This window comes from Coregonus clupeaformis, chromosome 17 (assembly GCF_020615455.1).
Source record: "Coregonus clupeaformis isolate EN_2021a chromosome 17, ASM2061545v1, whole genome shotgun sequence".
Taxonomy (NCBI): Eukaryota; Metazoa; Chordata; class Actinopteri; order Salmoniformes; family Salmonidae; genus Coregonus; species Coregonus clupeaformis.
Genome location: NC_059208.1, coordinates 43,994,122 through 44,054,899, shown reverse-complemented (window position 1 = coordinate 44,054,899; position 60,778 = coordinate 43,994,122). Strand labels below are relative to the sequence as shown.

The 60,778-nt window shown below is 42.4% G+C and overlaps 2 protein-coding genes across 3 annotated transcripts; both read right to left on the bottom strand.

The window, feature by feature from the left end:
• Positions 1–6,214: 6,214 nt before the first annotated feature.
• LOC121585583 (secretagogin-like) lies at positions 6,215–15,308 on the bottom strand. The gene is made up of 11 exons (XM_041901907.2): positions 15,034–15,308; positions 14,773–14,843; positions 14,332–14,424; positions 13,665–13,754; positions 13,459–13,515; positions 10,047–10,124; positions 8,749–8,804; positions 8,605–8,650; positions 8,383–8,442; positions 7,097–7,165; positions 6,215–6,824 (listed from the first exon to the last, which is right to left on the bottom strand). The coding sequence occupies exons 1-11, from the start codon at positions 15,101–15,103 to the stop codon at positions 6,696–6,698; spliced, it is 819 nt and encodes a 272-aa protein (XP_041757841.1). The 5' UTR covers positions 15,104–15,308; the 3' UTR covers positions 6,215–6,695.
• A 2,483-nt stretch (positions 15,309–17,791) lies between these two features.
• Positions 17,792–47,581, bottom strand: LOC121586496 (F-actin-uncapping protein LRRC16A). 2 transcript variants are annotated; one of them, XM_041903214.2, is made up of 38 exons: positions 47,198–47,581; positions 44,192–44,289; positions 40,696–40,746; positions 36,425–36,484; positions 36,206–36,327; positions 35,771–35,865; positions 35,600–35,670; positions 35,263–35,336; positions 35,076–35,151; positions 34,295–34,383; positions 33,523–33,617; positions 33,220–33,306; positions 33,034–33,137; positions 32,681–32,758; positions 32,164–32,240; positions 31,904–32,008; positions 31,492–31,561; positions 31,125–31,206; positions 30,930–31,029; positions 30,755–30,809; positions 30,479–30,651; positions 30,287–30,355; positions 30,051–30,144; positions 29,774–29,872; positions 29,407–29,535; positions 28,965–29,099; positions 25,664–25,839; positions 25,037–25,124; positions 24,677–24,829; positions 24,504–24,570; positions 24,167–24,357; positions 23,895–24,013; positions 22,759–23,161; positions 19,702–19,744; positions 19,220–19,387; positions 18,934–19,050; positions 18,448–18,600; positions 17,792–18,104 (listed from the first exon to the last, which is right to left on the bottom strand). In XM_041903214.2, exons 1-38 carry the CDS (start codon positions 47,235–47,237, stop codon positions 17,932–17,934), a joined length of 4,179 nt encoding a protein of 1,392 aa, XP_041759148.2. In that variant the 5' UTR covers positions 47,238–47,581; the 3' UTR covers positions 17,792–17,931. The 2 variants fall into 2 exon arrangements, with proteins under 2 accessions (XP_041759148.2, XP_041759150.2); XM_041903216.2 differs by having other exon boundaries at positions 24,504–24,558.
• Positions 47,582–60,778: the final 13,197 nt, after the last annotated feature.

The window sequence follows — 60,778 nt, the reverse complement described above, 5'->3', positions numbered from 1 at the left end:
CTCAGGAGGGATTTTGTCCCACTCCTCTTTTCAGATCTTCTCCAAGTCATTAAGGTTTCGAGGCTGACGTTTGGCAACTCGAACCTTCAGCTCCCTCCACAGATTTTCTATGGGATTAAGGTCTGGAGACTGGCTAGGCCACTCCAGGACCTTAATGTGCTTCTTCTTGAGCCACTCCTTTGTTACCTTGGCCGTGTGTTTTGGGTCATTGTCATGCTGGAATACCCATCCATGACCCATTTTCAATGCCCTGGCTGAGGGAAGGAGGTTCTCACCCAAGATTTGACGGTACACGGCACCGTCCATCGTCCCTTTGATGCGGTGAAGTTGTCCTGTCCCCTTAGCAGAAAAACACCCCCAAAGCATAATGTTTCCACCTCCATGTTTGACGGTGGGGATGGTGTTCTTGGGGTCATAGGCAGCATTCCTCCTCCTCCAAACACGGCGAGTTGAGTTGATGCCAAAGAGCTCCATTTTGGTCTCATCTGACCACAACACTTTCACCCAGTTCTCCTCTGAATCATCCAGATGTTCATTGGCAAACTTCAGACGAGCCTTTATATGTGCTTTCTTGAGCAGGGGGACCTTGCGGGCGCTGCAGGATTTCAGTCCTTCACGGCGTAGTGTGTTACCAATTGTTTTCTTGGTGACTATGGTCCCAGCTGCCTTGAGATCATTGACAAGATCCTCCCGTGTAGTTCTGGGCTGATTCCTCACCGTTCTCATGATCATTGCAACTCCACAAGGTGAGATCTTGCATGGAGCCCCAGGCCGAGGGAGATTGACAGTTCTTTTGTGTTTCTTCCATTTGCGAATAATCGCACCAACTGTGGTCACCTTCTCACCAAGCTGCTTGGCGATGGTCTTGTAGCCCATTTCAGCCTTGTGTAGCTCTACAATCTTGTCCCTGACATCGTTGGAGAGCTCTTTGGTCTTGGCCATTGTGGAGAGTTTGGAATCTGATTGATTGATTGCTTCTGTGGACAGGTGTCTTTTATACAGGTAACAAGCTGAGATTAGGAGCACTCCCTTTAAGAGTGTGCTCCTAATCTCAGCTCGTTACCTGTATAAAAGACACCTGGGAGCCAGAAATCTTTCATATTGAGAGGGGGTCAAATACTTATTTCCCTTATAAAAAATTTTTGACATGCGTTTTTCTGGATTTTTTTATTGTTATTCTGTCTCTCACTGTTCAAATAAACCTACCATTAAAATTATAGACTGATCATTTCTTTGTCAGTGGGCAAACGTACAAAATCAGCAGGGGATCAAATACTTTTTTCCCTCACTTTAATTTGTAAAACTAGTAGGCTCATTTGAAATATGTGATCACTTATACTTGTAATACTGTAACCTAAACAATGTGAAGCCTATGCAGCGATGGTATTAATACATGTTATTCTTTTGAGATTGGAGAGCGAGTATAACAAATAGATGATGATGAGCAGATCAAGAGGAAAATGTGAGAAGGGATAGCTACAGGTTAGGGACAGGGAGAGAAAGTATGTCAATATATATAATTCCATCTCCTTTGTAGCCATAATACTTTATCATAGTAAATTGGCACAAAGTTAACCAGGCCTCATTAACCCCTTACCAAGATGGGCAATGTTTTCACTATCCTATTTATGTTGAAATGTACTGTACTGTACTGTATAACCAATGCAGCTATGTCCACCTAGTGGTTATTCTAGTAACACTATTTCCATCAAGTTTCAAGTTTTATTAGTCCCACTGTATGTACAGGATACACATGGAATACATGCACCGTCCAACGAAATGCTTACTTGCAGGTTCGTCCTCGACAATGCAACAACGATACGAACATAAAGTAAACGGCTCAGTAGAATAGAATAAACATTTTAGCATAAGTACAATACAGAAAGGCACAATTTATAGTCCAATATTGACACTTGTTTTGGGGAAGGGGGATTGGAGGCATGTTTAAATTGTGCAGTATTTAGCAATAATAATAAGAGTCTGGTAGAGTTGGGATGTGTGTGTAGCATAAATGTACACTACCGGTCAAAGTTGTAGAACACCTACTCATTCAAGGGTTTTCCTTAATTCTTACTATTTTCTACATTGTAGAATACTAGTGAAGACATCAAAACTATGAAATAACACATATGGAATCATGTAGTAACCACAAAAGTGTTAAACAAATCAAAATATATTTGAGATTCTTCAAATAGCTACCCTTTGCCTTGATGACAGCTTTGCACACTTTTGGCATTCTCTCAACCAGCTACACCTGGAATGCTTTTCCAACAGTCTTGAAGGAGTTCCCACATATGCTGAGCACTTGTTGGCTGCTTTTTCTTCACTCTGCGGTCCGACTCATCCCAAACCATCTCAATTGGGTTGAGGTCGGGGGATTGTGGAGGCCAGGTCATCTGATGCAGCACTCCATCACTCTCCTTCTTGGTAAAATAGCCCTTACACAGCCTGGAGGTGTGTTGGGTCATTGCCCTGTTTAAAAACAAATGATAGTCCCACTAAGCCCAAACCAGATGGGATGACGTATCGCTGCAGAATGCTGTGGTAGCCATGCTGGTTAAGTGTGCCTTGAATTCTAAATAAATCACAGACAGTGTCACCAGCAAAGCACCCCCACACAATAACACCTCCTCCTCCATGCTTTATGGTGGAAAATACACATGCAGAGATAATCCGTTTACCCACACCACGTCTCACAAAGACACGGCGGTTGGAACCAAAAATCTCCAATTTGGACTCCAGACCAAAGGACAAATTTCCACCAGTCTAATGTCCATTGCTCGTGTTTCTTGGCACAAGCAAGTCTCTTCTTCTTATTGGTGTCCTTTAATAGTGGTTTATTCGCAGCAATTCAACCATGAAGGCCTGATTCACACAGTGTCCTCTGAACAGTTGATGTTGAGATGTTACTTGAACTCTGTGAAGCATTTATTTGGGCTGCAATTTCTGAGGCTGGTAACTCTAATGAACTTATCCTCTGCAGCAGAGGTAACTCTGGGTCTTCCATTCCTGTGGCGGTCCTCATGAGAGCCAGTTTCAGGATGAGTGTATGTGTGTGCTTGAGTGAGTGCATGTGTGCTAAGGTGCGGAGAGCGCCATGTTTCTATAACAAAATAAGAATAAGCTAAAGTCCCCAAAAAGGTTTTCACCGTATTGATGTCCCCAATCTGATCATGTCATCAATGGGGTGAGGATCAGTGGTTAAACTGAGCCAGAGCTACCCAGAGCCGACATCCTGCACCTAGTGTCAAAGAGAGAGCCAGGTAGAGCTGAGCTTTAGCACCTTATGGATCCAAAGAGAAAAGTAGGATACAAAGTAGGATAAAGTAGGATAAACCAAGGGTTGTGGTTGTGGTTGTGGTTGAGGCTAGGGTTAGGGTTGAACTGGGATGTGCACATGAAGCTAGGGTTAGGGTAAGGGTTGTGGATCTAACTAGTTATGGGTGAAGGTAGGTACTAATTGAAGTGTACCACAGACTACCACTAGAGGTCCTCCTATGACTGCAAAAATGGCATAGGCTACAAGAGCTACTTTATTTTCCTCACAATCAATCACATTAGGCATGCAATATTGACAATGAAAACACATTGTGGCTGAGAAATCAGAAATTTGGTGAATGTAATTGAATAAGGAAAGTATATAGCTAGTTCGCTCAGGAATATGTAATGCAATAAAATTAACACCATCTACCTAGTAGTCTGCTATTTACTGCATCTCAGCCTCAAGGACTGTTGAATATTCTATTATTCACAGTCAAGTTCTGTGACTAGAAAATAACACTTTTTACTGGAGGTCCCATGTTTCATACCATCAAGCCAGGTGTGATAACATTTATTTACTCCATTTTGTGTCTGATGATACTTTCACTCCCAGCTTTTAAAAAGTATTATTAGTACATACAGGTACTACACTGATTGTACAAAACATGAATCCTTCTTTAACCTGTCCCCTCCCCTTCCTCTACACTGATTGAAGTGGATTTAACAAGTGACAGCAATAAGGGATCATAGCTTTCTCCTGGATTCACCTGGTCAGTCTATGTCATGGAAAGAGCAGGTGTCCTTAATGTTTTGTACACTCAGTGTATAACTATAGTGTATGACTCAGACAGATAATTCAACTTATCTCACAGCAGGAAATGTGTGATCAATGTACACTCAGACTACCCTCTGCAAGTCAGTATCCCAACACATGGTTCTGTTCATTAACACACACTGTAGCAAAAATGTTTTGCAACATGAAACATTTCTTATTGGACAGGTTTGAATAGTTTTGGAGCATCTTCACATACAAACAGGACCCTGGCAATAGTCCAACAATCATGTGACAAGGAGGGGTTTCATTGTGAACCACAGAGAATCTAAGGGCACATTATTAACTCCAAGCTATAGGCTATCAGCGAGTATTATATAGTCTTTCATTTAGCCATCAGACCCCACCAACTCTGTTTCTTATGTGGCTCAGCTGCAGAGCCCGCAACCAGCACCCCTCTTTTGGCATCCCCCTCTTTCCTCTCAACTCCAAGTCTGTGCCAATAATCCTCCCAGCATCCCTTGGTACAGACATCTTGATTAGAGGCTGTGTTCATTTCCTCTACGGCTGCTCTGTGTTGGCACAGGCTTCCGATACATTGGAGAATGGCTTAGTTAGAAGGGGAGGCTGGCAAAACCAAAAGAGGCCCTGGATTGGCACCTTAAACACAGAACCGGTGGAGCTAATGACAGAGCGCACACACTGTCATTATCATCAGTGCCGGCTGGGCTGGATGAAATAACAGGAATCAGGCGGCTGTACGGGGGAAATCACCTGTAACGGCAATGGGGGAGAGAGAATGGACTCCCTGAGGCTAGAGGGCGCAATGGGGAGGACGGGCTCATTGTAATGGCTGGAATGGAATGAATAGAACAGTATCAAGCACATGCTAATTAAAGTTGTGTGTTCATTTTTCTAGTGGGGAAAAACAATTATGAACACAACTTTTGGTTGTATGTGTTTGCTACCGTTCCATTGATTACATTCCACCCATTACAATCTATTACAATCTTGTCTAGCAACGTGGTGGAAGGTCCATCCAGGGAATGGGTTGTGACATGATATTTGAAGGTTTCAATCTTTGGTTGCACATGCAAAACCGCTATGGGTCACCTTTAGAACAGGGCATAACCACAATGTGATTAACCAGGAGGTCATTAATGAATACATCTCAAATATCTGAACTGGATTTATTTTTCAATTGATGACCTCTTCTCTAACAATGGCAAGGCCAGGTAACTGACTAGTTAAATAGCAGTCTATGTAACTTGATTTATATATTTTAGGAGAAAGTATCTCTATGACTGATATCTATTTGTTGACATTTTTATTTTAAGTGCTTTGAAAGCTTCAGCTTCACTCAGGACAAGCACTGATTTAAGAGAAGAGACAAAATGCATGTATTGTTGAGTACCATGACTAATCTATTCCTACTGAATTAAGAGTGAAAATACATATTATGGGCGTGAATTTTAGAGGGCACAGCGAGTTTCAAAGAGGACATAGCAAGTGGCACAGTAATGACTCTCTTGTAATTTTCCTGCTCATGAGTGACTGTTAAGTTAGAGACACTTCACTTGCCTTAGTCAGGCAGGCATCTGGTGGGGCTTTTAGCAATGACATTAGCCTACAACTAGACAACAATAACAGTGCACTATGGTTTCACAGAATAACACAGTGCTCAATGAACTCATGAAAAGCTTTTAAAGCCATACTGGTCTACTTACTACCGACCATGTTTGCTTTGTATATCTCTTTCATGGGTGCTTTGAGTTGCTGTTCAATCAGTTTCCATAGCATTTTGTCTGTTGTGCTTTCGAAATGCTCTGGTTACCAAGCATTAAAGCTATGAAACTCTGTGAAAATCCATTATTACATGAAAGGACTGAGCTCATGGAGAATGAAAGCCCAGACATCATCATAGCTGTTTGTCAATATTTCCGTTGTGCACAAGGCTCACAGCATTGTCTGCTCTGATACAATGGGTATACACCAGACGTACTAGTAAATGAGTTATGGTTATATAAATAGTGATCGTTAGTTCAATAACAGAGCTGTATGTGCTTATGGCTGCAGACTGTTGTTACAGAATGGAGAAACATGCAGATGCCCAGGGACACAGAGATTGTTGTTCATAATATCATACTGTATTGTATTACATGTTTACTTTGATAGTACGTTCTCTACCAACACCATTTAAAGTAGGAGGTGAAATGTTAAACCATAATGACAGTTATTTTCATCATATTTTTTGCACATCAAAAACAACACAGTTCTGAAAAGTAAATACAGCCATCATGGTAATAAAGTCAACATATATCCCACAAATATCCCAAAACAACTTCAATCCCAAAATACTTATATCACCACTACATTCATGCCACGTGCATGGATCACACACACCACATTCTCAAAGCTAATCATAATTGTCATCAACAAAGATTCAGTCATCACAAAATGAATTCCCCAAAAGCCCCAACAGGTCTACTCTATGCAACAACTTCCTTTCAACCAACCATCATGCAATGCTCTTTGGTTGTCTAAAAGCTATGAGCTATGGCATTGCAGCATGCTATCAATGAGTTAGTGGTTAGCCTGTGGTGCTAACTAGGGTAATGAAAATGTCTGTCATTCTTCCTGTGGAGTATTAAATCCAATACTATTAACTGGAGTATTTCAGGCCGAGGCACAGGGCCAGTTCATTCTTCTGGATCTTTCCATCACCGTTCATGTCACAGTGGCCCAGCAGGACCTTGCGGAACTTGTCCAGGTCCGTTCCACTAATGGTGGGCTATGTTGGGTATAAAGGAAGCATATTCAAACCATTAGCTCAAGACCAATCACAGTTCAAACCCTTCACAGTCTAATACAGTTGGACCTACTGTTAACTTGACTCAATTCTCTTTGCTTCATCCATATAAATATAAAGTAACATGGTGTCGTAAGTGGGATCTGGACCCACGCCTCCATTCGGAGACCATCATTTACAATAAGTTAATAATACGTTTATATAACATAACTACATTTGAAGATTAGGGTATAGCAAAACACTTTATTTTTTACTTTGACCAGTTCCATCATGTCTTTGACAAAGCCGTCCACCTCCGGACCCTCCAAAGCACCCGTCTTACTCTGGAAACAACAACAACAACAACAACAACAAAATGGCTGACTTCAGAGAAAGCGATGAAGACAACCACCTGATGTGCCTTGGGAGATTATAAAGAGGATTCTGCTTAGAATTTAGATCAATAATGGGACAATGTACTACATCACACATCCACAATCACGAAGCACAGAGGAGCATGGCACTGCAACAGGACCACCACTTCAGTTAATAATGGTATTAAGAGGCTCAATGAAATAAATGAATTCCTGGCACTATATCTTTAATATGCATTAAGTCCTGTGAATACATCTTAGTACTGATGCAGTGGCGTAGCGAGAAATTCATTGGTGGGTGGGCCTGCAGAAATGTATAGCTAATTTCATGCTATTCTACACATTTTGCCATAAGGCTGAGAGAAAATGTTGCCGTTTTAAAGTTAATTTCCTGCAATTCTACACATTTTTCCATGGGGCAGAGAGGAAAATGTGCAGTTTTATAGCTCATCTCATGCTATTCTACATATTCTGCCATAAGGCTGAGAGAAAATCTAGCATTTCTTAAGTTAAAATATAGGTGTGTTGACTGTGATAAAGGCACAAGATTATGAGCTGTCTTGTTTGCCAAATGAGCAAATGAAATAGGCAGTGGCATAGTGCATATAGCCATAGAAGCACAATGACATGTGCTTCAATGCAGTCATATTCGTGGCTTATTGGGGGTGTGGCTTTCAGTTAGTTATTTTTGGCAACCCATCCCATGAGAGTGAATGTCATTCCAGGTCATCTATTCTGTTATATTTCAATCAAATCTGACTAACCCAGTGCACAGCTTGTTATGAATTATATCTGATGGTGTTTGCATGTTTAGGTAAAAAGACAAATAATGTCCCATTCGGAACACTGACAAGTAAATAGCATAAAAACATATATTAAAAACAAATATATTTTATTTTATTTTTTGCTCAATCTGAGTGGGTGGGCTTGGCTCCCCAGTGGGTGGGTCTGGTTTCACCCAGGCCCACCGTGCCTACGCCCCTGTACTGATCCACTTCCAATCCAGCCCATTTTTACTGATATTATATTTGTATAATTAAGGCCAATGAAGAATCAGTAAAATCACAACAAGTCATTATAACCAGCACTGCAATTTCATGTAATATGCTTATCACCATAAACCTTACAATCCCAATTGAAGTTGAAGACAGTTATGTTGTGGCTAAACATACTGTATAATGACTTACGACATCATAGTGAGCAAATATCTTCTCAAAGTCCCTCTTCCGGTCCTCTTGACTGCAAGCCTGAAACAGAGTGGTACCACAACGCCCACAATTTAGTTCCTCTAATTCAAGCCAATGAGGACTATAGTAAGTAATTGAAGATGGAGTGTGTATTGACAATGTCTTAAAGTCTTATCTGACTGCGAGTTATCAGCAAAATTCATCAAACATTTTTATACTTACATTCATGTCAAACTTCAGCAAGAAGTTCTCTTTTAGAGCCAGGATTCTGTGAGAAGGAAAACATTTAGGCACTGTGATTCACAAACAATTAGAGACACAATAAGATCCACCTAGCAATGTAGGGAATTGCTTGATAATTAGTACCTGGCTAAGTCATTCAAATCCAGCCTACCATCGTTGTTTTTGTCAAACATCTTCATCTGTTGGGAAAATAAACAGAAAAAAGCATCAGAATCATTAGCCATTTTGTCAAAGCACATACACATAAGAATCAGAATCACCTTTTAGTACATTTATACATACTCAGAATTTTACTTGGTGATCATTGTACTTGGTGACATGTCATGTGTAACACTGTACAACAGTACCAAAGAGAATCTAAATCAAATGATAGCAGTGCATTTCCCATGTTGTGCACACCATATTTTACTCAACTAAACAGGACATTAATATATAAAAGTGCTCACTCACTCACACACACGCACATGCGCACACACACATTTTCTCTCAGTCTCGAGTAATTAATTAATGGTCCACAATTAATGACACTGGTTAAACAGTGAAAATCACATCACTTTATCTGAAAATCTTTAAAGAGCTGATCACCCTCCATCACAGTCCAGTACCATCCAATTACTAATACTATTGAGGGGATTCATAGGCAAGAGTATTACAGCCAATGACATACTTCAATGAGAAATAACTAATTTAGTGCACTCCTTATCTACACTGAATGGCATAGTAGCGTTACAATGTACCCTGAGTGTACAAATTATTAGGAATAACTTCCTAATATTGAGTTGCATCCCCTTTTGCCCTCAGAACAGCCTCAATTCGTCAGGCATGGACTACAAGGCTGTCGAAAGCATTCCACAGGGATGCTGGCCCATGTGGTTTCCAATGCTTCCCACAGTTGTGTCAAGTTGGCTGGATGTCCTTTGGGTTGTGGACCATTGTTGATACACGCGGGAAACTGCTGAGCGTGAAAAACCCAGCAGCGTTGACACAAACCAGTCCGCCTGGCACCTACTACCATACACCATTCAAAGGCACTGAAATCTTTGCCTTGCCCATTCACCCTCTAAATGACATACATACACAATCCATGTTTGAAATTGTCTCAAGGTATAAAAATCCTTCTTTAACCTGTCTCCTCCCCTTCATCTACACTGATTGAAGTGTATTTAACACTTGAAATCAATAAGCGATCATTGCTTTCACCTGGATTCACCTGGTCATTTTATGTTCCTAATGTTTTGTACACTAAGTGTATAACTCTCCACCAATCATCCTTTTAGAGAAAATAAATTTAAATTACAAATCTGTTTTACATCCAAATTGAATTGCCCATTGAACAGGGTCTCATATACTCATTTGAGAGACAACAGTTCAAGCGTCCTCAGATGGAGGCACAGAGTAAAGGAGCAGGGGCTTGTTGTTACCATGGTGTCGGTGTACTCCTCCAGTTTGTTGGGGGATATGGTATTTTTGTGCTGGAGGAATAGGTCCTGCAGGAAACCCTGTTAGGAGGACACAGAGGAAGACAGCCAATGAGATGACCTGGGCCCATATTTATCAAGTGTCTCAGAGTAGGAGTGCTGATCTAGGATCAGGTATATTATCCTGATCTAGGATCCATTTATTATAATCTAAAAGACAAAACTGATCCTAGATAGGTACTCCTACTACTCTGAGACACGTCTCCGGTCAAATAAAGGATAAATAGAAACAAAATAAAAAAAGTCAGAAGCTGCGAATCCGTAGGTAACCACCCCATCCCACCTCGTCCCGCCCACGTCCCACCCTCTGGATCCCTTGTCCCCAGAGCTGAAGATCTGAATCACATTCTGCTCAAGTGTTTCTTTACCTCTACTTTACGCACAAATGTTTGTGGTCACCCTCCCTTCACATTTTTCACTGTCAATCAAGTTTTACTGGTAAAACATCCATGCAGCATCTGCATGCCAACCATTTGATCTCAATCAGTTTCATGGAATTATGCATTTAGATCTTCTTGAGTAGTGTTGTTTTGAATTATGTACAGTGAGTGAATTTTAGAGCAGATAGTGTTGACCAGCTGTAGCATACCTGTGTTTAGTTTAAATCAAAGCACATATTTTGCCTAGTGGCACACTGTTGGGTTTTGGCCACATGAGAGGAAAATGCGACCATTCACACAATCCTAAAATCTCATAAGAAATTAGGTGGTGTTTTTTCACTTACAGTAACATTATACTATGCTATTATATTCGGTTCTGTTATGTAGAATACTATCATTATACAGTATGTAGAATACTGTCATTATGTGATCTTGCAGACATTGATTCAGCTTTGATCTAACTTTATTAAACGAGCAGAGCGGAGACTACGCGTAAAGTAGAGAATCCCGCAATGCGTAGAAGCTTCTGACCTTTAGCTGTCGGGAAGAGGGGTTCAGAGAAGTCGGGGGAAAGTGTGCCATAACACTTTTGTCCATTATTCTGAATGAAAGTGTTGACAAATAGTATAATGTACTGTATGTACATCCTGTCCATTTACTGTTCGGTAAATTTACTCTGGGTGGATTATAAACCATAAAGTGTTTGGACATTTTAAGAAAAGTACTTGTGCCTTGCCTTGTGGGGTTGGGGTGATATTTGAGGAGAGCTCTTCTACGATATGCTACTCCAAATATGGCTATATCCGATATAATCGTATTGCACCGTTAATGGCTAGATCATTCCAGACTGCAATTTGTGTGCTTATTTACAGTTGAAGTCGGAAGTTTACATACACCTTAGCCAAATACATTTAAACTCAGTTTTTCACAATTCCTGACATTTAATCCTAGTAAAAATTCCCTGTCTTAGGTCAGTTAGGATCACCACTTTATTTTAAGAATGTGAAATGTCAGAATAATAGTAGAGAGAATTATTTATTTCAGCTTTTATTTCTTACATCACATTTCCAGTGGGTCAGAAGTTTACATACACTCAATTAGTATTTGGTAGCATTGCCTTAAATTGTTTTAACTTGGGTCAAACGTTTCGGGTAGCCTTCCACAAGCTTCCCACAATAAGTTGGGTGAATTTTGGCCCATTCCTCCTGACAGAGCTGGTGTAACTGTCAGGTTTGTAGGCCTCCTTGCTCACACATGCTTTTTCAGTTCTGCCCACACATTTTCTATAGGATTGAGGTCAGGGATTTGTGATGGCCACTCCAACACCTTGACTTTGTTGTCCTTAAGGCATTTTGCCACAACTTTGGAAGTATGCTTGGGGTCATTGTCCATTTGGAAGACCCATTTGCGACCATGCTTTAACTTCCTGACTGATGTCTTGAGATGTTGCTTCAATATATCCACATAATTTTCCTTCCTCATGATGCCATCTATTTTGTGAAGTGCACCAGTCCCTCCTGCAGCAAAGCACCCCCACAGCATGATGCTGACACCCCCGTGCTTCACGGTTGGGATGGTGTTCTTCGGCTTGCAAGCGTCCCCGTTTTTCCTCCAAACATAACGATGGTCATTATGGCCAAACAGTTCTATTTTTGTTTAATCAGACCAGAAGACATTTCTCCAAAAAGTAAGATCTTTGTCCCCATGTGCAGTTGCAAACCGTAGTCTGGCTTTTTTTATGGCGGTTTTGGAGCAGTGGCTTCTTCCTTGCTAAGCGGCCTTTCAGGTTATGTCTATATAGGACTCGTTTTACTGTGGATATAGATACTTTTGTACCTGTTTCCTCCAGCATCTTCACAAGGTCCTTTGCTGTTGTTCTGTGATTGATTAGCACTTTTCGCACCAAAGTACGTTTGTCTCTAGGGGACAGAACGCGTCTCCTTCCTGAGCGGTATGACGGCTGCGTGGTCCCATGGTGTTTATACTTGCGTACTATTGTTTGTACAGATGAACGTGGTACCTTCAGGCATTTGGAAATTGCTCACAAGGATGAACCAGACTTGTGGAGGTGTACAAATTGTTTTCTGAGGTCTTGGCTGATTTCTTTTGATTTTCCCATGATGTCAAGCAAAGAGGCACTGAGTTTGAAGGTAGGCCTTGAAATACATCCACAGGTACACCTCCAATTGACTCAAATGATGTAAATTAGCCTATCAGAAGCTTCTAAAGCCATGACATCATTTTCTGGAATTTTCCAAGCTGTTTAAAGGCACAGTCAACTTAGTGTATGTAAACTTCTGACCCACTGGAATTGTGATAAAGTGAATTATAAGTGAAATAATCTGTCTGTAAACAACTGTTGGAAAAATTACTTGTGTCATGCACAAAGTAGATGTCCTAACCGACTTGCCAAAACTATTTTTGTTAACAAGAAATGTGTGGAGTGGTTGAAAAATGAGTTTTAATGACTCCAACCTAAGTGTATGTAAACTTCCGACTTCAACTGTACGATATTATAGTCACATTCTAATTAAATTACCTTAGTATGGCAAAACAATAAGGCTTAGTTAATTAATTTAGACTTCATTTTCAACATATTGATACAGCCTAACTGATAAAACTGCACTGTTTTGATTTGAAAAGTTCAAATAGAGTATAGTCTTGCACATCATGATACATCATCTTGCACGTCATGATATATCGTCAATGTCAAATATCACGATATTCAATTTAATCATATATCAGCCCAACCCTATTGCCTTGTCCACATAAGAGGACAATGGGCATCCTTCTGAAAGACCCTTAATGTCAAAACAGACCTAGAGCAACTGTGTAAACATGAACAACTCTAGCCACTCATTGATGTTTACTTAGAAAATGGACAACAACTAGCTAAGACAATGTCTCTGAGAGGGCAATGGCAGTGGTCTCACTGAAAGCATGGAAATTAGTAGAGGGGCATTCTTCGACTCTACCTTGAGCTCTATAGCTGATATGTATCCACTGCTGTCAGCGTCATAGTTTCTCCAGATCTGTGGGGGGAGTGAGAGGCAAATTTATTTTGGATGAAAGTGTTCTAGAGAATACAGGACACACTACCCAACCAATAATAGGATTGTATTTTTTGTGCATATATGTTGAATGTTTTTGGACCGCAACACTTCATGATCTTTGACCTTACTCTCATGAACTCCACACTGTTGTCCAATGGCGTCTCTCTGCGGAACAGTAGCAGGAAGTTCTCCTCCTCCGGTAGCATCATGGTGGCCAACTGGAACATTTATGTTCAATCAAATTAAATATCAACATTCACAGGCAGGCATTATTTGGTCACTGATGGGAAATGTTTTGTCAAACTAAATATTGTGTATTTTCTTCCTACAAATTGATAGAATTGAAGGGGTATGTGTCCCTTCAGCTTCAACAGGCATTTACTCCTCTGTCAACATAACATTTAAGGAAATACAGTCTATGGACAAAGAAAACCAAATGTGAAAGACGAAATTAGATGCAAATTGAGATGCAATTCAATTACACTTTCGACATAAACTCATTCTAATTAATTGCATGTTGTCAGATGAAGCAAGGCAATAACATGATGCAAATGACGGAGTAATTATGTAGTTTCAAGGCTGCTTCACACACAGAAAGTGTTGTCAGGCCATTTTGATTACAATCCAATTACCACTTGTTGTTTGATCAGTTTCTCTCTCTCTCTCTCTCTCTCTCTCTCTCTCTCTCTGACACAAACACACCTGCAGGGTTCTAAGTATACTTAATACTAAACGCACTATATAGACAAATAAAGGGGGAAGAAGGTAGGTATGAGGAAATACAAGTAAACACACCTCTTGGATTTGCAGGCGACCATCAGCTGTTGTGTCATAAGCTGACATGAACCTTTCTTTCATTCTTCTAACTTTGTCATCCGTTATTTCATCCTTTAGGACAACACAGTGACTTTTGAACACATTTGTTACACTTATTTGGATATTTCATTCAGTGTTACCTGTGCAAAATCACTTTCAGAATTCATTCCATTTCAATGAAAGACAAAATGTGACTAATGATTGGATTCAGAGAGGTTATCTAATTTTGACACCCATTGAATGCCATCAACAAAGCTGAGCAAAGTAGGTCTAAATAGGATATTCTAGGATGTTACTAGCCTAAGCCTACTGTCATTTTTTTTTTTGGGGGGTGGGGGGGGGGGGGAATCTGAATGTACACATTATGCATTAGGCATGACAAGGAAAAGGAACAGTTGAGTCCTACAGTAGGCTACTTACACTCATCCCAAGTTTTTTCATCATGTGTCTGAAAAAGTCGTCCAACTCCTTTCCTTCAATATAACCATTATCTAGAAACAAATAAATGCATAACATAAAATGAGAATAAAACACATTTCTGTATTGTTTTATCTCCAAGACATGGTGTAAAGTTCAGTTGGAATTTCGATGAAAACATTGCCTGATAAACCAACACAGATTAATATCAATAGTAATCAAAAGGCAACATACAGTTATAACTATTCAAGAGTAAGATCTTACTGTCAACATCGAAATGTTGCCAAATGTGTAGGAAGCCTGCAGCATCCAGGTTGTCAAAAGCGCTGTCCATGGTAACACGTACCCAATACACCAGCGCAAATCCGAAATGTTAAAGTTGTGAAAAGAAAGAGTTTTATCCGTGTGGATTTTAAATAGGTCTATTCCTCGCAGAGATTGATGAGGTTTTCTAGACTTTTATTGATGATGTTTCCTTCCCTGTAGTTCAGTCTAAACTCCACCTAACGCAAACGAGGGAGACCAACTTGAATACGATGCTCAAGTGCAACAGTGGAGGCTCCTCAGAGGAGGAAGGGGAGGACCATCCTCCTCAGTGAATTTCACAAAAATAAAAATAGTGAAACATTTAAGAAGTTATCATTTTTAGATAAAACTATACAAAATATATTCACATCACCAAATAATTTATTAAAACACAATGGTCTACAGTAGCCTCAACAGCACTCTGTAGGGTAGCACCATGTTGTAGCCCTCCTCTGGGTACATTTACTTCAATACAAAACCTAAGAGGCTCATGGTTCTCACACCCTTTCATAGACTTACCACAGTAATTATGACAACTTCCGGAGCACATCCTCCAACCTATCAGAGCTCTTGCAGCATGAACTGACATGTTGTCCACCCAATCAAAGGATTAGAGAATGAATCTAGTACTGAAAGGATAAGCTACAGCTCGCAAGGACTGCAGTGCATAAAATGTGGTGAGCGGGTGACGCAAAGATAGAGAAAGACAATAGTTGAACAGTTTTGAAGAAATTAATTTCTTTAAAAAATGAAATAGGAGCAAGAGAGAGAGAAAGAGCTAGCTACAGTATATTTAGTCATAAAAAAAAGAAAAACGTTAACTTTCACTTACTTAGCTAGCAAATGCAGCTAGCTAGTTTAGCCTACTCAAACACCCGGCTCAAATAGAGGGATTCCATGTTAGCTAGCTGGCTATGACTATCCAATACTGGAACTCTTCCAAGTCAAGGTAAGCTTTTGGTTTTACTACTTTATTTCCACTGGGGCCCGCTGGTGTAGATGCTAAACTGCTTACTGACTGTACACTGTACTGCATAATTGCAGCTGGTTTACTAACGCGTTAGTGCTATTAGCTATGTTGACTCTGATGTTACTTTAGCTAATCTGGTGACAACGATGTAGGCTGTGTGTAGCGGTTATGATATGGTTTGGCTTGGAAAGTTTTTTTTGCCTGGTCACAGACAGCTGATGTGTTGTGCATTGAAGTCCACAATCGAAGGGAAAAGGTGGGAAGCGGAGAGCGCGTAGATGCGAGAAGGAATACAATGAGCTGTTTGTATGTGGCTTTGAAAGTGAACTGTTTGCGTGTGCTCAGGGGTGTATTCATTCCGCCGATTCTGTTGAAAAAAAATTCTTAAACGGAAGTAAATGGAACGAAACGGGGATAAACATACCTGAATTTGTCCAATAGAAACTCTCATTTGCAACTGTTGGACTAATGATTTCACCCTAGATCAGCTAGATGCAGGCAAGAGTGTGCAAGGCGGTATTGAATGTGTCACTGTCTGTCCATGTGTCACTGTCTTACAACTCAAATATTTCTCTCGACCTGTGTGCACCTACGTTGTAAACTTTCATTCATAGGTGGTAGCAACCTCATTATAGGGAAAATTTGAGTATCATGTAGTAGCCCAAATCTATCAATGCTTATCGACTACTCCGGTACATAGCACAGATCCATCCTTGCTTCTGATCGACGGAGAGACCTAACTAATGTTAGCTAGTTCGCTAGTACAAAGGCCAGGCAGAGGGAAATTTAAAAAATTTGAGTAATAAAAAGATGCTAAGGTAGCTAGCTAGGTAGCATTTCGTTTTGGGGGGGTAATTACAGGCAAATATATTGATAAAAGTTACCATGACCGAGAGAGATTTGCACAGTTAACAAAACGTCACGCCAGAGTAAGCCTACACGAAACACAGACCTTATATTAAGTAGTTCCAAAATCCCTGAAGCAAAAATGAATGATGAAAAAACTATTGGAACCATTTCTGTGTTTTACTGCTAGGTTTTATGGGTATTATGACTCATACTGTGGTACTCTATAGGGGTTGCCCAAAGCAATTGGAGAAAAAGACCACAAGGAAAGCATGGTAAAATAAATATAACTAAATGGTTAGTTATGTTATGCAGCATGATGGAAGTTAATGTATTTGGAAGGCACAATAGATCATACATGGCAGTATACCAGTAGAAATATGTTTTATTGGAACAAATATACACATACAGGAGTATTGACAACTTGATGTAACGTTTAAAGGATTTTGTTACAGTGCATTGTAAAACTGAAAAATGACTTTTTGTGTTTATATTTTCAGCATAAATCAATTTAGCCAATAAAACGATAATACTGGAAACCATCCCCAAGCCCCTCAATACATGTATTTCATATAAATCATAATATATCAAAGTTATTATGCCTGTCCTTAATAAGGTTTACAATTTGCCCATGGTACAATGTAAATCCCATACATATGTTTCAAAGAAAGCTTATGGACAAAACCATGCCAATACCTTAGGCTGAATTATCTTATTCTAAACAAAGACTGTTGATTGGCTTATTCAATCAACCAATAAGCAGTGTTGTGTTAATACATATTGACAAATATACATTACATGCATATTAGACATAGGAACACAAAACTGCTTATTGGTTGATTGAATAAGCCAATCATCAGTCTTTGTTTAGAATAAGAGAATTCAGCCTAAGGTATTGGCATGGTTTTGTCCATAAGCTTTCTTTGTTCTTTGCTATTTGTCTGCATTACGATTCTCCACAATTCTCCCAAAGTGTGCACTTGGACACTCCATGGAACACTTTGAGGAAAGTATGGAGAAACTAGATGTAGCTTTTCTCTCTACACTGGGACTGTGTCATCGATGGTGTCCTCCTCCTCCATGTTGTCAGGCCTGAGGTCCTGTCTTTGGTCCGTGTCAGGAGGAGGAGGGAAGTCTTCCTCCGAGTTGTTGTCTTTATCAAACACCCCAGGGCTTTGGCAGTGGGCAGAGTCCACCATGGACAAAGGTCTCTCTGCAAGGACAGTGACACAAGACAGCGGTGTGTGAGCTGATATGGTACTAAACAATGAGGAAGCTGCAACTGGTAGCCTACAACCATAACCACTGGTACTACTGAGACTACAAACACAATGTCACAGCTGTGTGAGTACTAATAAACCAACAACAAGAGCTACTGGAGCTCCTGGAGAAACCCCTACAACTACTATTACTGAGAACGGCCACAATTGGACCTGCCAAAACTGCTATAACTTACATTACTACCATTAGTTGTTGATAGACGCAAAACTACACTACAACACTGTACGCGTCTTAATTAAAAAAAGAGCTGAAGGAGAGAAGGTAATTGGTCTAACCAGATGCAGGGAGGGACTTGGTGCGCTCTCGACCCTCTACTTCCTGTACCACAAAAGTGGCGCTCTTTAGGGAGGACCACGGTCTCCTGCCAATAGCAGACCTGTCAGTCTCATGGTCCAAGTCAAATGGGCTGGAGTCTCCTGTGAGCTCAACTGATGGAGAGAGAGATTACATTACATTTCACATTTTAGTAATTTAGCAGACACTCTTATCCAGTGGGACTTACAGTAGTGAGTGGATACATTTTCGTACTGAGACTGAAAGATGCTTTTATGCTTCAATTCTACCAAACTCACATAGTGATTATATTTCTATAGCATTCTATGTTCTCAGTTAATTGAAAAGAATGCCTTTGTCTTTACGTGAAGCAAAATAGCTTTGATTATTCCTTTACTCTCAATATCAACATTTTGGACTGTCGTGAGCTGTACCTAAGACAGCTCTTCTGGGTGGAGGGTACACGGGTAATAAATACATACACCTACCATTAATGGGGCTAGTATCCCCCTGCCTCTCACAGTCTGAGGGCGCCCTCTTCAGGCGAGGGGCAGGCAGTGGTCCTTTTGGGGATACGTTTTCAAGAGGGGAGTCAAGGGTGTCATCTGAGGGTGAAAAATCGACAAATAAAGAATGGTTACAGACAACAGGACAAATTAAGACAAGAAAAATCACAATAAACAAAGTAATCTTCTTAATCTATTTTTGCTTCTGGTGGCCTTATTTCCCATCTGAATATCACTATCAATAAAGTATACTTATTCATTTGCATACCTGGGCTGTGGCTGCTGCTGGTTCGAGGGATCAGCGGTCCCAAAGTGTGAGGTCCCAGGTGGGGCTTGATGCCCTGGGGTGCTGGGGGTCTGGGTGTAACACTGGTGGGCTTAGACCTGGGCGATGTCGACGACAAGTCTATCGACGATGTTTGACTCTCTAGCTTTCCTACAGAGAGACATAACAAAGAAGATCCATATTGAACACTTCTTAGAAATAGAATGCACAGCAAATGTGTGGACGGTTCGTAGAGCTTTTACAAGGGACTGTCTAAACAAAGCTAGCTACCTAGCTCTCTAATTTAATGAAACATTTTGTTGACTTTATTGTACCCCATGGCAGCTGGCAAGCTGAACGGCGAGACAGACGGCGAGACAGACGTTGTGGCATAATTGAGTTGAGCCATCCTTGTGTACATAAAGATTAAATATCACTAAATGTAATAAAAAATAATTATCTGATTGGGATAGAGGCCAACTCACCTTGTTTACCATCTGCCTTGTCTGAAGAGGAAGATGAGTCAGACTGTAAAAAGAACAAACGAACATTGTTCAATATTTTTTTTTTTTTTTTTTACCTTTATTTAACCAGGTAAGCCAGTTGAGAACAGGTTCTCATTTACAACTGCGACCTGGCCAAGATAAAGCAAAGTAGTGCAATAAAAACAACACAGAGTTACATATGGGGTAAAAAAAAAAACATAAAGTCAGAAATACAACAGAAAATATATATACAGTGTGTGCAAATGTAGCAAGTTATGGAGGTAAGGCAATAAATAGGCTATAGTGCAGAATAATTACAATAGTATTAACACTGGAATGCTATATGTGCAAGAGATTATGTGCAAATAGAGATACTGGGGTGCAAAAGAGCAAAATAAATAACAATATAGGGATGAGGTAGTTGGGTGGGCTAATTTCAGATGGGCTGTGTACAGGTGCAGTGATCGGTAAGGTGCTCTGACAACTGATGCTTAAAGTTATTGAGGGAGATAAGAGTCTCCAGCTTCAGAGATTTTTGCAATTCGTTCCAGTCATTGGCAGCAGAGAACTGGAAGGAATGGCGGCCAAAGGAGGTGTTGGCTTTGGGAATGACCAGAGAGATATACCTGCTGGAGCGCAGACTACGGGTGGGTGCTGCTATGGTGACCAATGAGCTAAGATAAGGCGGGGATTTGCCTAGCAGTGATTTATAGATGGCCTGGAGCCAGTGGGTTTGACGACGAACATGTAGTGAGGACCAGCCAACAAGAGCGTACAGGTCACAGTGGTGGGTAGTGTATGGGGCTTTGGAGACAAAACGGATGGCATTGTGATAGACTACATCCAATTTGCTGAGTAGAGTGTTGGAGGCTATTTTGTAAATGACATCGCCGAAGTCAAGGATCGGTAGGATAGTCAGTTTTACGAGGGCATGTTTGGCAGCATGAGTGAAGGAGGCTTTGTTGCGAAATAGGAAGCCGATTCTAGATTTAACTTTGGATTGGAGATTCTTTATGTGGGTCTGGAAGTTGAGTTTACAGTCTAACCAGACACCTAGATATTTGTAGTTGTCCACATACTCTAGGTCAGACCCGTCGAGAGTGGTGATTCTAGTCGGGTGGGCGGGTGCTAGCAGCGTTCGATTGAAAAGCATGCATTTAGTTTTACTAGTGTTTAAGAGCAGTTGAAGGCTACTGAATGATTGTTGTATGGCATTGAAGCTCGTTTGGAGGTTTGTTAACACAGTGTCCAATGAAGGGCCAGATGTATACAAAATGGTGTCGTCTGCGTAGAGGTGGATCTGAGAGTCACCAGCAGCAAGAGCGACATCATTGATATACACTGAGAAAAGTGTCGGCCCAAGAATTGAACCCTGTGGCACCCCCATAGAGACTGCCATAGGTCCAGACAACAGGCCCTCCGATTTGACACACTGAACTCTATCTGAGAAGTAGTTGGTGAACCAGGCGAGGCAGTCATTTGAGAAACCAAGGCTATTTAGTCTGCCAATAAGAATGCAGTGGTTGACAGAGTCGAAAGCCTTGGCCAGGTCGATGAAGACGGCTGCACAGTACTGTCTATTATCAATCGCGGTTATAATATCGTTTAGGACCTTGAGCGTGGCTGAAGTGCACCCGTGACCAGCTCGGAAACCGGATTGCATAGCGGAGAAGGTACGGTGGTATTCGAAATGGTCGATGATCTGTTTGTTAACTTGGCTTTCGAATACTTTCGAAAGGCAGGGCAGGATGGATATAGGTCTGTAGCAGTTTGGATCTAGAGTGTCACCCCCCTTTGAAGAGGGGGATGACCGCGGCAGCTTTCCAATCTCTGGGGATCTCAGACGTTATGAAAGAGAGGTTGAACAGACTAGTAATAGGGGTTGCGACAATTTCGCGGCTAGTTTTAGAAAGAAAGGGTCCAGATTGTCTAGCCCAGCTGATTTGTAGGGGTCCAGATTTTGCAGCGCTTTCAAAACATCAGCTGTCTGAATTTGTGTGAAGGAGAAGCGGGGGGGCATGGGCAAGTTGCAGCAGAGGGTGCAGAGTTGGTGGCCGGGTTAGTGGTAGCCAGATGGAAAGCATGGCCAGCTGTAGCAAAATGCTTGTTGAAATTCTCGATTATTGTAGATTTATCGGTGGTGATAGTGTTTCCTAGCCTCAGTGCAGTGGGCAGCTGGGAGGAAGTGCTCTTATTCTCCATGGACTTTACAGTGTCCCAAAACTTTTTGGAGTTAGTGCTACAGGATGCAAATTTCTGTTTGAAAAAGTTAGCCTTTGCTTTCCTGACTGCTTGTGTATATTGGTTCCTAACTTCCCTGAAAAGTTGCATATCGCGGGGGCTATTTGATGCTAATGCTGTACGCCACAGGATGTTTTTGTGCTGGTCAAGGGCAGTCAAGTCTGAGGAGAACCAGGGGCTATATCGGTTCTTAGTTCTGTATTTTTGAATGGGGCATGTTTATTTAAGATTGAGAGGAAATTACTTTTAAGGAACAACCAGGCATCCTCTACTGACGGAATGAGATCTATATCCATCCAGGATACCTGGGCCAGGTCAATTAGGAAGGCCTCCTCGCTAAAGTGTTTTAGGGAGCGTTTGACAGTGATGAGGGGTGGTCGTTTGACCGCGGACCCGTTACGGACGCAGGCAATAAGGCAGTGATCGCTGAGATCCTGGTTGAAGACAGCTGAGGTGTATTTAGAGGGTATGTTAGTCAGGATGATATCTATGAGGGTACCCATGTTTACGGATTTAGGGTTGTACCTGGTAGGTTCGTTGATAATTTGCGTGAGGTTGAGGGCATCTAGCTTGGATTGTAGGATGGCTGGGGTATTAAGCATATCCCAATTTAGGTCACCAAGCAGTACAAACTCTGAGGATAAATGGGGGGCAATCAATTCACATATGGTGTCCAGGGCACAGCTGGGGGCTGAGGGGGGTCTGTAGCAAGCGGCAACAGTGAGAGACTTATTTCTGGAAAGGTGGATTTTTAGAAGTAGAAGCTCAAACTGTTTGTTTTGCTAAGGGGTGCTACTGACTGGTCAGTTTACCCACCTTATGGGCGGCCATTTTCTCATGCATTTTTTTCATCTGCGCCAGGAGGTCCATGCCCATAATGGGGCCCATTACGGGGACCCCAAAGTGCCGGCCACCGTGAGGACCCCCCTTACTGTCACTCTCTGAGTGCTGTTCCGCAGTGGGTTCATTGGTTGGCGGCTTTTCTGAGCGGTCAGGGGAGATTTCGGAATGGTCCCTCAACGGAGCCTTGGGGGACAGCGGCTCCTCTGTTACAGGGGTGATGGTGGCAGAAGCCGGGGTGGTGATGGCGGCTGCTCCATGGCTCTTCTCGGACTTGGAGGTGCGAGACTTAATGAGGTTAAGGAAGCCGCTTTTCCGGGATTCCCGTTTCTTCTCCGAACCCTCCTGGATGTTGGAGGAGCCCCTCAGGGTGGATCGTCTGGAAATGTTTGAGAATACTTTTGCTGAACAGTACACACTCACAACTTCTATAATTAAGGTACATGTAACTGCCAAAATAAAGGGAACACTTGAGTAAATGAGGGATACAAAGTATATTGAAAGCAGGTGCTTCCACACAGGTGTGGTTCCAAGCAATTATCATCCCATACATGCTTTTATACATGCTTAGGGTCATGTATAAAAATGCCCAGTTACCCATTATTTTGGCTACCATGGCTAGAAGAAGAGATCTCAGTGACTTTGAAAGAGGGGTCTCAAAGGAGCATAGGGGGTTTAAAGTGTGTCTGTGTCTCAGTCACCATATCTCAACCCAATGAAACACTTATGGGAGATTCTGGAGCGGTGCCTGAGACAGGGTTTTGCACCACCATCAAAAAAACACCAAATTATGGAATTTCTCGTGGAAGAATGGTGTCGCCTCCCTCCAATAGAGTTATAAACACTTGTAGAATCTATGCCAATGCGCATTGAAGCTGTTCTGGTGGCTCGTGGTGGCCCAACGCCCTATTAAGACACTATGTTGGTGTTTCCTTTATTTTGGCATTTACCTGTAGGTAAACCATCTTGCCATTTGTAGCTTACTGCTGCATGCTTTTACACAAAAACTGAGTGATTTAAATCTTGTGGAAACTAGAATAATTTATTCTAAACGTCAAGTAATTTCATTTACTTTTTGGAAAGAGTTCACCATAAAAGGAATTAGGACTCACTTAAAACTAAGTTGGGTGATTTTCTTGTAGAAGAATTCATCAACACCCTCATCCACTTTTCCCAGGAGGCCGTTCTGCTCCACTTCTTCTGGTGGTGGAGAGGTGCAGATTGGTACCCGCTGAAAACCCCAAAAATATGTAGGCCTACATCAAGCCATACTCATATCATACAGTATAGTAGGTCGACGTAGAAATAGAGAAAGAGGGAGAAAGAGAGTGGAAGAGGGAGTAAGAGAGGGGGAATAAGAGAGAGGGGGCAGGTGGCCTCTTACTGGTGCTCGGCTAGGTTTGGTCCTCTTTTTCGGTTTTGGGCGGAGCTTAGTGTGGTGCTCTAGCTTTCGGGCCTCCATAGTCGGCAGCTCGCCAAAGTACGTCGGCATCTTCTCCGATAGTGGAGGAGGGGGCGGGTCTTCCTCGTGTATAGGCACTTCTTCCAGGGCCTTGTCCAAGTCAAACTCCATTTCTGATGGACAAGAACAACCATCAATAGACGAGGCAAAACCAAACCCCTCTCATTCCAAGATGCTGAACTACTACATTACTACTGTACTGTAGTTTAAATCTATTTGACCAGATCTACTGTACCCGGGATGTAGAACATAACCTCACCAAAGGCCACAGATACAGGCCGCAGCATCCTGCAGAGAATGCTCTTCCTCTTGGACTTGGGTGTCATCTGCAGGTCACAAACACAGTCAAGAAAAAACAGTCAGCCAGTGAGTCATGCTTCAGTACAGCAGATGGGAATCACAAAACGTCATAGCAGTACTAGTCTTAGTTACCACACAGGTGTCCATCTCCTCCAGCCTCTCAGCAGGGTGCGGCCATTGCTCCTGGGTCTGGGTCTCAGGCTGGAGGACCGTCTCCTCCAGCACCTCCGTCTCTTTGGGCTCCTGGTGGACAAGAGGCTGCGCTTTCCTGGTCAGGTGTTCTGCCTGGTGTGGGAAGGGAGGAAAAGACATATAGTGGCAGTGTTCCTTCACCAGTATTTGCTTTGATATGGTGCAGAAGTGCCCTAATCAGCATTATAAGCAATTGAAGCAAAAATGCATTATTGTGTGTTTGTGTGTGTGTGTGTGTGTGTGTGGTGTGTGAAAGAGAAATTGAGAGTGGAAGAGTCTGTTGTAGTATACAGGACTGACCAGAGTGTTTTGGGAACGGGACAGAGATTCCAAGATCTCATCCACGATACGGTCTGAGAGGAAGGACGCCATACTGAGCTTCACTTCACTGTGTGACAGAGAGGAGAACATGAGCCAGATACTACCTCTCTACTACCAGCACTGTATCAAGACTTGGCTGCATATATTTACAGACTATGTTACAGTAGTTTGTTTATGATGTTTATGTACACTGCACGGTTATCAGCTGAGGCTATGTGACCTAATCATAATCAATTATTTCACTAGGTCTAGGACGTCATACACAGAGTAGATCACAATGAACGAGTTGGTTTGAATTCACATGATAAACTGATAACGTCTACATTTGAAATTATTTACTGATTAGGTCTCAAAAGGGCTCCTCCAATCCACCCCCCCAGCCCTACTGTTGAAGGTCACTTGTGACGGGCACAAAGCAGGCAATGCGTAGTCCAGGACCAGCAGGACTACCATTGGACCAGACCCCAGCATGAGTCTTTGAACTTTTTTGGAGATACTATTGTTTTGTCGTTTTTTTCCCTTTCCTTAGTTGTAAGTCACTCTGGATGAGAATATCAGCTAGCTATCTTGACCAGGCCCATCTTGACCAGGCCCTGTGGTGATCACCTGATCTTGTTTAAGATGTCGACTCCTGACTGCTCCAGTAGCGTGGTGGTGATGAAGCTATGGGGGACGGTCATCCTTCCTGCACTGGCCTTCATCAGCTCCTGATGCAGGTTGCTCCTCTTCATCACGTGGGGACAGAGGCCCTCAGCGGTGTCAACCATAGACTGTAACAAAGTCTGGACCAAAGAGAGCGAGAGAAAGAGCAGGAGAGAGAGAAAAGAGGGGTTGGCAAGAGCACTGCGCTAGATTGTTATGTTGTCTTGTTGTTATTCAAATTCACACTTGCTGCAAGGACGAGGGCAGTGGTTGATCTTGCACAGTTTTGTTCAAGCCCAATCACAAGCACACCTGATTCAACTACTCAATTAATAATCATCAAGCACATGATCAGTTTAATCAGGTGTGCTTTTACGGGACTAAAACAAAAACATCCAACTTCGAGGAATTGAGAAACACTAGACTATGTTATTCACGGAGATAAATCAACAAAATCAAATACTAAGGAAGTCTCAAGGTTTTGGAGTTCCTGGCGTCCTTCCTTTATCTTATTATAAGCTGTAGACCACACTATTTACCAAGAGAGTTTTCATCTATATTTTTCATAGCTGTCTATTTACCACCACAAACCAATGCTGGCATTAAGATTGCACTGAATGAGCTGTATAAGGCCATAAGTGAACAGGAAAACGCTCATCCAGAGGCAGCGCTCCTAGTGGCCTGGGACTTTAATGCAGGGAAACTTAAATCCGTTCTACCTAATTTCTACCAGCATGTTAAATGTGCAACCAGAGGGAAAAAAAACTCTAGACCACCTTTACTCCACACACAGAGACGCATACAAAGCTCTCCCTCGCCCTCCATTTGGCAAATCTGACCATAACTCTATCCTCCTGATTCCTGCTTATAAGCAAAAACTAAAGCAGGAAGCACCATTGACTCGGTTAATAAAAAAGTGGTCAGATGACACAGATGCTAAGCTACAGGACTGTTTTGCTAGCACAGACTGGAACATGTTCCGGGATTCTTCAGATAGCATTGAGGAGTACACCACATCAGTCACTGGCTTCATAAATAAGTGCATCGATGATGTCGTCCCCACAGTGACCGTACGTACATACCCCAACCAGAAGCCATGGATTACAGGAAACATCCGTGCTGAGCTAAAGGGTAGAGCTGCCGCTTTCAAGGAGCGGGACTCTAACCCGGACGCTTATAAGAAATCCCGCTATGCCCTCCGACGAACCATCAAACAGGCAAAGAGTCAATACAGGACTAAGATTGAATCGTACTATACCGGCTCTGACGCTCGTCGGATGTGACAGGGCTTGAAAACTATTACAGACTACAAAGGGAAGCACAGCCGCGAGCTGCCCAGTGACACAAGACTTCCAGACGAGCTAAGCCACTTCTATGCTCGCTTCGAGGCAAGCAACACTGAAGCATGCATGAGAGCACCAGCTGTTCCGGATGACTATGTGATCACGCTCTCCGTAGCCGATGTGAGTAAGACTTTTAAGCAGGTCAACATTCACAAGGATTACCAGGACGTGTACTCCGAGCATGTGCTGACCAACTGGCAAGTGTCTTCACTGACATTTTCAACATGTCCCTGACTGAGTCTGTAATACCAACATGTTTCAAGCAGACCACCATAGTCCCCGTGCCCAAGGACACTAAGATAACCTGCCTAAATGACTACCGACCCGTAGCACTGACGTCTGTAGCCATGAAGTGATTTGAAAGGCTGGTCATGGCTCACATCAACACCATTATCACAGAAACCCTAGACCCACTCCAATTTGCATACCGCCCCAACAGATCCACAGATGATGCAATCTCTTTTGCACTCCACACTGCCCTTTCCCACCTGGACAAGAGGAACACCTACGTCAGAATGCTATTCATTGACTACAGCTCAGCATTCAACACCATAATGCCCTCAAAGCTCATCACTAAACTAAGGATCCTGGGACTAAACACCTCCCTCTGCAACTGGATCCTGGACTTCCTGACGGGCCGCCCCCAGGTGGTAAGGGTAGGTAACAACACATCTGCCACACTGATCCTCAACACGGGGGCCCCTCAGGGGTGCGTGCTCAGTCCCAGTCCTGTACTCCCTGTTCACCCATGACTGCATGGCCAGGCACGACTCCAAAACCATCATTAAGTTTGCAGACGACACAACAGTGGTAGGCCTGATCACCGACAACGATGAGACAGCCTATAGGGAGGAGGTCAGAGACCTGGCCGTGTGGTGCCAGGATAACAACCTCTCCCTCAACGTGACCAAGACAAAGGAGATGATTGTGGACTACAGGAAAAAAAAAGAGGACTGAGCACGCCCCCATTCTCATCGACAGGGCTGTAGTGGAACAGGTTGAGAGCTTCAAGTTCCTTGGTGTCCACATCACCAACAAACTATCATGGTCCAAACACACCAAGACAGTCGTGAAGAGGGCACGACAAAGCCTATTCCTCCTCAGGAGACTGAAAAGATTTGGCATGGGTCCTCAGATCCTCAAAAAATTATACAGCTGCACCATCGAGAGCATCCTGACTGGTTGCATCACCGCCTGGTATGGCAACTGCTTGGCCTCCGACCGCAAGGCACTACAGAGGGTAGTGCGTACGGCCCAGTACATCACTGGGCCCAAGCTTCCTGCCATCCAGGACCTCTATACCAGGCGGTGTCAGAGGAAGGCCCTCAAAATTGTCAAAGACTCCAGCCACCCTAGTCATAGACTGTTCTCTCTGCTACCGCACGGCAAGCGGTACCGGAGTGCCAAGTCTAGGTCCAAAAGACTTCTCAACAGCTTCTACCCCCAAGCCATAAGACTCCTGAACAGCTAATCATGGCTACCCAGACTATTTGCACTGCCCACCCACCCCCACCCCATCCTTTTACGCTGCTGCTACTCTGTTAATTATTTATGCATAGTCACTTTAACTCTACCCACATGTACATATTACTTCAACTACCTCAACTAGCCGGTGCCCCCGCACATTGACTCTGCACCGGTACCCCCCCTGTATATATAGCCTCCCTACTGTTATTTTATTTTACTTCTGCTCTTTTTTTTCTCAACACTTTTTTGTTGTTGTTTTATTTTACTTTTTTATTTAAAATAAATGCACTGTTGGTTAAGGGCTGTAAGTAAGCATTTCACTGTAATGTCAGCACCTGTTGTATTCGGCGCATGTGGCCAATAAAATTTGATTTGATTTTGATTTGATTTGATCTGGTTCGAAAAATACTGTTAAAAGACATTATGCATTTACTGCTTTGTTAACTGTTGCGTACCTGTAGCTGCTCATCCATGACCCTGGCTATCTCTCCAGCTATGGACTCCAGCTTGTCCTGAATGGCGCCGCCCATGTCAGGGGGGCTGCCCATGCCACCAAGAGATCCCCTCAGATGGTACAGGTTGGGCAGCAGCTGGATAGATGAGCAGGGTATGGAAGGAGGGGCAGACAAAGAAAGAGAAAAAAAAAGGGGAAGAGGGAAAAAAAAGAGAAAAGATTAGACTGTTCTCATCTAACCATTTGAGTTTGAGGTTCTTCTCTCTTTCTGTATTCTTGTTTTTCAAAATGTTATTTAACCAGGAAGTCCCATGTAGAGTTTGATGTTAATGTTGATCACTTTTTGTCTCTCTAGCGCAGAGTTTGACATCCACATTCTATATCTTCTGCGTTCATTTGTTTTAGCGGTTCTATGAGAACAATACGTCTGGTTCTCAGCTCACTCTTTTGGAGTTCCTGGCGTCCTTCATGAGGTTCTTGGCCACCTTCATGTCCTCCTGGATGACATCGGTCTCCGAGTACCTCAGGGAGTTCAGGTGGTCCTGCACCTTTACACAGATCCTGTCCATCATCTAGAGCAGCAGAATGCAGGATTGGTCAGAAGTCATCAGAAGACATTGAGAGGTCATTCACCATTTAATGGGAGAGGTCATGTAATGGTTTATGGTCATTCAACACTTAATGTAAAATATGTAGTATGTAACTTTTATTTCTCCAGTGGAAACTCAAGGTGCTACTAACATTTATCCAAACAAGTGCCGAGACATGAAAATGAAAGTTGCAGATCAAACAGTTAAACAGACGGGTCACCTGTTGTGTGGTTGTCGTAACAATGCCTTGCTGGAGCCGGTAAGCTTGCTCTTGGAGGTATTTTCGAGTCTCGTGGTTCCTTAGGAGATACTGCTCCATCTGTAGAGATTGATAAAAAACAAAACAATCTAAGAATGTTTTACAATTTATACAGATAGCCTGGAAATGTGACGGTTTTTGCATTCAACACTGCTATTGATGCCTTGTTATCAATGAGAATTGATATGAATTCTGTCATCAGTTCATATCCACCATGCAGCCAAACATGAACTTTGACCTTTAGTAGGGCGTCCTCTGTTTTCTCAGGGCTGGCCTTGAGGGCCTGGGCAGCATCGATGATGGGGATGGGCATGAAGCGGATGGTGTGGTTCCTGAAAGAGACAGAGAGGGTAACAGTACTCTATATGTAGCTAAGTGTATGCCTACTCACATATCCTAACCAAAATATAAATGTAAAGATGTGCAGAAGAGTATAAATGAATAGAATGAATTGTGACACACACAGATACATACTTTTGTAGAGCAGATGCCACATCCTGGAGGCCTTGTAGGCTGACATTGTTTTTGTCCCACATAACCGTCCTGTACAAACGCATTATAGATGACAATAAAGAACAATAGAATACAGTAGAATCAATATTATGCAGTATTGAAACTTGGAGCAGTTGACTATAGTGGACCTCTTCTTTAGCCTTGACCTCTTACCTGAGTTTGGTGTTGATCTGTAGGGCCTTGGCCAGCATCTTGGCCCCCATGTCTCCCATGCCGTTGCCACTGATGTCCACCCGGGTCAGGCTGGTGTTGCTGCCCAGAGCGTTCAGCACGATGGACAGATCTCCCTTCAGCTTGGAGTCGGCCAGGGAGAGGGACGTCAGGGGCTAAGTGACAAAGAGGTTAGTTGAACAATGGTAATGAATGGTTAGACACATTATGTTTATGCTAAGCTGTTATGGCTAAGTGTCACCATAACAGCTGACTCACCGATTCCTCCTCCTGTATCATGTGCACCAGGTTGTCCAAGACTTGAGACACATTTCTGTGGAAAGACATGCTCTCTTCGTTACATTCCAGACAGAGAGAAGGATACAAACAGAAGGATATTAAGTGACGGGTTAATTTAAGAAAATTCAAATTCCAAGGTAAGTAAGTCCCGTACTTGGACTTGATGTTATTGAAGTTCTTGCCCAGTGAGAGGTGGCGAATGGAGCGATTTTTGGCCAGCCACACCAAGAGAGTGGTCAGGTCTGAATCCAAACCTGAGCAACATATATAACACAATATCAAGTCAAAATCAAGGTATACAACGTTCAAAATCAATGTACTGTACATACAGCGTCTACTCGGGCCTCACCGTTGTCTGAGATGTCTAGGCTAGAGATGTTGGGAATCTCAGCTATGCAGCCCTCTAGAATCTGAGAGCCTCCAGATCTTAGCTGAAGTAATAGAGAAATAAAAAAACAAAAACAAAACATTTAGAGAAAGGATAGCAATTGCAATTCAGGATAATATCCATACATGTATTTTGGTGATTTATTTGATTGCCATTCAGGGTACATAAGTAAAGTTAAGTAATTCAATCAGTATATTCAGAATAATAAAGGGGTGTCAAGACAACATTTTATTTTAGAATTTTATTTCAGAGTAGACTTCCCCTTTAATTTCTCCCTCAGAGATTCAGTTAAGTGTGGCAGGACCAAGGCAGTAGTTCAGTCTCTTACCTCAGAGCTGCTGAGATCCAGTGACACTTCACTTAGATTAGGATTGCAGCCAAGACCTAGTAAAAGTGCCCTGAGGCGAAAGACAGTCATTAAAGCTTCTTTTCTATTCAGTTAAATGAACAAAGCAGACTGAAGTATGCAGGCAGTAAAGAGTTGGTGTGGTTATATTGCTTTCTTGTTCACAGCAACTTTTAAGTAATGTTTCTATAACTACTTACCATTTCTTTTTTAAATGAAGCAAAAGGACAATTTTATTTTTTTAAAAGCTGAATGACTATGACATCCTGTCTAAAAGATACATCACTAACCATTTATAGACATGTACATTTTCTCCAGGAATATCCACCATAGTTTCATTCTAGGTGTAATACAGTTAAATGGAGCAAATGGCATGAATGGACTGCAAGCTCACTTGAGTGCCTCCAGGGGGAGTTTGGTTCCAGATAGGTTGACACTGCTCAGCGCCAGGGCAGTGCCAAAGAACTCTTTGAAGGAATGCGGCACATCTTTACTTCTCCTGTGGGTTCAAAAAGAATACCAGCACTTTGGTAGAGTTCTCACTTTGAGATATTTTGAGCGTTATATGACACATGGACATAGAAAGCAACAGCAACTACTGAGCGACAGGCTTCTTTTAGCATATGCAAGTGATTTTGTTGTAGTATGGCTCACCTGTGAGAGAAAACGCTCTTAGACATGTTGAGCACTGAGAGGTGCTTGAGAGAACCTCGTAGAAGTGAAGTGCAGACCTGGAAGACAGGAGTTGAGCATCTGTATAAAATAGGCCAGCCAAGTGATATCCCAGATCTTCTCCAAACTCAGTCTAGAGAGCTACAGACAATATCTTACGAAAGGGACTGGCCATTTGCGTAGCAACAAATATAACGACAAGATCCACAAATATAACTGTATAAAAAGCAAATTCAAATGATGTTATTTCCCGATTAATAATAGTGATATCAAAAGCAGACGGTATGCTTATAAAACAGGTCACATGATGTCCAAATATGACAAGTTCACTTTCATCGCATATTATTACAATTAAACGTATCTAATTAATGTAGATTTTTGGTTACGTTTAGAATAGCCAAATAATGTGCCCATAAAGAGGGTTAAAGTCCAATTGTCCAATCACTGCCTAGCAATAGTAGTGCACATTTGTCTTAGCATTGGATGAGGGTTCACTCACTTGGTCCAGACAGCAGTCACTGTTGGAAAGATCCAGAGTTACTAGACTGTTAGGTTGACCCAGGAAATTGTACAGATTCTGTGAAAAGAGTCAGAGAAATTATGAAAAGAACAGAAAACACTGAGTACAATGAAGGGGGAAATAGGTCTATGGATTTCAGTGAATATTTCAAATCCTATTTCACACTATTTCTGTGGCCTGTGTAAAACATATATGAAAGCCAGGACAGAACGTTTAAGAGTTTGATGATGTTGAGTTTTGCACTCCCTCCCTTTCGATTACGGTTAGGCTTTGTGGAGGGTTAGCTGATCCTAGATCTGTGCCTAGCAACTTCTACCAGGAGAGGTACATACTGGGAGGTCGTCTCCTCGGAGTGAGTTCCCACAGAGGTCCAGGTGTGTGAGGGTAGTGGGGACAGCAGGGTTGGCACTCAGCGCCTGGGCAAGACTGTTAACCCCTGACCGCATACACAGGCAGTTCAGAGGAAGTGACATCACACATGATATTTGCCAAGTAAATTGGTCATAAATTTACAATACCTTTTTGTGATATGGAGGTCTTTGAGAGGTTCAAATGCTTGAGACCCATTGGGAGTTTGGCTAGCTGTGCACTGAGAGCAGATACACCTATAAATAAAAATGCATCGCAAACTTATGAACAAACTTATAAACCTCTCATGAACCTGAAGCTTTGAGACACACATTTGGCCATTGAGACGATCCATGCCAATGTAGAACAGAATACTAGAAGCTAGAATTCTAGATCAGTGCAGTATCCTGTATATCTAATCATTGAATATCACTGAATATCATTAAATATTTAAAGCAGGAAGTTTGTTGTACCCTTGTCCTCCAGGGAGTTGTTTGTGAGGTTGAGGGTGTGAAGGGCAGAGGCGGGGTTGTAGGCCAGAGCGTTGGCTAGCTTCTGTGCGAAATCACTGTGAAAATATCAAGAAAAGACCCAGCTCTAAATAATCCAAAAAAACATTCCTTCCCCCAGGATACTTCAACTGGTGACTATCCGGCAGAATAAAGAAAAAGGAGCACTATGTTGCTGTGTAAATCTGATCGATTTATTGACGGGACAAACAAACAATAGGCTTACGTTTCGGCATGAATCCCCTACCTCAGAGCCTATTGAAAGACTATTGTTTGTTTGTCCCGTCAATAAATAGATCAGATTTACGCAGCAACAGAGTGCTTCTTTTTCTTTACTCTGCCGGATAGTCACCAGTTGAAGTATCCTGGGGGAAGGAATGTTTTTGGGATTTTCAAGTCTCTCAGTCGAGCACCTGATCCACCCTTTTTCATTTGGGCTGGGCTGGAGCGCATTTGGGTATATCTTTTTTTCCACAGCTCTACATAAGTTATCTCAGGATTTTCTACATGAAGTGCATTTCTGATAATAGTCAGAGTCATGTGTTTAACTACTGTGCGAGCTTGCACCCTTATTTTCACACTGGACAGCATGTATGGAATATGGCTGCAGTCGAGAGCATGATTCATTATGAAACTGTGTGTGTGTGTGTTTTGTGTTTGCACCCAGATCTGTGTGTGTGGTGGATGGTGGATAAGATAAAGCCAGTCTAACTTATTACCAGTGCTTTGTGCTCACCTTCTGAGACCTGCATTCTCTAAAACCATCTCCTCTAAGCGACTAGAGCGGGCCACAACTCGCAGGATTTGTTCACACACATCTGTGGACTGCAAGCAAACACTTTAGTGTGAAAAGCAGCAAGCTCAGGCTTGTGTAAACACAGATGCATAACTTATTGTACAAAAACATAAAACTTGTAAATTCATAAACACACATGAATGCAAACACACACAAGGACACATGCCACATGTGCACATTCAATAAAAAATTCACACGCACACACACACACACAGTGCGCGAGCACACACACCTCCTATGACTAAGTATCAGCAGCAGTCACACCATCCCTGTTATTATAATATATCATCACTGACTAATAAAGAGCTTGTGACATCTCATCCTCATCTCTGCCTTCCACCACCAGAACATACACTCCTTTATACACACACAGCTGTCCTCTTCCTGCTGTGGCCAGTGTGCCCTTTACAAAGTGTGTTCAGCCACTCTTGGAGCACAGTGGAAGTTATATAATAAAGAATTGTTTCAATACAAATAAGCACTTTTTATTGAAAGTCCGACAATGCATTATAACGGCATCATAATGCATTATACCTACAGTACAGGTTTTAAGTTCCCACACTGATCATCTCACTCATCCACCTTTCTCCAAGAGTGGCATGCATGTTTCGCCAATTCATTTATCTCAGTTGAACTGTAAGATTACAAATATTTTTTCCCTTCACAAGTATAACATCAAATGGAACATTTTGTCACCAGTATGGTTCAGAATTAAATGTACCAGTTTGTAGTCCTTTGTGGAGAGCTTGGTGAACCATTGGTTATACTCCAGGACCAGAATGATGGCCACCAAATCTCTGGAGAAGAAGAAAATAATATTGATTATCAAAAATGGAATGGTATAAAGACACCATTGTTCATACAATTTGTAAATATGGCAGCTGTGAAAAAAGGAAAAGTGAAGGTACCTGTTCTCAAGATGTACGAAATCCTGCAGGTTCAGTTCTCTGGTGTCCTGGGTTAGATAGATTGTGTCCACATCCTGTTGGGCAAGATGGAGAACCCAAGATTGGAATGATTTAAACAACGGCAAAGGTAGAGCTGATATAGCTAAAGTAACCGACAGGATGTAAATCCAGGTCAACATATTTCAAGAAAGACCATGTTGGGCATCTGAGCTAAAGTTTCCGGTCTACATGAAAGGATATTCAGGCTACTGTAGCTCTATGAACTACCCCCGCTACACTATAATCAAATTAGTATTATTGACTGAAATGGAAGGAGACTACATTTGTATATACTAACCCACTGCACCTCCTCTCTGAACGGCAGACCCAGCTGGTCGCAGAGACACCAGTACATGTGGGAGAAACCACCTACGAGAGAATGAGAGAGATGAATACAGAAAGTCAACTATGTTATAGATGGGATTTCTGTGATGGTTTTTGTGTAATATGCTCTTTATTATAACATCACCACATGGCCCTAAGTCTGTGGTGGCCTGGTCCTCCCAGAGAGACTGTAGGGCGGCCGTCCTCTCAGGAGGCTTCAGGGTCAACTTCATCACCTTCCTTCGCAGTGCATGGGAAACACCACAAACTGTCATGTTACCATGTCAACTTCTGTAACTATCATGTCAGCCCAGAAGACAAAGCACACACTGTCACTTTATCATGACGGACATGAGTAAAGTGAGAATGAGTGAGTGAATGAGTGAGTGAGTGAGTGACCGACTGACTGAGTAAGTGAATGACTACACAAATGAGTGAATGAGTACACACGTGAGTGAATGAGTACACAAGTGACTGAACGAGTGAGTCACTAATGTATGTGCTTGGATGAGTGAAATAATAATGAACTGACAATAAAGACAGTACTGTTAACAAAGAGAGAGGGACAGAGGGGACCTACACTGGGGACAGTCCTGGACAGATCCTGTGTAGACAGGTCCCAATGTGGGCCACCACCTCATCCACATCCTCCACAGAGCCAAGCTTCAGGGACAGCTGGCCTCGGTCATACTCCAACAACAACTGAAGGGGGCGCAACACACAGTGTCAACTGACACTGTCTGTAACATGTTTGGTTTGAACAGAGGTTGTTCCATGTTTAAAGCCAGAACTATCTTACCTGAGTGGGCTTGTTACTAGTGATCCCCTGTATATCCAGGTAATTGAAGGTCTGTTCAATCTGAAACCATAAAACAAAAAATCTGCACTATACTCCACCAGAAATTGAAAGAAAGGTATTGAATCATAAAACAGTGGACATATTTTAATCAAAATCTGAAGATGTTGGAAAACATACTGATAAAAACAAAAACATGAGGCTCACAAGGACACATGGACACTTTCTCTTTCACAGCTATAACACGAACACAGACAGACATAAAGTCACAAACAAGCACTGCAATATATGGACAAACCCCCAAAATACCCCCACACAAAAATACACACACACAGCTGGCAGGATGACAGGGGAGAGAGAGGGTAAGGAGGTCAAACTAATCCAGAGCGCTGCTATCTTCCCGACGCCAAAGGCCCAGGGTTAAAGAGAAAACCTCCCCCTCCAGCTGTTGAATCCCTCCATTGTCTTTGCTCGGCACCCAAAACTCCACGGGCAAGATTTACTCCCAGGAAAAACTGAGCCTCTGTCTTACACAGACAAGAGTATATAATAATCCAAGCACTTTATCTTGCATTGACTACAGGATACAGGAAAAATAATGGTAACACTTTAGCCTGCAGGTTTAATGCTTTATTATTAAGTGTATAACTTGCAATAAGCATGTAGCCTAGTGTTTGCAAAATCACCTCCTCAGTGTTTTACCTTTCCAGAGGTTACGACTGCAACACTAAAATACACCAGAAAGAGGAAATAGCATAAACACTTTTAGGGCTCTGAAAATAGTGTAACTTCTCTCTTTTTTAAAAGTGCATGGGTTTTAATGACTAGCAATTGAAGAAGTACTGTGCCTTCAGAAAGTATTCATACCCCTTGACTTTTCCACATTTTGTTGTGTTACAGCCTGAATTTAAAATGGATTAAATTTAGATTTGTTTTGTCACTGGCCTACACACAATACCCCATACTGTCAAAGTGGAATTATGTTTTTAGAAATTGTTACAAATTAATTAAAAATGAAAAGCTGAAATGTCTTGAGTCAATAAGTATTCAACCCCTTTGTTACGGCAAGCCTAAATACGTTCAGGCGTAAAGATTTAAATAAGAAGTCACATAATAAGTTGCATGGACTCACTCTGTGTGCAATAATAGTGTTTAACATGATTTTTTAACGACTACCTCATCTCTGTATACCACACATATAATTATCTGTAAGGTCCATCAGTTGAGCAGTGAATTTCAAACACACATTCAACCACAAAGACCAGGGAGGTTTTCCAATGCCTCGCAAAGAAGGGCACCTATTGGTAGATTGGTGAAAATTAAAAAAGCAAACATTGAATATCCTTTTGAGCATGGTGAAGTTATTAATTACACATTGGATGGTGTATCAATACACCCAGTCACTACAAATATACAAGCGTCCTTCCTAACTCAGCTGCCGGAGAGGAAGGAAACTGCTCAGGGATTTCACCATGAGGCCAATGATGACTTTAAAACAGTCACTGAGGTTAATGGCTGTGATAGGAGAAAACTGAGGATGGGATCAACAACATTGTCAATTGTAGTTACTCCACAATACTAACCTAACTGACAGAGTGAAAAGAAAGAAGCCTGTACAGAATACAAATATTCCAAAACATGCATCCTGTTTGCAATAAGGCACTAAAGTAAGAGTAAGAAATTAACTTTATGTCCTGAATACAAAGCGTTATGTTTGGGGCAAATCCAACACAACACAACACTGAGTACCACTCTTCATACAGTATTTTCAAGAATGGGGATGGCTGCATCATGCTATGGGTATGTTTGTCATAGGCAAGGACTAGGGAGTTTTTTTATGATAAAAATAAACGGAATAGAGCTAAGCAGATGCAAAATCCTAGAGGAAAACCTGGTTCAGTCTGCTTTCCAACAGACACTGGGAGACAAATTCACCTAAAAAAACAGTACTGCTTACCAAGACGACATTGAATGTTCCTGAGTGGCCTAGTTACACTTTTGACTTAAATCGGCTTGCAAATCTATGCCAAGACTTGAAAATGGCTATCTAGCAACGATCAACAACTAACTTGACAGAGCTTGAAGAATTCTTTAAAGAATAATGTACAAATATTGTACAATCCAGGTTTGCATAGCTCTTAGAGACTTACCCAGAAAGACTAACAGCTGTAATCGCTGCCAAAGGTGATTCTAACATGTATTGACTCAGGGGGTTGAATACTTATCTAATCAATATATATTCGTGTTTTATTTTTCCTAAATGTTTTACAAATGTTCGAATTTTTCAGCGACTTTGACATTAGAGTCTTTTGTGTAGATCGTTGACAAAAAAAAAGACAATTAAATCAATTTTAATCCCACAAAATGCAGAAAAAGTCAAGGGGTGTGAATACTTTCTGAAGTCACTGTATTTGTAATTCACCACATTCATGAACTGCACAGTCCAAAGATTGCAGTGAAGTAGTTGCAGTTACCGGTATTCATTATCCAGTACATTACCACCCAGCACAAGTGAGCAGCTCCCACCATAAGCCATGACATTTGATATTTTTACCCACAATGCAGCTGTGAATACACAGCCTGTGGGAAAGAAAACTGTCAATACTTTCTGAAAAACCTAAACCTTAAGGGAGCAAGAGAGAGCGAGAGAGTCAAAAAAGTAAAACAGAAATAGGAGAGAGAGACAGAGAGATCTGCAGGGACTTGCTCCTTGGGCCAGCCACTGTACCAGAGAGAATTCCAGAAGCAGTACTCAAAAACAAGTGGGAGCACGCCCAGAGATTGACTAACCAAACATTCCCAAGGAGGACCATCTGGGATGACTGGTGGCGGTAGGAAGACAGTCAGTCTAATTAAGTTTCCTCAATACATCCAGACAGTACATAAAAGGGAGTTACAGTGATTGCAGTGATTTCAACTTCACAATAACTTAATTGTCCTTTAGTAATATTGATATTAACTCTCATAGCACTATGCACAAATGTAGCACCATGCAGCACACTAGTAAACTAATCTTTAAGTTACTGTAGTACGCAGCTACACTACATGGAGTTGGTCCCCCTTTGCTGCTATAACAGCCTCCACTCTTTTGGGAAGGCTTTCCACTAGATGTTGGAACACTGTTGCGGGGACTTGCTTCCATTCTGCCACAAGAGCATTAGTGAGGTCGGGCACAGATGTTGGGCGATTAGGCCTGGCTCGCAGTCGGCGATCCAATTCATCCCAAAGGTGTTCGATTGGGTTGAGGTCAGGGCTCTGTGCAGGCCAGTCAAGTTCTTCCACACCGATCTCGACAAACAATTTCTGCATGGACCTCGCTTTGTGCACGGGGGCACTGTCATGCTGAAACAGGGAAGGTCCTTCCCCAAACTGTTGCCCCAAAGTTGGAAGCACAGAATCGTCTAGAATGTCATTGTATGCTGTAGTGTTAAGATTTCCTCGAACTAAGGGGCCTAGCCCGAACCATAAAAAACAGCCCCAGACAATTATTCCTCCTCCACCAAACTTTACAGTTGGCACTATGCATTGGGACAGGTAGCGTTCTCCTTGCAGCCGCCAAACCCAGATTCGTCCGTCGGACTGCCAGATGGTGAAGCGTGATTCATCACTCCAGAGAACACGTTTCCACTGCTCCAGAGTCCAATGGCGGCGAGCTTTACACCACTCCAGCCGACGCTTGGCATTGCACATGGTGATCTTAGGCTTGTGTGCGTGCGGCTGCTTGGCCATGGAAACCCATTTCATGAAGCTCCCAACGAACAGTTCTTGTGCTGACGTTGCTTCCAGAGGCAGTTTGGAACTTGGTAGTGAATGTTGCAACCAAGGATAGCTTGTGTGGCCTACCACTGCGCGGATGAGCCATTGTTGCTCCTAGACGTTTCCACTTCACAAGAACAGCACTTACAGTTGAACGGGGCAGCTCTAGCAGGGCAGAAATTTGACGAACTGACTTGTTGGAAAGGTGGCATCCTATGATGTTGCCACGTTGAAAGTCACTGAGCTCTTCAGTAAGGCCATTCTACTGCCAATGTTTGTCTATGGAGATTGCATGGCTGTGTGCTCGATTTTAAACACCTGTCAGCAACTAGTGTGGCTAAAATAGCCCGAATCTACTAATTTGAAAGGGTTTCCACATACTTTTGTATATATAGTGTATTTGAGTCATAGGAAGATCAGGATATACAATAGCACACACCAACATGTACACACAATCAAACACACACACACAGTGTCTCATGTGCATGTCCTCTCTCTCACTCATACACACTTCTTACCTTGGTGGGGACCCTTGCAGTAAGCAGAAAGGCCCGATGGGATGCCAAAGCCTTTAGAGGAGAGAGAGAGATAGATCAGAGAGACGTAACAGAAGTCAACAACTGTACAACTATGTATGCTAAACAAAAATATAAACGCAACATTCAACAATTTCAAAGATTTTATGAGTTACAGTTCATAGAAGGAAATCAGTCAATTGAAATAAATTCATTAGGCCCTAATCTATGGATCTCACATGACTGTGCAAGGGCGCAGCCATGGGGTACCTTCAGAAGTCACATAATTAGTTAAATAAAGTCCACCTGTGTGCAATCTAAGTGTCACATGATCTCAGTATATATACACCTGTTCTGAAAGGCCCCAGAGTCTGCAACACCACTAAGCAAGGGGCACCACCAAGCAAGCGGCACCATGAAGACCAAGGAGCTCTCCAAACAGGTCAGGGACAAAGTTGTGGAGAAGTACAGATCAGGGTTGGGTTATAAAAAAATATCAGAAACTTTGAACATCCCACGGAGCACCATTAAATCCATTATTAAAAAATGAAAAGAATATGGCACCACAACAAACCTGCCAAGAGAGGGCCGCCCACCAAAACACACAGACCATGCAAGGAGGGCATAAATCAGAGAGGTAACAAAGAAACCAAAGATAACCCTGAAGGAGCTGCAAAGCTCCACAGCGGAGATTGGAGTATCTGTCCATAGGACCACTTTAAGCCGTACACTCCACAGAGCTGGGCTTTACGGAAAAGTGGCCAGAAAACAGCCATTCTTTAAAGAAAAAAATAAGCAAACACATTTGGTGTTCGCCAAAAGCCATGTGGGAGACTCCCCAAACATATGGAAGAAGGTACTCTGGTCAGATGAGACTAAAATTGAGCTTTTTGGCCATCAAGGAAAACGCTATGTCTTGCGCAAACCCAACACCTCTCATCACCCCGAGAATACCATCCCCACAGTGAAGCATGGTGGTGGCAGCATCATGGTGTGGGGAGGTTTTTCATTGGCAGGGACTGGGAAACTGGTCAGAATTGAAGGAATGATGGATGGCGCTAAATACAGGGAAATTCTTGAGGGGAAACCTGTTTCAGTCTTCCAGAGATTTGAGACTGGGACGGAGGTTCACCTTCCAGCAGGACAATGACCCTAAGCATACTGCTAAAGCAACACTCGAGTGGTTTAAGGGGAAACATTTATATGTCTTGGAATGGCCTAGTCAAAGCCCAAACCTCAATCCAATTGAGAATCTGTGGTATGACTTAAAGATTGCTGTACACCAGCGGAACCCATCCAACTTGAAGGAGATGGAGCAGTTTTGCCTTGAAGAATGGGCACAAATCTCAGTGGCTAGATGTGCCAAGCTTATAGAGACATACCCCAAGAGACTTGCAGCTGTAATTGCTGCAAAAAGTGGCTCTACAAAGTATTGACTTTGGGGGGGGTGAATAATTCTGCACGCTCAAGTTCTGTTTTTTTGTCTTATTTCTTGTTTGTTTCACAATAAAACATATTTTGCATCTTCAAAGTGGTAGGCATGTTGTGTAAATCAAATGATACAAACCCCTAAAAAATCAATTTTTTAATTCCAGGTTGTAAGGCAACAAAATAGGAAAAATGCCAAGGAGGGTGAATACTTTTGCAAGCCACTGTAAATACCACCAAATTGTGGAACTTTACAAAGAAAATAGGGCCCAAGAACCTACAGTGTGTCCATTTCAGGGTGAACTTTAAGGACGACTTTCCCGAAAATGACATGCTTTCAAAAGTGATGTGGAAAATGGTGTACCGTTTAATGAGTTGAGGATGGGTAATTAAAGTAACGGGTCAATCCTGTCTTCAATAAATTATGTTTCAACATTTATCTTTTTATGAACTAGGAAATACACACAGTAGGTAATTCAGAGTATCTTCCTAAGCTAGTCAACTGCACATGTTCTACAGTCTGTCTGTACTCTTCAGGGTGGTGCAGCAAACATTAGCGTGTCAAGAGTGTCCAACAAGCTTAGTTTTTAAAATCCCTACACACAACTAGGTGGTAAAACACACACACGCACGTTGTCTGCTAAGTAATATTCTTACACACACACACACACACACACACACACACACATACACATACACAGGGTTTAGAGACATGCAGTTACATGAAACAAGATAGGCCCATATCCAATAGTAGACCTACTCCCACACCACCTTATCCATTGTTCTTCCTCTTACACAATAATTCACTGAGACTGAGGGCTCAAATGTCTTTTGAAAGTTGGGTTCGAGGCTTTTCATGTCTTTGGAGGAAAGTGTTAAAGGATGATGAAGTTGCTGAGTATGAGGTGACACTGAATAGCATCTGTATACAGGGCTGAAATCCTGCAGCGCCCGCAAGGTCCCCCTGCTCAAGAAAGCACATATACAGGCCCATCTGAAGTTTGCCATTGAACATCTGAATGATTCAGAGGAGAACTGAGTGAAAGTGTTGTGGTCAGATGAGACCAAAATGGAGCTCTATGGCATCAACTCAACTCGCCGTGTTTGGAGGAGGAGGAATGCTGCCTATGACCCCAAGAACACCATCCCCACCGTCAAACATGGAGGTGGAAACATTATGCTTTGGGGGTGTTTTTCTGCTAAGGGGACAGGACAACTTCACCGCATCAAAGGGATGATGGACGGGGCCATGTACCGTCAAATCTTGGGTGAGAACCTCCTTCCCTCAACCAGGGCATTGAAAATGGGTCGTGGATGGGTATTCCAGCATGACAATGACCCAAAACACACGGCCAAGGCAACAAAGGAGTGGATCAAGAAGAAACACATTAAGGTCCTGGAGTGGCCTAGCCAGTCTCCAGACCTTAATCCCATAGAAAATCTGTGGAGGGAGCTGAAGGTTCGAGTTGCCAAACGTCAGCCTCGAAACCTTAATGACTTGGAGAAGATCTGCAAAGAGGAGTGGGACAAAATCCCTCCTGAGATGTGTGCAAACCTGGTGGCCAACTACAAGAAACGTCTGACCTCTGTGATTGCCAACAAGGGTTTTGCCACCAAGTACTAAGTCATGTTTTGCAGAGGGGGCAAATACTTATTTCCCTCATTAAAATGCAAATCAATTTATAACATTTTTGACATGCGTTTTTCTGGATTTTTTTGTTGTTATTCTGTCTCTCACTGTTCAAATAAACCTACCATTAAAATTATAGACTGATCATTTCTTTGTCAGTGGGCAAACGTACAAAATCAGCAGGGGATCAAATACTTTTTTCCCTCACTGTATGTGAATGAGGCACAGGAACGAGGTTTCGCTGAGAAACATGTGAACCTTGAGAGAATTAGGAAAATGACAAACAATTTTGCTAAGAATTTAAGGGGTGCTAAGAATGACAAGCTGATGTTCTCCTAAATAGAAGGGTTGTGTTGTGTCTGCACATTTAAGGCTACATTTAGAACGATACAATGAGAAACCAATTATATGGGTGCCCAGAATGCAGGCCTGATGTCTTACCAGAACTCGGTTCTCCAGTTTGTCACCTTTGACCTCCAGTTTCAACCTCTTCTTCAGGGTGAGCTTGATCTTCCCTCCCACGGCATCTCTCACACTCTCTAGGAGGAACAATTGGAAGATTAACACTGATATGATCATTACATTTTATTTTACATTTTAGTCATTTAGCAGACGCTCTTATCCAGAGCGACTTACAGTTAGTGAGTGCATACATTTTTTTTTTCATACTGGTCCCCCGTGGGAAACGAACCCACAACCCTGGCGTTGCAAACGCCATGCTCTACCAACTGAGCTACACGGGACATGCTATCGTTTCATCTAGTGCATGTGCAGGGCTAGGATTATTGGAGGCCTTTACAAATTCCAAAATAACCCACGTATGCCTGGCCTGGGACATCATGAATAACAGAAGCAGAACATTTTCTGAAATGCTTTTTGATAGGAAAACAACCCAAATTGGGATCCATTTTGCCTGCTTTTAGGTGTTTTTCAAACAGTTGTTGCATCAAGAGTGGACCTAATGTCACTCAAAAACCTCATAAGTGGGTTTCCCCCTGGCCATATGGCAGTGTCAGGGAGGTTAGTAATTCCACATTGGTGCACTTTTTCCTCCCATGTAGTAGCAGTCAGAGTAATACCATTGCTAAATTTCGGACCCAACACAGCTTTAAGCAGCTTCGGGCCTCTTACAGGTTTCATGACTGTTGTCAAATTTATATTAAGAGGGAAGCCGGTCTGTTTTGGTGAGGCACTTCTAATTTGTAGTCTTGTTTTTCCAGGGAATCCTGGCAAGAGTGGGGGAAATTTTTGATGACATCAATCTTGAATTCTCCACTCTCTGGACATGAGGTCATCAACTCAGATCAAAACATTTACAGACAGGGAGATTTCCAAAAATGGCTCAGACTGCTTTGAACAACATGTATTTATGTATCCACATTTCTCTGAAATAATTATTTCTGAAAACAGTTTTTTGCAGTTGTGATCGTTTTCATGTTGGTTCCATAACTTTATCAGTGTCCATTCTCAAAACTAAAATTCTACATTTTGAAAGAACTGTGAGGAAAAAAGTGAATATGTCTGTTAGGGCTTGTTGTACTCCATGTCCTGTGTTTTGCATACTATAACAATGGTCCATCCATACACTGGTCTATCCTAGAGGAGGCCTGTGTCTTCCCATTGAGTTGGTGCGTTCAAGATAACTGGGAAAAATAAGAGGTCAAATCATGACGTCAGTGATCTTCAGCTCGGAAAGTCGTAGCTCAAGAAAGAGGGCCGAGTTACCGAGTTCGAATTGGATGACCGTTCAAAACAATTTTTCCCCAGTCGGAGCTGTTTTTTCCCCCCAGAGTTCCCAGTTGTCTTGAACGCACTGAAGTCGGAAATTTCAGAGTTCCGAATTGTTATGAATGCAGCATAGGTCATCCCATTGGTGTCACACTCTGAGGGAATTTCGCAAGACACGCCTCCAGTTCTTCTCCCAAATTTGGTGTACAGAGGTATATGGGTATAGAGTACCAGAGTATGAGTCATAATACCGATAAAACCTAGCGGTCAAACAGGGAAATGGTTCCAATGGTTTTTCCACCATTCGTTTTCCCAATAAGGGATTTTGGAAACACTGTGTTTTGTGTAGGCTTACCCTGGCGTGACGTTTTGATAACAGTGTATATCTCTCTCTAGGACAAGGTGACTTTTATCAAGGTGCATTCGGAAAGTATTCAGACCCCTTCCCTTTTTCCACACTGTTACATTACAGCCTTATTCTAAAATGGATTAAATAAAAAATATGTCCTCATCAATCTACACACCATACCCCATAATGACAAAAAGAAAACAGGTTTTTATATATTTTTTTAATTGACAGTGCAGGTCAGAGCAAAAACCAAGCCATGAGGTCAAAGGAATTGTCCATAGAGCTCCGAGACAGGATTGTGTTGAGGCACTGATCTGGGGAAGGGTACCAAAAACATTTCTGCAGCATTGAAGGTCCCCAAGAACAAAGTGGCCTCCATCATTCTTAAATGGAAGAAGTTTGGAACCAGCAAATTCTCTAAAACAACGTTGGAGGCAGCTTATGGTAGAGAAATGAACATTAAATTTTCTGGCAAGAGCTCTGGTGGACATTCCTGCAGTCAGCATGCCAATTGCACACTCCCTCAAACATTTTGACATCTGTGGCATTGTGTTGTGTGACAAAACTGCACATTTTAGAGTGGCCTTTTATTGTCCCCAGCACGAGGTGCACCTATGTAATGATCATGCTGTCTAATCAGCTTCTTGATATGTCACACTTGTGAGGTGGATGGATTATGCTGGCAAAGGAGAAATGCTCACCAACAGGGACGTAAACAAATGTGTGCACAATATTTGAGAGAAATAAGCTTTTTGTGCGTATGGAACATTTCTGGAATATTTTATTTCAGCTCTTGAGACATGGGACCAACACTTTACATGTTGTGTTTATATTTTTGTTCAGTGTAGTAATGAATAAATTGACAAAATGTATTTAAATTGACAATTCTGTGAACTGTCTTGTGCAAGTTTTAAATTGGTGTCACCTAGAGATGACGTGCAGGAGCTTGCAGGGATTTTGCATGATGTCTACTTTGATGCTAATTAGCATTTTCGAATCAGAGTAAATAGAGCTGAATATATTGATAAAAGTCACCTTGCCTGAGAGAGATTTACATGGTTATGAAAATGTCACGACAGGGTATGCCTACACGAAACACAGCCCTTATTTGAAGTGCTTCTAAAATCCCCTATGTGAAAAATTCATGGTGGAAAAACGATTGGAACCATTTCCCTGTTTTGACGCTAGGTTTTATGGGCATTATGACACCTCCACTGTTGGGCTCTATCAGATGCACCTCGAAAACTTGAGAAACAGCTGACATGCATGTTTTTCACCATAGTCGTTTATCAATTTGAAATTAACAATTCCAATGCAAGACTAGTCATTTTAGCCAAAATAAATAACATTACTGTTAAAACGTTTCTTACCCAGCAACTCGTTAGGAAAATCCGTATTTTCTTCAGTCATGTTTAAGAATTACGAGTGTTGTGTACTGTTAAAAAGGCACAACAACAAAAACTAAGCACGACATGGACTAACATGTAAAGTTATCCAGCGACGAGTAGCCTAGTCCAGTTTCTTGACTACCTGGGGTCGTTTTTACTTTCTCCATTCACCCTCGAGTGCGTCAGAGCAAGGTACCTTTATCGACGCATCTCAACAGTCTTGGAGCTCAAGCTCTGAAATGAAGGAATAAAATGACACGAGGAAATTGAAGACACCATTTTAAACGCTAAGGACTAGCCTACTCTACGAGTCTGTTGCAGAAAGAATCACGTACTTTCAGCCAACTCGTGAACGATCCCTCACTCCCTCAAAAAAGGTAGGCTACTCAACGAAGTCAAGAAAGGAAAATGTGACACCTGGTGGCATTATACAACATCTGTCTTACTGTGCAGGTAAAGTACCACTAAAGAGTAGGCTACTACAGTACAGTGAAGTCGTTACCGTAGGTTAATACAACTGATGATTACTACTTCAACAACTTAAATGAATGGTTAATTACGTTTAGTTATTACGCCGGCAATAATGTTCAAAACACAATATAGGACACACTATGTCATATGTCGCCGACATTTTAATGCAACTTCGAAGTTGTAGGCTACAGTTGCAGGCTATAGCTATACATAACTTTTGCCTCTTGGAGTGCTTTTGAGCCAAAACGGGCCCCCAAATGGACAGAAATATTGTCCAGAAATGACCTAATTGAATAGAAAGAGCCACACCTTCCCACACTCATGAGCAAAAGCATATTGTTTTCTATGGATTTGTGTTTTTTTATGAGATAAAAATGTATGAATATATATAACCATAAAACAAACATTCAAGCGAAATTTTGACATAAACAATTAGTAACTACAGTTCCATAGTGTAGCTAAAGGAAAGTCCTTGGGGGATTCCATGCCACCATAGCCTGAAAATATGTTTGATATCTCAGATTGTTCTGGCAATACTCACATATAAACTTCATTGGGAGGAAGGATGTTTGACATGCTTTTTACATTTGTATCACACATTTTATTTTATTTTTTATCATGATGAACGCTGACCCTCAACACAAGGGCCTCTCAGGGGTGTGGGCTTAGTCCCCTCCTGTACTCCCTGTTCACCCACGACTGTGTGGCCGCGCACAACTCCAACACCATCATTATGTTTGCTGACGACACGACGGTGGTAGGCCTGATCACTGACGACGATGAGACAGCCTATAGGGAGGAGATCAATGACCTGGCAGTGTGGTGCTAGGACAACAACCTCTCCCTCAACATCAGCAAGACAAAGGAGCTGATCGTAGACTACAGGAAACGGAGGGCTGAGGACTCCCCCATCCACATCGACGGGGCTGTAGGGGACCTCTATACCAGGCAGTGTCAGAGGAAGGCCCTAAACATTGTCAAAGACTCCAGCCTCCCAAGTCACAGACTGATCTCTCTGCTACCGCACGGCAAGCTGTAGCGATGCACCAAGTCTGGAACCAACAGGACCCTGTAGAACTTCTACCCTCAAGCCATAATACTGCTAAACAGTTAACCAAATAGCTACCCGGACTATCTGCATTGACCCTTTTTGCACAACTCTTTTGACTCATCACATATGCTTCTGTTTATTATCTATCCTGTTGCCTAGTCACTTTACCCCTACCTACAGTATATGTACATACAGTATCTACCTCAATTACCTTGTACCCCTGCACATCGACTCGGTACTGGTACCCCGTGTATATAGCCAAATTATCGTTACTCATTGTGTATTTATTCTTCGTTTTGTTATTTTTCTCAATAATTTTTCTATTTTTCTCTCTGCATTATTGGGAAGGGCCCATAAGTAAGCATTTCACTGTTAGTCTACACCTGTTGTTTACTAAGCATGCAACAAATAACATTTTGTTTTATTTTTATTTTATTTTGATTGGCCATTTTAGACCCTTTTTAGAACTACAGTGGGGGGAAAAAGTATTTAGTCAGCCACCAATTGTGCAAGTTCTCCCACTTAAAAAGATGAGAGAGGCCTGTAATTTTCATCATAGGTACACGTCAACTATGACAGACAAAATGAGAATTTCTTTTCCAGAAAATCACATTGTAGGATTTTTTATGAATTTATTTGCAAATTATGGTGGAAAATAAGTATTTGGTCAATAACAAAAGTTTCTCAATACTTTGTTATATACCCTTTGTTGGCAATGACACAGGTCAAACGTTTTCTGTAAGTCTTCACAAGGTTTTCACACACTGTTGCTGGTATTTTGGCCCATTCCTCCATGCAGATCTCCTCTAGAGCAGTATATAATATATAATATAATATGCCATTTAGCAGACGCTTTTATCCAAAGCGACTTACAGTTGTTGCATCAAGAGTGGACCTAATGTCACTCAAAAACCTCATAAGTGGGTTTCCCCCTGGCCATATGGCAGTGTCAGGGAGGTTAGTAATTCCACATTGGTGCACTTTTTCCTCCCATGTAGTAGCAGTCAGAGTAATACCATTGCTAAATTTCGGACCCAACACAGCTTTAAGCAGCTTCGGGCCTCTTACAGGTTTCATGACTGTTGTCAAATTTATATTAAGAGGGAAGCCGGTCTGTTTTGGTGAGGCACTTCTAATTTGTAGTCTTGTTTTTCCAGGGAATCCTGGCAAGAGTGGGGGAAATTTTTGATGACATCAATCTTGAATTCTCCACTCTCTGGACATGAGGTCATCAACTCAGATCAAAACATTTACAGACAGGGAGATTTCCAAAAATGGCTCAGACTGCTTTGAACAACATGTATTTATGTATCCACATTTCTCTGAAATAATTATTTCTGAAAACAGTTTTTTGCAGTTGTGATCGTTTTCATGTTGGGTCCATAACTTTATCAGTGTCCATTCTCAAAACTAAAATTCTACATTTTGAAAGAACTGTGAGGAAAAAAGTGAATATGTCTGTTAGGGCTTGTTGTACTCCATGTCCTGTGTTTTGCATACTATGACAATGGTCCATCCATACACTGGTCTATCCTAGAGGAGGCCTGTGTCTTCCCATTGAGTTGGTGCGTTCAAGATAACTGGGAAAAATAAGAGGTCAAATCATGACGTCAGTGATCTTCAGCTCGGAAAGTCGTAGCTCAAGAAAGAGGGCTGAGTTACCGAGTTCGAATTGGATGACCGTTCAAAACAATTTTTCGCCAGTCGGAGCTGTTTTTTCCCCCCAGAGTTCCCAGTTGTCTTGAACGCACTGAAGTCGGAAATTTCAGAGTTCCGAGTTGTTATGAACGCAGCATAGGTCATCCCATTGGTGTCACACTCTGAGGGAATTTCGCAAGACACGCCTCCAGTTCTTCTCCCAAATTTGGTGTACACAGGTATATGGGTATAGAGTACCAGAGTATGAGTCATAATACCGATAATACCACTTTACCCCTACCTACAGTATATGTACATACAGTATCTACCTCAATTACCTTGTACCCCTGCACATCGACTCGGTACTGGTACCCCGTGTATATAGCCAAATTATCGTTACTCATTGTGTATTTATTCTTCGTTTTGTTATTTTTCTCAATCATTTTTCTATTTTTCTCTCTGCATTATTGGGAAGGGCCCATAAGTAAGCATTTCACTGTTAGTCTACACCTGTTGTTTACTAAGCATGCAACAAATAACATTTTGTTTTATTTTGATTTTATTTTGATTGGCCATTTTAGACCCTTTTTAGAACTACAGTGGGGGAAAAAAGTATTTAGTCAGCCACCAATTGTGCAAGTTCTCCCACTTAAAAAGATGAGAGAGGCCTGTAATTTTCATCATAGGTACACGTCAACTATGACAGACAAAATGAGAAAAAAAATCCAGAAAATCACATTGTAGGATTTTTTATGAATTTATTTGCAAATTATGGTGGAAAATAAGTATTTGGTCAATAATAAAAGTTTCTCAATACTTTGTTATATACCCTTTGTTGGCAATGACACAGGTCAAATGTTTTCTGTAAGTCTTCACAAGGTTTTCACACACTGTTGCTGGTATTTTGGCCCATTCCTCCATGCAGATGTCCTCTAGAGCAGTATATAATATATAATATAATATGCCATTTAGCAGACGCTTTTATCCAAAGCGACTTACAGTCATGCGTGCATACATTTTTGTGTATGGGTGGTCCCGGGGATCGAACCCACTACCTTGGATGTTTTGGGGCTGTCGCTGGGCAACACGGACTTTCAACTCCCTCCAAAGATTTTCTATGGGGTTGAGATCTGGAGACTGGCTAGGCAACTCCAGGACCTTGAAATGCTTCTTACGAAGCCACTCCTTCGTTGCCCGGGCGGTGTGTTTGGGATCATTGTCATGCTGAAAGACCCAGCCACGTTTCATCTTCAATGCCCTTGCTGATGGAAGGAAGTTTTCACTCAAAATCTCACGATACATGGCCCCATTCATTCTTTCCTTTACACGGATCAGTCGTCCTGGTCCCTTTGCAGAAAAACAGCCCCAAAGCATGATGTTTCCACCCCCATGCTTCACAGTAGGTATGGTGTTCTTTGGATGCAACTCAGCATTCTTTGTCCTCCAAACACGACGAGTTGAGTTTTTACCAAAAAGTTATATTTTGGTTTCATCTGACCATATGACATTCTCCCAATCCTCTTCTGGATCATCCAAATGCACTCTAGCAAACTTCAGACGGGCCTGGACATGTACTGGCTTAAGCAGGGGGGACACGTCTGGCACTGCAGGATTTGAGTCCCTGGCGGCGTAGTGTGTTACTGATGGTAGGCTTTGTTACTTTGGTCCCAGCTCTCTGCAGGTCATTCACTAGGTCCCCCCGTGTGGTTCTGGGATTTTTGCTCACCGTTCTTGTGATCATTTTGACCCCACGGGGTGAGATCTTGCGTGGAGCCCCAGATTGAGGGAGATTATCAGTGGTCTTGTATGTCTTCCATTTCCTAATAATTGCTCCCACAGTTGATTTCTTCAAACCAAGCTGCTTACCTATTGCAGATTCAGTCTTCCCAGCCTGGTGCAGGTCTACAATTTTGTTTCTGGTGTCCTTTGACAGCTCTTTGGTCTTGGCCGTAGTGGAGTTTGGAGTGTGACTGTTTGAGGTTGTGGACAGGTGTCTTTTATACTGATAACAAGTTCAAACAGGTGCCATTAATACAGGTAACTAGTGGAGGACAGAGGAGCCTCTTAAAGAAGAAGTTACAGGTCTGTGAGAGCCAGAAATCTTGCTTGTTTGTAGGTGACCAAATACTTATTTTCCACCATAATTTGCAAATAAATTCATAAGAAATCCTACAATGTGATTTTCTGGATTTTTTCTCTCGCAATTTGTCTGTCATAGTTGACGTGTACCTATGATGAAAATTACAGGCCTCTCTCATCTTTTTAAGTGGGAGAACTTGCACAATTGGTGGCTGACTAAATACTTTTATTCCCCACTGTATACATGCTTCCTGTAAGACCCTATAATCTGTAAACCGTACATGATACAGACTACATCTTGGTGTCATTATACTCCTTATAGTCACAGTGTCCTCTAAAATATGGACTATGTCTTGATTCTGAAATAACATTTTTCACATTCATTTATTCAAGATAAATAATACTAATATTAATGTCTCAAAAGTACCCTTTTTGATTGTGTTAATTTTAAAACATTGTTTGGACCCAGAGTGGGCTCTCTGCTAATTCTGAAGGTGTGATTTGTTTTATGAGCACCACCAACACAATAAATCGGAAAATGGATTCAAAGGGAACTACCACTGCTGGTCATTTGCTGAATGTGCAATCCTAAAGGAGGGCTGTGTATACAATGGCTCATATCATTACAGTACCAGAAAGCCCACTCTGGAAATTTGATGTGTTTGGAGAGTATATTGTTACAAACAATGTAAAAAAAACAAGACAAATCTAAAAGGGTACTTTTGAGATATTAATATCAATATTTTTAATGTTAAATAAATAAATATAAAAAAAATGGTTTGTGATACAAATGTAAAAAGCATGTCAAATGAAGTTACTATGTGAGAATTGCCAGAAGAATCTGAGATACCAAAAATATTTAGTTTAATCCACGGCCCTTCCTTTATTCATAAAATAAAAAATAATTCCATCCATTTCTTTCTTGGAAATTCAACATACTGTAGTTCAACATCCACCTACTAAAGGGGAGCGAATGAGGGCAGAAGGGAGAGAGAGGAAGCAATTTTTCTGGAACAAAACCCAGCCTTTGTTGGGACAAGCAAACTCTTCCTGCCTTTGAACAACCTGACTATTTTCTCCCCATGTTGACCCCTGTCTTACATTAACACACTCAAACAGGTCATTTGATTGTTGTTCATGTTTTGGCCACAAGATAGCAACAGATCCTTATAATCTTGAAGAGAATCAAATTGCACGGCATTCCATTTCCTGGCCATCCCCAAAAGTTAGCATTTATGATATGATGACACAGTGGGTCTCATTACAACATTCTGGCTACTTTCTGGTACACTAATGTACAGCTCTGATGAAATTGATGACAGGAGGCCTATGTGGTTCAAATTACAGTGAATTTGCAGTTTCCTTTGTAGTCTCTTCATTATTAACATCATTGGCCACATTACTTTTCCTGGTCTTTGGTTTTAATGAGAAACTCTGCAGCAGACAGTGGTTGGATTCAGCTGTGTAGAAGTGAAGGTATCCTGTGCTTTTTCCCAAAAAAGACTTTGCTTTGTAGGCCACCAAAATAAACAGTCATTACAATTATATTTGATCTGGCATAAGTTGCTGGTTAAGATACAATGTTCTATACCTTTTTCAATATGGGTAAGTTTATGTGTAGCAGCCTACTCTTGAACTGAAGTGACCAAGTCGGCCTTGCCCTTGACCCAAGTACATTGCTCAGGACCATGATGACATACAGTGCATTCGGAAAGTATTCAGACCCCTTGACCTTTTCCACATTTTGTTACATTACAGCCTTATTCTAATTCTGGAGGAAATCTGTCACCATCCCTACGGTGAAGCATGGTGGTGGCAGCATCATGCCGTGGGGATGTTTTTCAGCGGCAGGGACTGGGAGACTAGTCAGGATCAAGGCAAAGATGAACGGAGCAAAGTACAGCGAGATCCTTGATGAAAACCTACTCCAGAGCGCTCAGGACCTCAGACTGGGGCGAAGGTTCACCTTTCAACAGGACAACGACCCTAAGCACACAGCCAAGACAATGCAGGAATGGCTTCAGGAAAAGTCTCTGAATGTCCTTGAGTGACCCAGCCAGAGCCCGGACTTGAACCCGATCGAACATCTCTAGAGAGACCTGGAAATAGCTGTGCAGCAGCAGTCCTTGTCGATTATTGTCCCATGTCCGTTGGTCTCGTGAGTACTGTGTATTGTGCTCTGGTTGTTTACGGGTCTCGTCCCATGTATTGTGTAGAGGTTACACCTCGCTCTTTGTTTGGGTTACATCCCTTTTGTATATACACTGCTCAAAAAAATAAAGGGAACACTAAAATAACACATCCTAGATCTGAATGAATGAAATAATCTTATTAAATACTTTTTTCTTTACATAGTTGAATGTGCTGACAACAAAATCACAAAAAAATTATCAATGGAAATCAAATGTATTAACCCATGGAGGTCTGGATTTGGAGTCACACTCAAAATTAAAGTGGAAAACCACACTACAGACTGATCCAACTTTTATGTAATGTCCTTAAAACAAGTCAAAATGAGGCTCAGTAGTGTGTGTGGCCTCCACGTGCCTGTATGACCTCCCTACAACGCCTGGGCATGCTCCTGATGAGGTGGCGGATGGTCTCCTGAGGGAGCTCCTCCCAGACCTGGACTAAAGCATCCGCCAACTCCTGGACAGTCTGTGGTACAACGTGGCATTGGTGGATGGAGCGAGACATGATGTCCCAGATGTGCTCAATTGGATTCAGGTCTGGGGAACGGGCGGGCCAGTCCATAGCATCAATGCCTTCCTCTTGCAGGAACTGCTGACACACTCCAGCCACATGAGGTCTAGCATTGTCTTGCATTAGGAGGAACCCAGGGCCAACCGCACCAGCATATGGTCTCACAAGGGGTCTGAGGATCTCATCTCGGTACCTAATGGCAGTCAGGCTACCTCTGGCGAGCACATGGAGGGCTGTGCGGCCCCCCAAAGAAATGCCACCCCACACCATGACTGACCCACCGCCAAACCGGTCATGCTGGAGGATGTTGCAGGCAGCAGAACGTTCTCCACGGCGTCTCCAGACTCTGTCACGTCTGTCACATGTGCTCAGTGTGAACCTGCTTTCATCTGTGAAGAGCACAGGGCGCCAGTGGCGAATTTGCCAATTTTGGTGTTCTCTGGCAAATGCCAAACGTCCTGCACGGTGTTGGGCTGTAAGCACAACCCCCACCTGTGGACGTCGGGCCCTCATACCACCCTCATGGAGTCTGTTTCTGACCGTTTGAGCAGACACATTGTGACGACCCTCCCACTCTGTCTGCCGTATTCTCTCTTTGCTCTTGTTTCCTTATTAGGATGCCGGTGGGCGGAGTTGGGAGGGTCGTCAGCTACATGGGAAACACCTTGGCCGGGTGTGTCCCAGCATAAATGGAACTCTTCCACAGTCATTGAGGAGACTCTCTCCAGGCAGATACTTTGATTTTGGTTGTGATATTTTTGTGGCCTTTTTTGGGTTGTTTGCTTTGGCACTTATCAACACTTTTCTATATTACATTTATGCAAGCAAACACTCACTTACACTACTGATTACTGATTACACACCCCATTGTTATTTCAGTTAGTTACTTAATTAATAAATATATACTTTGAGTACTCCTTGTCTCCACGTGTCTCCCTTTTGTTACGAACTTGAGCCGGTTCGTGACAAGTGGGGGTTCGTCCGGGATTTTGAACTGGTTGTGTTTGGGAGAACGTGGAGTTAATGTCCAATGCTGTAGGGTTTTTCTTTGTAAATTTTGTTAGTTTGTTTGAGTTTGATAGGCCAGTATTGGTTGCCTTTGGGTTTTGTACTGCGTTGGAGAGAGTACATTGGTTAGTTTCCAGTCCCTGCCCAGCCTGGAAACTCTTGCTCTACTCGCTGTTGGGACATCGGTCTGAGGTGAGTACAATCGGCTGTGTACCTCAGTGGGAGATTGGGTAGGGTAGTGACATTTGCTACCCGGAGCTATAGCTTTTTCCCTGATAGGCTTAGTGACGTGTTTTGTTTGGGATACGTTGGGCATGGTTAAATGTTTGTTATTTTTGTGTGGTGTCAGTGGACTGAGCAGTTGTCTCGGGGGCACATCCGTGGCTTGGGGAAATCTACCAGCGTGCTGGGGGTTTAATTCCTTGCCAGCGGGCTACAGTGCGTAATTACCCACCGCGAATCTGCACGAAGACTAGGGTTGAGTTATTGTAGGTTGGGGAAGCTCCATATCCCAGCTCTCTTCTGTGGTGCTCGGTGTGATTGTCATTTCTCTTGTGTCTGGTGTGCTCAGCAGAGGGGTTGAGCAAGATTATTATGATCTATATATATATTTTTTTTCTTGATTATGGCGTCTAATGTAGATGAGTTCATTCGCTTTCCATCAGAAGAACTGTTAGAATTATGTACTAAAGAACAGCTGTTGAAGGTTGCTGAACACTACAAGGTTGAAATTAGTGATAAACGCCTAAAAAAATTCTATTAGGTTAATATTGAAGGCCAATTTGATGGAGAGTGGTATTCTGGATGTTACCACTGGGGCAGCCTCTGCTGAGGACACGTTGTCTCCCCGATATGTTACAATGACCGCTCCATCGGTTAGTCATGGTGGTCTTCTTTTTGAACAGCAGAAAGAACTGCTTCTGTTACAGCTAGAGCATGAACAAGCTAAAATGGAGCATGATCGTGTAAAATATGAAAGGGAATTGGAATTTAAACAGGATATAGAGCGTGCTAAAATCAAGCTGCAACAAGAGCGACTAGAGTTGGTTAGGGAAGGAAAGCTCTCAGGGGGAGAGTTTGCTCTGGGAAGGTGACCCAGAGTTACCTAGGGTCGTTCCTCTTTTGGTCGTAATCCAGAGACATTTGATGTTGTAGGGAATTTACGGTTGTTGCCCCAGTTTAATGAAAAGGACCCGGAGACATTCTTTTCGTTGTTTGAGCGTGTTGCTGACGCTAGGAGTTGGCCTGATTCTGATCGCACTTTGATGTTGCAGTGTGTGCTGACTGGTAAAGCGCAAGAAGCATATTCAGCTCTTAGCGTAGCAGACAGTGTTAGTTATGAGAAGGTTAAAACGGCTGTGTTACAGAGTTACGAATTGGTCCCTGAGGCTTACCGCCAACGATTTAGAACTTTAAAAAGGGATGATCAGCAGACTCATGTTGAGTTTGCGCGAATATTATCTTCACAGTTCAATCGCTGGTGTTCTGCCTCTGCAGTTATGACTTTCCAAGGGCTGTGTGATCTGATTATGTTAGAACAATTTAAGGACACAATCCCTGATCGTATAGCGACGTACATTAACGAACGAAAAATAAAGACTGTTGCTGAAGCTGCGGTTTTGGCAGATGAATATGTGTTGACTCACAAAAATGTTTTTGCAGAACCCCGTATTCGGAGTGAGTGGGGGCGTTCGCAGAGATTTGGGCCTCGCTCGCCGAGATACTTCGGTTCCCGGGCAGAGTTTCATTCAAATAGGGTTGAGCCTGATACCCGTGGTAAAACTGACGTTGGTCAAGAGTGTCACTACTGTCAAGAATTAGGTCATTGGAAAAATGAATGTCCGATTCTTAGGTCTAGGGGTAAATTCAGTACAGGTGCTTATGGTAAATCGAGGCCTGCAGCGTTAGCCGCGCCTGTTCCACATCAGTTCACTCATGACGCATTGTCTCATGCCCGGAGCCAGGTGAAGGGTTATATTGATCCCGACTATTTACCTTTCGTTACGGAGGGTTTTGTGTCTATGGTAGGAAGTAAGAACCTAGTGCCAGTAAAGATCCTAAGAGACACAGGTGCCTCTGAATCATTTGTGTTGGAATCTGTGTTACCCTTCTCTGCGGAGACTGATTCGGGGAATAGTGTTCTAATTAGGGGAATAGGTTTGAACACTCTGTCAGTTCCATTGCATAAACTGATGTTGGATTGTGGACTGGTGAAAGGTGAGGTTGTTGTGGGGGTGCGTCCTTCATTGCCTATTGAGGGTATTGACGTGATCCTTGGAAATAACTTGGCTGGGGAGCGTGTGTGGCCTATCATGTCTCCATCTTTAGTGGTTTCCACTAAGCCGTCAATTGTAGGGATTCCTGATGAGAGTGCGCAGAATTTCCCAGAGGTGTTTTCTGCGTGTGCAGTGACGCGTTCTATGATACAGGTGGTTGGGCAGGGTGAAGTGCGTCCTGTTCGGGCTAAAGTGGTAGCTATTGATGCTTTTCCACTACCAACTACTAAAAAGGAACTGATGCGTTTCTTGGGAATGATTGGGTATTATCGTGGTTTTTGTAGGAACTTCTCTACTGTGGTCGCTCCCTTGACAGATTTGCTGAAAGCTAAGGCTGTGTACGTATGGTCTTCTCATTGTCAACAGGCTTTCGAAGATGCAAAGAGGTTGCTTACTTCAACTCCGGTACTGGCTGCTCCTCGTGTGGATTTGTCATTTACCTTGCAGGTGGATGCTAGTCATGTGGGGGGCGGGTGCAGTGTTGCTGCAAGCAGATGTGGCTGGGGTTGAGAGGCCTGTTAGTTTCTTTTCCAAAAAGTTTAACCATTATCAGTTGAACTATTCGGTCATTGAAAAAGAAGCATTAGCACTTATATGGGCGCTACAACACTTTGAAGTGTATGTTGGGTCGGGTGTAGTACCTATTGTGGTCTACACCGACCATAACCCTCTCACATTTTTGAGGTCCATGAGGTGTCCTAATCAGAGGATAATGAGATGGTGTTTATTTTTACAATCTTTCCATCTAGATGTGCGGCACATCCGGGGGACTGATAACGTGATTGCTGATGCGCTCTCTCGTGCGCCCTGTTCATGAATATTGATGTGACCGACCAGTGTTTGATTTTGTCATGTTCTATCTTTCCTGTTTGTCCCCTCCTAGTCTTGTGTTTTTCTTTCCTCTTAAAGGTTGCTTCCTGTGTAAAGGTTGCTGAGGTCTGGAGAGGAGGATGATGGGTGGGGCAAGTGGAGGGGTGAACATGTACAAATTGTCGGTTTGGGACGCAGGGGCTGAGTACGTTGGTCCGGGGTCCTTGTTGGTCCCCGGTCTTATGGGGGGGTGTGACGACCCTCCCACTCTGTCTGCCGTATTCTCTCTTTGCTCTTGTTTCCTTATTAGGATGCCGGTGGGCGGAGTTGGGAGGGTCGTCAGCTACATGGGAAACACCTTGGCCGGGTGTGTCCCAGCATAAATGGAACTCTTCCACAGTCATTGAGGAGACTCTCTCCAGGCAGATACTTTGATTTTGGTTGTGATATTTTTGTGGCCTTTTTTGGGTTGTTTGCTTTGGCACTTATCAACACTTTTCTATATTACATTTATGCAAGCAAACACTCACTTACACTACTGATTACTGATTACACACCCCATTGTTATTTCAGTTAGTTACTTAATTAATAAATATATACTTTGAGTACTCCTTGTCTCCACGTGTCTCCCTTTTGTTACGAACTTGAGCCGGTTCGTGACAACATGCACATTTGTGGCCTGCTGGAGGTCATTTTGCAGGGCTCTGGCAGTGCTCCTCCTTGCACAAAGGCGGAGGTAGCGGTCCTGCTGCTGGGTTGTTGCCCTCCTACGGCCTCCTCCACGTCTCCTGATGTACTGGCCTGTCTCCTGGTAGCGCCTCCATGCTCTGGACACTACGCTGACAGACACAGCAAACCTTCTTGCCACAGCTCGCATTGATGTGCCATCCTGGATGAGCTGCACTACCTGAGCCACTTGTGTGGGTTGTAGACTCCGTCTCATGCTACCACTAGAGTGAAAGTACCGCCAGCATTCAAAAGTGACCAAAACATCAGCCAGGAAGCATAGGAACTGAGAAGTGGTCTGTGGTCACCACCTGCAGAACTTTATTGGGGGTGTCTTGCTAATTGCCTATAATTTCCACCTGTTGTCTATTCCATTTGCACAACAGCATGTGACATTTATTGTCAATCAGTGTTGCTTCCTAAGTGGACACTTTGATTTCACAGAAGTGTGATTGACTTGGAGTTACATTGTGTTGTTTAAGTGTTCCCTTTATTTTTTTGAGCAGTGTATATACATGTGTTTGTGTTGGGTGGAGTAATAAAACCCCTAATACGTATTCCTGCGCCTGTCTTCTAATCATTATACAACGTGACAAGTATCACTGATATAGCCAAACAAAAATGCTGTGTAATGTGGATAACATTGTGTACTGTCAGTGATGATAATGGCCGTGACTGGTGAAAATGTGGCGTACTACCTTAAAAGTATGGGTATGTACTGTATGTGGTATATCACACAAAAAGGGGTCGTGATCAAGTCTGATAAAACGGAAAGGTACTGAAGAACAGGTAATGACTAAG

Coding starts and splice junctions, on each gene's coding strand:
- LOC121585583 (XM_041901907.2), bottom strand. CDS start 15,103: ATGGACAGCGCTTTTGACAACCTGGATGCTGCAGGCTTCCTACACATT. Junction 14,425..14,772: donor TGAAAAAACTTGGGATGAGT/GTAAGTAGCCTA, acceptor GTTGTCCTAAAG/GATGAAATAACGGATGACAA. Junction 6,825..7,096: donor ACATGATGGAACTGGTCAAA/GTAAAAAATAAA, acceptor TACCCAACATAG/CCCACCATTAGTGGAACGGA.
- LOC121586496 (XM_041903214.2), bottom strand. CDS start 47,237: ATGACTGAAGAAAATACGGATTTTCCTAACGAGTTGCTGG. Junction 35,671..35,770: donor CACAGACTTAGGGCCATGTG/GTGATGTTATAA, acceptor ATTCTCTCGTAG/GTGGTTTCTCCCACATGTAC. Junction 35,337..35,599: donor TCAGAGAGGAGGTGCAGTGG/GTTAGTATATAC, acceptor CTTGCCCAACAG/GATGTGGACACAATCTATCT.